At 32.4% G+C, this 72,089-nt stretch overlaps 1 protein-coding gene across 1 annotated transcript; it reads left to right on the top strand.

Moving 5' to 3' along the window:
- The first annotated feature begins 30,285 nt into the window (after positions 1-30,285).
- Positions 30,286-57,236, top strand: LOC114344883 (ADP-ribosylation factor 6). Its single transcript, XM_028295706.2, has 2 exons — positions 30,286-30,543; positions 39,209-57,236. The coding sequence occupies exon 2, from the start codon at positions 39,241-39,243 to the stop codon at positions 39,766-39,768; it is 528 nt and encodes a 175-aa protein (XP_028151507.1). The 5' UTR covers positions 30,286-30,543; positions 39,209-39,240; the 3' UTR covers positions 39,769-57,236.
- Positions 57,237-72,089: the final 14,853 nt, after the last annotated feature.

Below are 72,089 nucleotides of genomic sequence, written 5' to 3'. Positions count from 1 at the left end.
TTATCAGACCACAAAATATTCTACTCAGGAAATCTTAAAAACGAACATGTAAATGGAGTGGGCCTAATTCACTACAAGGATCTACAGACCGAGCGAGTCTCGTAAATTCCACGGCTTCGAGCCACGCTTCACGCAACCGTATTTGCGTACTTGTGTTTGGAGTTGTGTGTGTGATCGCGCGCTGTTCGAGTGGAGTTATTATATTATTACCAAATTTAAATATAATCGTTTCTACTGATTCATAATATATACAGAGCCTATTTTACTTCAAATCAGGCCCGAGGCACTACACAATTTTTGGGCCCCTAAATAAGATTTAATAATAATAATAACTTTTTTAAACGAATTAATTATTTAATAGAAATATAGTTGCATCAGAAATTTAAATTTGTATTAATAATAAATAAAATTTATATTCAAACAATTAAAAATTGTTTAAATACAGCAGTTTGTCGTATTTAAGATGAAGACAGCTCTATATTTCGGCTATCAAAATAAATACAGATTTGAAGTTTTACACAGGCATACTTGCAAAAGGTTCACATTTTTTAAGATACTCAACTGAAATTTAAATTTTAATCGCGGCCTACTGCGAATCCAAAACAGTGTACTTTTTCTATATTTTGCTTCACGTTACAATATCGGAAAAAGTTATTTGAAAAAACTTCCAAATCTTATTCTAACCGAACATACCAATTTGCATGACAAAATTCGCACTTTTAGTTTTTTCAGTACCTAATTGCAGTCAGGACCCTAATCTCCGGACCAGCCAATTTTAAGTTTTAGGGTCCTGACTAAAAATAATGAAAAAACTAAAAGTGCGAATTTTGTCATACAAGTTGGTATGTGGGGTTAGAATAAGATTTTGAAGTTTTTTCAAATAACTTTTTCCGATATCTCTAACGTGAAGCAAAATATAGAAAATTTACCCTGATTTTGGATTCGCAGTAGACCGCGATTAAAATTTTAATTTCAGTTGAGTATCTCAAAAAATGTGAACCGTCAACTAGACAAGGCGAAAACGGCGGGTTCGTTGGGAAAAATATTCCCATGAGATTTTTTTGCATAATCACATTCATGAGACACCTAAGAATAAGGTTCAAGAAGTCGCCCACGCGAAAAGTGGTCCAAATTTTTTTTAGCATTTTTTTTTAATCAAATTGCAAAAATCAATATTTTTGACCCACACAATTTTTTTTAGATTTTTTGGACCATTCTAGACAAAAAAGGTTTGTTGATGAAATTTTTTCTTTAAAGTTGATAGTTTTCGAGTTATAAGCAATTTAAAATTTGAAATACGCGAAAATGGCCATTTTCAACGCTTAACAACTCGGTTAAAAGTTATTATTATGAAAGTCGGAAAGTGACTAAATCAAAGTTTAAAGCCCCTTACAAGATCCTGAAGAAAATTGTGTCAATATTTTATTACTAAGCTGTTATTTTTAAGTAATAATATTGAGCGCCATGCACGTGTTAGGCGGTCGAAAATGCTGAGTGCGAGAGAGATGCCATTCCGGCCGTCCAATTGTGCATCTTACTCGCACTCACATTTACAGCCGCGTCAATACTGTCTAACCGCTCATTGTTATTAATTAAAAATAACAGCTAAGTAATAAATTAATGACACAGATTACTTCAGGATCATGTAGCGGGGGCTTTAAACTTTGATTTAGTCACTTTCTGACTTTCATAGTAATAATTTTTAACCGAGTTATTAAGCCTTGAAAATGGCAATTTTCGCGTTTTTCAAATTTTAAATTGCTTATTACTCGAAAAAGATCAACTTTACAGAAAAATTATAAGAAACCTTTTTTGCCCAGAGTGGTTCAAAAAACCTAAAAAAATGCCTGGGCCAAAAATATTAATTTTTGCACTTTGATTAAAAAAATTGTTAAAAACAATTTAGACCAATTTTTGCGTGGGCGACTTCTTGAACCTTATTCTAGGTTGTCTCACGAATGTGATTATGCAAAAAAATCTCATGGGAATATTTTTCCCAACGAACCCGCCGTTTTCGCCTTGTATAAACCTGTATGACTGCAAAACTTCAAATCTGTATTTATTTTGATAGCCAAAATATTGGGCTGTCTTCATCTTAAATGCGACACACTGTATATACGTATGTCATTTCCTATGTCATTTCCTTAAGAGCATTTCTCCAATGTTCCTTTTCTTCTAAATAATTTTTTTCCATTAATGTTACAATTTGTCCTGCTGTACTACTTCTCTTGACTAACGTATTATTGATGATATATATGTTCAGGAAATCGCTCATGTTGAATAACTGTCCTATTGCTATTTTTCCAGTCAATATACCCATCGAAAGTTAGAAGAACAATAATTTTCGTGGAAATCAGTTTACAAACGTAACAATAAAAACGGCTACATTTAGGACTGTAAGCACACTATCCACTAGCGAAGAATCTTTCCCATTAGTTTTCATTTTATAAAAAACCGCATTTTACAAGTTTTATTATTATCCAATTCACTAATTTTAATTCACATTTTTCATAATTCACATTCACATAATTTAATTCACATTCACTAATTTTATCAATATATTGAATCGGTCGATTATTTATAAAATATTGTTGAAATTCCAGATTTAAATGTATTGGCCTATATCTCTAGGAAAAGAGTTATTGACATTGTCGTTTTCTATAGGAGATGACGGAAATGTACTTGTGACAGTTGAAGTCGCTTGAAAATCAACAGTGGAGTTATCATTTATCATTTCCTGTTCGTAAAATGAAAGAACTTTGAAAATTTAAATTGTTTAACGCAATAAATAAATTTTTTTGGTGGACTTTCCGGGCCCCATTAAAATGCGGGCCCGAGGCAGGTGCCTCACGGGCCTAGTGGCAAAATAGGCCCTGAATATATAATATATTAAAGTTTTTAATATTGCTAATATTATTAATGTTTTTAACATTGTATTTTAATATAATTTTCTTTGTTAATAATAATATTACCTAAGTATTGCACTTAGTTCAAAAAAAAGTACAAGATAAATACCGCGGTTTTTTCATATGAAAATGCAAAGCAAAATATACCATTTGCAGAGTAAATGCTGTTATCGAGATAAACGCATTTTAAATCTGCGAGACAACATATTTTTTTGCATAAGTAATATCATTGTAGTTACACCCGAAAAATAACTTAAAATCATTAAAAATTTACAAAAATGTATCGCAAATTTCTTCAAATGCGATTTGCAATGCAATGACAAATATGAGAACTGGCACAATTATTATGGTTTCATGTTTATTTTTCGGGTCTAGCTTACATTATGCAAAAAATTATGTTGTATCGCAGATTTAAAATGCGTTTATCTCGAAAACAGTAGTTGAGTTTATTAGTGAGATGAATGTAGTATACCTTTTTTAAGTAAAAATATTGAGAGAACAAAAATTTTTATTCAAAAAGTATATAGAGTAGGGGATAAAAAAATTGAACGTATTAAATGAGTGCTGAAAGACGTATGTGGCGCCCTCTGGGTAATACATCAGTTTTGGTGGCGAATTTAGATTTCTCATCCCAAAAAACCCCGCTTACCAAATTTAGTGTTGTTATCCCATGTATTTCGGGAAATATTCAAGAATAAATCAAATAAAAGTTTAATTTTGACACCCTGTATTTCGGTTATTATCAACTTTTGTACTAAGGTAAGTTAGCTTAAATCGACCTACTTTAAGCTCAGAAATCTACGGTTAAGCTATGGCCCATTCTTTACCAAACACCCTGTATAAAATATGATATTACCTGGATGTTTTCTTTTTACATGTGCCGTCAAGTTAGTAGATTTCGAAAAGTTTATATGTTACACTTAGTACAACGACAACGATTCATTTTCTACTTACAACAAAAAGAAAACTTTAAAAATTAAACAAGAGTTTAAATTATAAACACAAAACTAAATGAATAATTTCTCACAACCAACGGTCAAAAACCACACTTAAAAGTTTTAAAAATTCACACCATCAGTTACTCAAATTTTTAAACACCTGACGTGTCTCAAGTACGATTGCGCGAAGCCGTGGAATTTACGAGACGTGCTCGGTTTGTAGATCCAAGTTAATTCACTTTGTGATCCAAGTCACTTTGTACCTGTGTCAGAAAGAGTGCTCTTAATTCAGCTAAACACAACTCCCATAAAAACAAATATTATTCAAGTGTACGCTCCTACAGCGGACGCCCCAAAAGAAATTAGAAGAATTTTACAGTGACCTTACTAATATTGTCAAAAGGATTCGGAAAAACAAAATAATACTAATAATGGGCGACTTTAATACCAAAGTTGGCAAAGGACAAAGTGGAAATTTAGTAGGATCCTTTGGGCTAGGGGAACCTAACGAACGTGGAGACCGTTTGATTGAATTTGCAACTGAAGAACAGCTCGTAGTCACAAACACCTTTTATGATCTTCCTCCAAGACGATTGTATACGTGGAAATATCCTCAGGATACTCCAGATGACACAGTAAGAAATAAAATAGACTATATCCTTGTCAACAAACGATTTAGAAACTCTATAACGTCTGTAAAAACGTACCCGGGATCCGACATAAAATCGGATCACAATCCACTTATCGCCAAAATGAAACTTAGTTTAAAGAAAATTCAAAGACCAAAAATTCGGAAATAAGATATTAATCAACTGAAAAATAAAACAGTAAAAAAATGTACAAAAACGCCTAAAAGAAGAAACGTGGGTTCATACAGAAATAGATAGCCCAGAGGTAGAACTAGAAAATATACACAAAGTAAGTCAAGAAATGTCAGAGAAATATTAAAACATGAAAGAACAAAGAAAAAAGAATGGATGACAGAGGAGATTCTATGTATTATGGAAGACAGAAGAAAGGCTAAAGATAATAAGAATAACTACAACAAAATAAATAACGAAATAAAAAGGGCTATTAAAATAGCAAAAGAAAATCGATTAAGCTCGAAATGTACAGAGATAGAGTCATTACAACAAAAACATGATTCGTTTAACCTCCATAAAAAGATCAAAGAAGCTGCAGCCTTATATAAACACAAGAACACTGGATCTCTGACAGATAATCAGGGGAACATAGTATTGGAAATAGAGCAAAAAAGGGATATTTGGATTAAATACGTGGGAAAACTTTTCAAGATATACGAAGTAACACTGGTATCACAAAAAACACCAATTGCGAATTTGGGCCTCCACTTACAGTCGAAGAAGTAAAGTATAAAAGTATGCCATCAAAAGTACCAAAGATGGTAAAGCAGTAGGCCCTGATAATTTTCATTCAGAATTCTTAAAACTTATGGACTACGACGGCATAAAATGGTTGACAAATATATTTAACAATATATATGACACAGGCATAATTCCCCAAAAATTGCTAGAATCAACTTTTATAAATCTTCCAAAAAAACCCAATGCGACAAAGTGCGAAGACTATAGACCAGGGGTGGGCAAAAGCCGGCCCACGAGCCGGATTCGACCCTTTTGCTTACTATATCCGGCACGTTGAAAAATCCCGAAAGAATTTTTTTTCTCTCTTTTCTCCACCAAAAAACATTAGCGTGTGCATAGCGTACGCACGCGGTATAGTCCTCCGGCCCGGGAGACATTTTGAAAGTTTCATTTTGGCCCGGTCTTATAAGTATTTGCCCACCCCTGCTATAGACTATAGAATTATACGCCTTATGAGTAGGGTTACCATAATTTATTAAGGCCAAATCCGGACAGGAGTAGTCCAAGGGGTTATAGACAATGTAAAATGTGAATTTGACTGCGTTGCTACCTCTACACTCTACATTGTACATATATGCGAAATGCATATGTATATGGCAGCATTAAAAGTACAGCTGTTTCGCTACAATATGCAACTAACATTGAAAATCTCTGCCAGTTTAAAATACATATACCTATGTTTTAACATACTTTAGACCTAAGGTGCTGCGCAGAATGAAATTTCCCACCGTTGGGCCTAGTATTTACCATTTTTTTTAGTGAAGCAAAAAAATCTGGACATTTCTCATATCCGGACCCAATCCGAACATGTCTTTCAAATCCGGACTGTCCGGACGAAATCCGGACGTATGGTAACCCTACTTATGAGCCATTTACTTAAAACATTTCTAAAGGTCATTCACAAAAGAATATATACAAAGTGCGAGGAACAACTAACAAGAACACAATTCGGATTTCGTGATGCTCTGGGAACACGGGAAGCCCTTTTTGCTGTAGAAGTGCTATTTCAGAGATGCAGGGATGTAAATTGTGATATATAGATTACCAGAAAGCATTTGACCGAGTAAAACATGACAAATTAATAAGTCTAATGCAAGAAATTGGAATTGACAACAAATATCTGAGAATTATCCGATACATTTATTACAATCAAACGGCCAAAATCAAAATAGAAGACCAGTTGACTGATAAAATTGCAATAGAACGAGGAGTACGGAGTACGACAGGACAGGGTTGTATTTTATCTCCACTACTATTCAATATTTACTCTGAATGGGTATTTAAGGAAGCTTTAGACGGTTGTGCGAAGGGAGTATTAATAAATGGTGAATGGTTGAATAACATTGAATAACATATAATGGTTGAATAACATGATGACACCATAGTTTTTGCCGATAATCTGAATGATTTACAGATATTAACAAATCGTATAACAGAAGTCAGCAACAGATACGGACTAGCTCTAAACATAAAGAAGACCAAATTTATGACAATTAGTAAAAAACCAATACTAAACGCTCAACTTATAATCAACAAGCAAAATTTCAAAAAGACAACGGTAAGAACACTAGAGTAGGTTATCAAAAACTAAGTATTGACGGGACTATATGGAAATGGAACAAAGAAAAGAATGAACAGGAAAGGGCAAACCAAGACACGCCAAAAAACTGATAAAACAACAAATATCGGATACAACACAAAAAACGGACACGAAAATGGCAAAGGAAAAGGATCTGAACAGATTAGATAAAATAAAACACACGAACAGAAAAAAATATAATAAAAAAACGAAAAAATGTGATCAAATAAAAATAAGTACGTGGAACATCAGAACAATGCTTGAACCAGGAAAAATGCAGGAGATCGTCTCAGAACTAGAAAGATACCAAATTGATATTGCAGTGATTCAAGAAATTAGATGGGCAGGTCAAGGAGAAATAAATAAAAAAAACTACACACTACAGTACTCGTGACATGAAAAACAAGGTCAATATGGAGTTGCTTTCATAATTATGGGAAAAATAAAAAATAACATTATGCAATTTAAACCAATAAATGAACGCATGGCTTACCTGAGAATTAAAGCCAAACCATTTAATATATCAATCATAAACGTATATGCCCCAACTGAAAGTACTGCTGCGGAGGAAAAAGACAAATTGTATGAGGAACTCGAACGAGAAATAGAGAATTTACCTAGAGAAGACACAATACTGGTAATGGGAGATTTTAATGCCCAAATAGGTAAGGAAGACTACATTAACCAAGTAGCAGGTAAGCACACAATACACGAAAAAACTAATGACAATGGTCAACGATTATGTAACCTAGCAGCTAGTACCAATATGATTATTGTTAGTACAAAATTCGAACATCCTAAATATCATAAAGTAACGTGGATTTCCCCAGACCAAAAAACATTGTCACAAATAGACCATATACTGATTACAAGAAGGAAACATCGGTAACAGACGTGAGAACCTACAGAGGTGCACATGCAGACACAGACCATTTTATGGTAACTGCAAAGGTAAGACAAAAAGTCAAAAGAACTCTAAAATACACGACAACAAAAAATAAATGGCACGTAGAAAAACTGAATGCTCCAGACATAAGGATTAAGTATGCTGACGACATGAACAAAAAACTGAAGGAACAATCTAAACCTACAAAGGATATAGAAACAGATTGGAGAAATATAAAAAAATGTATAAATGAAACAGCGGATGTACACATCGGGATAAAAAGAAACAAAAAAAGACAAGAATGGTATAACGAAGAATGCCATAACATGCTAAAAAAGAAGGTAGAAATGAGACAAATGTGGATAAGAACAAATAGACAGGATTATAGGGAAGAATACAATAAAATAAGACATGAATGCAAGAAAAAAATAAGGAAAATTAGACGTGACTGGTTGGATGATAAGATAAAAGAAATAGAAAAAGAAAGTAAGAACAGAAACACAAAAGAATTCTATAAGAAAATTAGTGAGCAGAACAAAACTTTTAAAGGAAAGATAAAAGGCATAAAAGATAAAAATGGAAAAGTATCAGAAAACGATGAAGAGTATAAAGAAATTTGGACTAACTATTTTAAAGAATTATTAACAGAACAAGAAGATCAAGACCTAAATGAAAACATAGAAGAAGAGACAATGATGTTAGGAAACCAGCTAGAAATACCAACAAAAGAGGAAGTTGAGGAAATTATTAATAGCAGCCGTAATGGTAAAGCCTCAGGATCGGACTGTATCAATATGGAGCTTATAAAATATGGTGGTGAAGAATTAAAAGATAAATTATACAATTTAATAAAAGACATATGGAACGAAGAAAAAATGCCGGAAGAATGGTACAAAGGACAAATTATCACGATTCATAAAAAAGGAGATCAACAGATGTGCAATAACTACAGAGGACTGACGCTATTAAACACAGCATATAAAATCATGCCCGCCTTAATACAACGAAGACTGACCGAAGCTACCACGAATATCATAGGACACTATCAATGCGGATTTGTTAAGGGAAAGTCTACAACTGATGCCATACATACGGTTAAACAAATTATGGAAAAAGCACATGGATATAAAATAGAAATTGAACTGCTTTTTATAGATTTTCAACAAGCATTTGATACAATAAAAAGATCAAAATTAATGGTAGCTCTGAAAGAAATGGGAATACAAAATAAATTAAGAAGATTAATACAAATGACAATGAGTAGAACTGTAGTTAGCATAAAAACTCAAGTAGGCGACACAGAAGAATTTGTCATCAATAAAGGCGTGAGACAAGGAGATTCATTATCAGCAACTCTGTTTAATCTTGTCCTAGAATACATCGTCAGGAAGATCAACAAAGGCACCCTCCGAACGAGAGAAGGACAAATAATAGCATACGCTGATGATATTTTTCTAATAACAAAAAATAGAAAAACAATGGAACGAATGTTAAACGAATTGGTAACAGAAGGAAAAGTAATGGGATTAAAAATAAACCAAGAAAAAACCAAAATAATGAGATTTGACAAAAACTTTGAAAAGAGAAAGGTTGGAGTAGGAGAATACACTTTTGAAGAAGTCGAAAAATTTAAATACTTAGGAATATTAATAACAAACAATGGAGAAAGAGAAACCGAAATCAAAGAAAGGATTATTACAGCAAATAAGAGCTTCCATGCAAATAAAAAATTACTTAAAAATAAGTTATTGAGTAAGAAATCAAAAATGAAAGTATACAAAACAATAATTCGACCGACGATGATGTATGCAGCAGAAACTCTTAGCATGACAAAAAAACAAGAGGAAAACCTTAGAATACAAGAAAGAAAAATACTAAGAGCAATACTAGGACCAATAAGCATGACAAAAAAACAAGAGGAAAACCTTAGAATACAAGAAAGAAAAATACTAAGAGCAATACTAGGACCAATAAAAATAAGTGACAATGAATTTAGACAAAGAACGAACCTTGAGCTACTGGATGAAATTAAGGAAGATATAGTGTGTAAAATAAAACAGCAAAGAGCAAATGGCTAGGACACATATGGAGATCCGGATCAACTACGACGATATTCTCAATTTTGGAATGGACACCAGCTGGCAAGAGAAGACGTGGAAGACCAAGATCTACATGGTTACAAGAAGTAGTAAGTGATCTCAACAAGGCGGGCATACGACATTGGAAAGAAAAAACCAGAGACAGGAAAGAGTGGAGAAAAATAACCGAGAAAATTAAATAACGAACATGAGAACTGATCTACCTCAAACCATAGATCTAGAGAGCGTAAGCGGCGTAACCCCTAAAGGGATGTTTAGCCACTTAGGATTCGAACCTCACCGGAGCCCGACTAATTTCGAGTCATGTCAACTCGTCATCAGGGGACACTAGGTGAGTGTTCGAATTCAAGTAAAATGCAATTATTACTTGGTGGATTTATAGAAGAAACCCACCAGAGTATGCTTAGCGCGACCTCTATGTGTGAAATGAGAAAATAAAATATTCTCTTGGCAGCCCGGCGAATAGCAAAATCAAGCTTTATAACAATAAAGCTATGAAAGGCGATGTAACGGAATCCTTTTTCCGACAATACATCATGCAAACACCGTTTGGGCTAACCAATTCGTCTCTTACTGGAGAATACAGTAAAATGAAATGGATAATTGCATTTTAGTTGGATTCGAACCTCACCGGAGCCCGACTGGTTTCAAGTCATGTCAACTCGTCATCAGGGGACACTAGGTGAGTGTTCGAATTCAAGTAAAATGCAATTATTACTTGGTGGATTTATAGAAGAAACCCACCATAGTATGCTTAGCGCGACCTCTATGTGTGAAATGAGAAAATAAAATATTCTCTTGGCAGCCCGGCGAATAGCAAAATCAAGCTTTATAACAATAAAGCTATGAAAGGCGATGTAACGGAATCCTTTTTCCGACAATACATCATGCAAACACCGTTTGGGCTGACCAATTCGTCTCTTACTGGAGAATACAGTAAAATGAAATGGATAATTGCATTTTAGTTGGATTCATAGCTTTATTGTTATAAAGCTTGATTTTGCTATTCGCCGGGCTGCCAAGAGAATATTTTATTTTCTCATTTCACACATAGAGGTCGCGCTAAGCATACTCTGGGGGGTTTCTTCTATAAATCCACCAAGTAATAATTGCATTTTACTTGAATTCGAACACTCACCTAGTGTCCCCTGATGACGAGTTGACATGACTCGAAACTAGTCGGGCTCCGGTGAGGTTCGAATCCAACTAAAATGCAATTATCCATTTCATTTTACTGTATTCTCCAGTAAGAGACGAATTGGTTAGCCCAAACGGTGTTTGCATGATGTATTGTCGGAAAAAGGATTCCGTTACATCGCCTTTCATAGCTTTATTGTTATAAAGCTTGATTTTGCTATTCGCCGGGCTGCCAAGAGAATATTTTATTTTCTCATTTCACACACACATATATATATATATATATATATATATATATATATATATATATATATATATATATATATATATATATATAATCAACAAACAGAATATCGAAAGAGTTGAGCAATAAATACATATCTGGGCACGAATTTAAATAGCCAATGGGGCCACTCGACAGAAATTAAACAGCGAATAATAAAAGCGAAAGCAGCATACGTTAGAATGAGACCCATTTTCAACAGTCGAGACATATCATTAAAAACAAAATACCTTCTGTTGAAATGCTACATATTCACAGTTCTGCTCTACGGAATGGAAGCGTGGACACTAACTGTTGCATCTATGAATCGGCTCGAAGCTTTCGAAATGTGGTGTTATAGTCGCATCTTACGTATATCCTGGATTGACCGAATTATTAATGTGGAAGTCCTGCGTAGAATGGGGAAAGAGTGTGAAATTCTCATAACCATCAAAACAAAAAAATTAGAATATCTAGGACATGTAATGAGAAATCAAGAACGTTACGGCCTTCTCCAACTGATTCTCCAAGGGAAGGTAAATGGTAAAAGAGGAACGGGAAGAAGACGCATTTCCTGGCTTCAAAATTTACGAAAGTGGTATAACACGACTACCACTGAACTGTTCCGCGCTGCGGTAAAGAAAGTCAAGATAGCCATGATGATCGCCAACATCCGGAACGGATATGCACTTTAAGAAGAAGAAGAGCTTTCGAAAGAGCTTTAAGAAGAAGACAGCTTTAAGAAGAATAAGATAATATAAAACAGTATATTTTTAAATAAATTTCAAATGCTTAGATGTTATGGTATTTCAAATAGTGTTTCTAATTACTCTAACTGACCCTACTTTCTTTCATTATTTTCCACTATAACCAAAAACTACTTCACTTAACTTGATGTAATAAAAAAGATATTTTTAATATTTTTCATCGTTTGTAACAAATTATTTATCTTTCTTTCTTCCTCCTCTTCCTTATACCCTTTCGACACCTTTCAGGTGTCGAATTTGGGTTGAGTTTAGTTTAGCTATATATTCACGTCCCCCGACATGGCACGATTGCGCAAATAGTACCTGCTATAATTCGGTCTCGATAAAGGGTAGACGCGATTGCGCCGGTTTATCCTCTGGTATGAGATGAAGATTATACATGTACACTAATACAAAATCAAACCAATGTTTATGTTAAACTGATAGTATTCATCTCCCAAAAATAATTTCGAAAAAAAGTAAAAGAACGCTTAAATTTATTATGACTATTATGAGCATTAATTGAAAAACACAAACATAGGCGTAACCAGGGGGTTTTGGGGTTATAAACCGCCCCCACTCCCATTTGGATGCAGGCCTACTTTGAGCTTTATACGCTTAACATCATTACTATTCCATACCCCCAGAGACCATCAAGTAGTTGTAATCATCCTGGTTACACCTCTATCCTCTACGTATTTCTACTGCTTGTGATGTCTCATTTTCTATTTTGATGTTAGCTTTCTGATTCCAATATACTTAGATTGAGAATTATTCGCAGATCTTTATTATCTATATCCTTTCTTTCAAGAATGTCTCTTAGTATCATGTCATACTCTGTCTAACGCTTCTGGTATGATTGATCACAAACAAAAGGGTCACAACAGGAAGAAATAAAACGTAGATGTGATCTAGCAAAAGTCGCCGTAGGAAAGTTGGCCAAAATATAGGGAATATATTATTCCCTATACCAGGGACGCCGCTAAAGTGTTGGCCGCCTGTGTGCAACTTAATATTTGCCGCCCCCTTTCCAACACTTTCGACGTTTCAACATAGGTATTTTACTAGTATTTAAAGAAATGTGCAGGAGACCGTAACGCGTATATGAATAATAATTGCTCTGATCTCGACGTTACTTTTAGACCTGGATCCCGGGTACCAAAAAAAAGTTGATTAATAGCTTAACGGTGTCTAGTTGGACAAACTTTGATAAATGGGGACACTGGAACAGGGGAAGTTTTACTTGTGGAACAGGTTAAAAATTTGGAACGTCAGACTACGAAAACATTCCAATCTGATATAACTTCCAATTGAGTTTTTACCATTTCATTAAACTCTCATGCAAAAATCAGACTGATGTTTATCACCAACTGGGCATTTTAATAAGTGGAACACGAAGAACATGTCAAATGACAGGAATCATGTTGGCTAGTAATAGCAGTCTGATTTTTGTATGAGAGTTTAATGAAATGGTAACAAATCAATTGGATGTTCTGTCCGACAAAATACATGGTACGTTTTCGTAATCTGACATTCCAAATTTTTAAACTGTTTCACAATAAAAACTTCCGCTGTTCCAGTGTTCCCGTACATCAAGGTTTGCCCGACTAGACACCGTTAAGTTATTAACAAATTTTCAGCTTGCTATTAATCAACTTTTTTTTCGTACGCGGGATCCAGGCCTATTTGAAATATAGTAGTGTGCAAAAGGAACGGGCACACTACTATATGTATATTACAAACCAAGTTTATCAAAAGCGTGTCTAAAATCATCAACTTCTCAACTTAGACTGAACTATAAGCCATCTATAACCATACATAAGCATAAAGGAACAATATTATAACAGAGCAACCATCGAGTAATAAAAAAGATTTTTTTAAACCACCGAGTAATAAAAAACATTTTTTATTACTCAATGAGAGCAACCACTTACTTAACAAGCACTTATCTAAATTCTCGGAAAGTATCCTATTGTCGTATCGTACTCTCTTAATAAATCATAAATGTTCAGAATTTGAAAAAATCGCATATGAACCACGTAGATAAAAATATCAACGTCCGAAAGTCGCCAGCCACTTTGAATTAAAAAGCATTCCCGGCAGGGGTGTCGTCGCAAATTAAGCAGTAGGTACCGGAACGGTATGACTTTGTGATATTACTTGTCAGTACAACAGTGGTCAGTTTTCCACGGGGTTTGAGGAACCAAAAAAGCAGTACTGAAACGGCGTTCCGGCTCCACTTTTACCCCTGATTCCCGAAACAACTTTATGACTACAGCTGCAAAAGGGCTGTTCATATATTAAAAAACATTTTCTGGCATTTTTGTTTAGATTGTTTGGAATATTAGAGTTTATAGAAATATCTGAATCATTACTATTTAATTTTTTGAATTTATTTTCGTTTTAAAAAAAGTATTATCATCAGTGGCCTGCTTTTGGCCGCCCCCATAATCGGCCGCCCGTGTGCGATGCACACTTCGCACACATGGTAGCGGCGGCCCTACCCTATACTGACATATGGATGTGAGTCTTGGACCCTAAGATAAGTGGAAAGAAGAAAAGTAGACACCACTTAAATGTTTTCTTGCAGGAGAATGTTATGAATTGCATCGATAAATATTTCAATTTTAAATGAGCTAAAGGCCAGCAAACCGCTCTCCAGCAAACCGCTCTCCAGCAAAGTCCATCTTCAACAATTAAATTACTTTGGAATGTTATGCGAGCAGACACAGAAAAGATTGGAAGACTTATTATATAAGTAAAGGTAGAAGGTAGAAGATCCCCAACAAGATGAATCGACCAAATTAGGAATATTCAAAAGACCTCTATGCACAATTAAAAAAATGACTAGAGATAGAGATCTTTGGAGACGGATAATACACGACATCACGATGATCACTACACTCCCTCCGGGGGGTCAGGATTGAAGAGAGAGAAAGAAAGTGCTTGTATCATTGCCATCAATCCTTCTAATTGACTCTCCATTTGGAATATCAGGATTCTCAGGTCAAGATTCTGTCTGTGTCTCGAGCTGGCTGTAATTGTTTTTCCTAATATTATTTTTATTTATTCTGTTAGTTTCTTTCTAGCTAATAAATTGTCTCTTGTACCGGTCCTGTTTTCTGTCTATATTTTTGCTGTTAATATTAATATCTATGTAGGCGATACCCTTATCGCTTTGCTTTTTATTGTTTTTATCGTTAAAATGAAAAACTAAGTCGGATAATAGATATCCAAATACAAATTTATTATCATATTGAACTGAATTTGATGTAGAAACAGTTTTATTCTATTTTTTCTTGACTTGAATCACACGTTGTTACGACATGTGCAAGTCTTAAATTGATTAAGTATTTTTCTATTATTTTTATGTTTCTTCTGTCATTGTGAATATTTTTATCTGAATATCGGAAATTATAAATGTTTTAAGCTTCCGGAAATGTTTTATACCTACTTATCACATACTATTATTAAAATCTCAATTTTCTCCGGTAGACTTGATGTTGCTGACATTTTTACCGTTTCATAACGAAATAGGTACTGTTTAAAACATGAAACTATTAAAAAAGTCTCCTTATATGCCACCAACTTACGCAGAGACACCCTACACCCTTGTGTGTTATATCATCATTTTTCTTTTGCCTTTCTTTCATTCGTTGTCCCTCTTTCTTTTTAACTGCCCAATATTTAGTTCCGTGCATTATAGCTGATTTTATGGCTGTTTTCATTTCAGTTTCATTGGAGTTTTCCTGTCACACAACACACTACTTACTTGCTTCCTTCCACTTCATCAATCCAACCCCAATTCTACTGCATGCGTCTCCATCTACTTCCCCATACTCTGTAATAATCCTAGGTACTTAAAATTATTACTTTTCACAATCATTTCACCATTCAAAGATATCATTTTATTTGTAGTAACTCCATGTTTAAATGAACATTCCAAATACTCTGTTTTTATCCTACTAAGTTTTAAACCTTTTTCCTCAAGAAATTTCATACTAACACTAAGATCATCAGCATACATTAAGCACCAGGGAATGTCACGTTGTAGTCTCGCTCTTATCTGATCCAAAACTAATGAGAAAAAAATAAAGTCTAAGCACCAAGCCTTGATGCAATCCTACTTTCACATAGAATTTATCAGCTACTCCCAGGGCCCTCGTAAGAGGTACTGGCGCCTGTGTGCAAAAAAGGATTTTGGCGCCCCTTAAGGCATTTTGATCATGTTTTTTATTTATTTTTTGAAGGTAGGTAGGTGCTTGAAATAAACCAGAAAACTGAACTTTGGAATGTGAGTTTCACCCCTTCTCGGCTGTGAAAAAACATACGTTCAAAAAATACTTTTCAATACTCTGTCAATAGTTTTCAATAGTTTTCAAGTTATTTACGAGTAAAATGTTCATTTTTCAACAAAAAGAAAACAAGTTTTTAGACGGATTTTCGCAAATAACTCAAAAAGTAAGTATTATATCAAAAAAATATATCTTATAAAAAAGTGAAAAAAAATGGTGTAAGTACCTATGTATGAAGTCTACAAACCCAGTAGAAGCAGAGTTGTAGCTGATGAAAAGGAGGTTCTTATTTGTCAAATTACAAATCAAATATTTCAACGTAAAATAACCAAAAAATCAAGCACTTATCAGGGAAAACTCGTTACAACTTTTTCAAAGTGTTTAAAAGAACCTATATTTTTTTAACATCAAAAGTAAGTAGGTAAGTTAAAAATAATGTTGGTCACTTTTTTTGGTAAAAAAATCATGAAAACGATCCCCGAATTAGCATCCCAAATGAAATTAATCGTTACCGCTTCACCACAAGTTTCATCGGTTCAAGACGCTTATTTTTAAAAATGCTGTAGTTAAAAGGGCGAAAGGGCTGAATGAGTCACTACTCATGAGTGTATGCAAAATTTGAACAGCGATATCTTCCAATTTTTGTCTTACAGGAAAACAAAACATCCAAAATATTCAGAAAAGCAAAATCTACATTTTTTTACTGCTTGAGATTTTTGGTATCACTAATTAATTTTAAAGTTATTTGGAAACAGAAATTTTTTTAAGATTGAAAAAAAAATTATGTACTTTAAAACCAAATTTTTTCAAAAATAAGCACTTTAAACCGATGAAACTTACAGATCATATTATAAATAAAGCTTTTCTTAAACATTTTAAAGAAGTTGTAATTTTCCCCGTAAAGAAGTTGTAAGAGTTTTCCCCGAAAAGTGCTTAATTTTTTGGTTATTTCTCGTTGAAATATTCGATTTGGAATTTGACGAATAAGAACCTACTTTCCATTAGCTACAACTCTGTTTTCTACTGGGTTTTGCACACTTCATATTATTATATAAATTATTTTTTTCGCTTTCTTCTACGCTATATTTTTGCTGAGAATATTTTTGAATAAAATAATTAGTTTTTAATTGCGAAAAACCGTCTAAAAACGGGGTTTTTTAGTTGAAAAATGAACATACTTACTTGCAAATAACTCAAAAAGAATTAACTTTTTGAAAATCTCTATACAACAAAAGTTGCTTAGAATTAGTCAGTTTGTCCAATTCCGGACTTATTTTGAACGAATGTTTTCTCACCCCCGAGAATACCCCCAGGTATTCTCGGGCGTATTCCCCTGAGAATATCGCTTTTACCCCCAGAGTAAAAGCACACATCGGTACAGTAGGTATCACTTCTTGTATTGTTAGCTATGTGTATGCCAAGTTTTATGTCAATATAAGCGGTTCTTTAAAATTTACAACAAAAACCGTGAGTAAAGGGACTATTATTAGTAGGCTAAAATATCAAAATGAAACAAACAGAATAAAAGCATAACAAAATAAATTAAAATGCCTGACTACCTAAATATACTAATAAAATTTCGTGTGTGTTTAAACTGAATCCTATTTAATTTCTCAACTTTTATTTTAAAATTAATTTTTGTTTTTTGTTTCTTTGCTTTTTTTGCAATTTTTGACCCAGGGTTTTGGCGCCCCTAAAGGATGGCGCCCGTGTGCATTGCACACTTTGCACATATGGTAGCGGGGGCCCTGGCTACTCCCACATTTGTTCTAACACTAGTTTTTCAGGGACTCCTTTTTAATTGAGTGCTCACAGAATCTCTCGAAGAACTCTATCATATGCTTTCTCAAGATCAATGAATACCATATGAGCGTTTAATTCTTTATGCCTTTATTTTTCCAGCAACTGCCTTATAACGAAAATTGCATATTTTGTCGATCAGCCTTGCATCAAGCCAAACGGATTATCGAATATTTCGGTTTCTTCACATATCCATCTATCAATTACTCTCTCCCGTATTTTCATTGTGTGACCAAGTGTTTTATGGCCCTGTGTTTTTGTAAACAGGTAAGTACTAATATATTGCTTCTCCATTGGTCTGGCATATGTCAAACTTCCATAATTCTATTAAATAAACCTGTTAGTCAACTTATTTCTGTCTTTCCTAATGCCTTCCACACTTCCCCAGGAATATCATCTGGTCCAACTGCTTTTCCTTTCTTTATTTTTTGAATCGATTGGATCACTTTCTTGTTTGTTATTTTGGTCATCATTGCCAATCATTGGTGATACTCCATCCCTTAACTCAACTGTATTTCTGTTAAATTCTTCATTTAGAGAATTAAGGGTGTAAAATTTAAAAAATTCCCAGACTCAGGAACAATACACCCAGAGTTAATGAAATGTGGTTAACAGAAAAATAGAGAAACTTATATAACATTAATAGACTTGGAAAAGCATATGATAGCGTACCGATTTCACAGTTGTGGAGGGAAATGACGAGTTAGAAAGTAAATCTGGTTCTTATTAAGGCTACTCAAAAATATTATAAGGAGAATATTACATTGCATAAAATGTAATTATAAGTACATAAACCTGTCAAAATTAGTATATTAAGGGCCATATTTTGTTACTACCAAGTATATATTAAGAGATTTTGGGGGTCACTGAACATGAATACACCATCAGTACCAATCCCCGGAGCACCTGGTGCCAAGGGGTACTGTTCAGGCACGTCATCCAGAGTTTCGAGTGCTTTCGACACTAAATTTATGCAAACAGATTACGCGGGGTTTTTGGTGTCGCTGAACACGAATACGTCATCAGAACCGATCCCGAAGCAGCTGGTGCCTAGGGTCACAGCTGAAGCAAGTCATCTTTGGGAATTTCGAGGCTATTTGACACTAAAATGATGTAGAGAATTCGGGGGTTTTGGGGTTGCTGATTACGAATATTACGATTATGACGTAGGTGAAGGCTTCGGGAGTATATGTTTTTAGTGCAGATAACCCTCAAAACTCCAGAAGAAGACGTACCTTAGCAATGACTCTGGACACTAGGTGCTCCGGTTGTCAGTTCTGATGGCGTATTCGTGTTGAGTGACCCTAAGAATCCCCCGAGTAATCTGTTTGTATCAATTTTTTGCAACTTGAAACTTCAGATGATGACGTGCTTTAACAGTGACTTTGAGTATCAGGTGCTCTAGGGGTCCGTTCTGATAGCGTATCCATGTTCAGCGACCCCAATTACCCCTAAATAATCTGTTTGCATCAATTTAGTACCGAAAAAATTCGAAACTTCGGATGATGTGCCTTAACAGTAACCCTGGGCACCACGTGCTCCGAGGATTGGATAAAGATATATCTATAGAAGTATTGTACAACTTGTTACACTATTAGTCCAGAGTAATAAGGATTTTCTCGGGACACTCAAAGATCCAGGTAGCTGACTATTTTTTTAGTTATTGTAGACCTATAGGAAGAAAATCTACTTATTTCCTGCCTAGAGCTCGCGTCCATTTTTTAATTATTAACAATTTAGTGCAAAAATCGCGATTTTTTCGATTTTTTGCACTCCATTCAAAAGTTAAATAGTTGACATATAATTACAAAATTCAGTTTTCTAGAACATTGAAAAATCTTCAAAATTCCTATTTTTGAAAGTTAAAAAGTTAATTTGTTACTACGCAAACTGCAAAATAAGTGAAAATCGTTATTTGTTAATAACTTTTACTAAAACTACCTTAGAACTTTAGTGTTTCACCCAAAGTTGGGTATTGGCATACTTAACAAACCTTCAAAATTTGAGACCGATCCATTAATTAGTTTAAGAGTTATTCTATTTGTTTTTCCCAGAGACCTTTATTTTGCAATAAGATAAGACAAAAAATAATGAAGATAGGGCAATTTTGAGTATGCCAATTGCAAGCAGAAGAGTAATAGTATCAAAATGTATTAAAAAAAGATAAAAAAATAATTAATATAGTCAAAAATCCTAATGCTAAATTTTTGAAATTTAGTAGTTTATAAACATTTAGAATAACTTTAAAAATGTTATCCGTAGAAACAAACTTTTTATATATTCGAAAAGATAGTATTTTAACACGAATTTTCAAATAAAAAATTTAGCCTGGGTTCATTTGGGACAAAGTTAGCCATATGTTTTTTTAATTCACAGCTAATTTGTTTATAATAATTAAGGAATCTCATTAATGCTATTTTAAAGAATGGTATTTATATTTTTTCTTAAAGAATTTGCACAAACATTGTACCTTCGCAGTATCCTCTACGATTTTTCAAAAATGTAGTTCAAACGATTACTAGGGGGAACCTACAAATCCACCGAGTTAAAATACCGAAAAAGCAATTTCAAACGAATATCTGTATCTCCGGATCAACTCAATGGATTTTGATCTTTCGTTTTTAATTTGTATGTACATTTCTACGTACATTACAAATATGCAATTTGTTTATAAATTTATTAATTAATAAACAGTCTGATTTGTTTAAACAATTCTTGAAAAAATATTTTTTTTACAAAAATCTATTTTTTAATCATAGTATTATTAACGATCATAGAAAAAGTTAAAGTACACTTTAATAAATAAATGATTTTTATTAGATAATTATTTATTGAAGATAATTTATTTATTATCTAATGTATACCTTAACTTTTTCTAAGATTAATAACGATAGTATGATTAAAATCATTGATTTTTGGGAAAAAATATTTTTACAAAAATTGTTTAAACAAATTAGACTGTTCATTAATTAATAAAAATCTAGACAAATTGCATATTTGTAATGTATCTACAGAAAAATTACATACAATTTAAACAGAACGATCAAAATATATTCAGTAGATCCCGAGATATAGAAAATGATAGTAGTTTTAAAGTTGCCTTTTTTAGTTTTTGAACTCGTGCATTTGTCGGCTCACAGCTTCCCCTTCACTTACCACTAGTCACCAATTGAACTACATTTTTAAAAATTCGTGTAAAATACCAGCTTTTCTAATATGTAAAATGATTTTTTCTACGGACAATATTTTTAAAGTTATTCTAAATGTTTATAAACTACAAAATTTCACAAATTTGGCATTAGGATTTTTGACTATATTAGATAACTTTTTTATCTTTTTTTAGTACATTTTGATAGCATCAGTTTTCTACTTTCATTTTTCATATGCAGAATTGCCCTATCTTCATTATTTTCTGTCTTATGTTATTGCAAAATAAAGGTCTCTGGGATAAACAATTAGAATACCTCTTAAACTAATTAATGGATCGGTCTCAAATTTTGAGGGTTTGTTAAGTACCCTAATACCCAACTTTGGGTGAAACACTAAAGTTCTAAGGTAGTTTTAGTAAAAGTTATTAACAAATAACGATTTTCATTTATCTTGCAGTTTGCGTAGCAACAAATTAACTTTTTAACTTTCAAAAATCGGCATTTTGAAGCAGTGGCGTGCTGGAACTTTTCAAGCGGCCCGGTGATTTTATAGAAAAGCGGCCCCCCATCCTGATTTTACCTTCTAATATCAGGATGTTTTATTCGTTATTTATAAAATCAAAAAAACAAAAATATATATTATTTTTTAATCAAACATAAAACTTTGAATTCAATAATTTTAATTTGCTATATTTTTTTATTTAAGAATTAAGCAGTCTCACAAAATAATGTATGACAATATTGTATGTAGTAAGGCAGAAACCATAACTTCCTGAATAAATATAATATGAATTTGATGTAATTAAGATAAAAGTAAAAAAAAATTTTGAGAATTTTTCAATTATGTATTAAGTTGAATTTTAGTAAATCAATTATACAAGAGAGTAGAAATACCAGTACAGTGCAAATACTTTAATTTAACAATATTTAAAATGTTAATACAACGCAATAATCTAAACATTCTTTTGCAATTATTTTATAAAATAATTATTTAACTCTCGATCAATAAATTCCGCATTAAACTAACTTTTTGAGCAAATTCGTCAATTATTTCATCATTTTTAAGCTCATACAAAACTTGTATGAGCGGTGTTAAAGTACTTAACCGATTTTTTATGTATTTCAACGTTGAAAAGCTTCTATCGCAAGAAACTTGTGTCACTGAAAGAGTTAATAAATGCTTATATACTATTTGGATAAGCACACAGATATAACTTGTACTTATGCAAAAAAGCATCACAGCAAGCTATACAATCTTTACATTTTTTAGTACCACATGGAAGTGAAGTTTTCACGATATCAACAACATTGTCATTTGTTACATCATGTTCATTCACTTAGATTAATAAATATCATCCTTCATACTTTCTGTAGACTAAACATACTCATCATTAACTCGATCTTCTATAATTGCAGTATTTTGCAAAATCCTACTTTTTAACACACATTTATCAGCAAAATACACTAGTTCTTCTCTAACTGCAGTTAAGGCGCGTTTATACGTATCCAGTAACTGGCGCCAGTCGCACTGACACGACAGCGCTGGCATGGAAATGGCATCATGTAAACACTTTTTTGTGCCAGTCCAGCGCTGTCTGCCAGCGCTGTCTCGAATAGAAAGGTGGTCTATTTTTCATGCCACTGGCATTCCAGTGAGACTGGCGCCAGTTACTGGATACGTGTAAACGTTACTTTAGGGTATCGATAATGGTATCGGTTATGGCAATCGCAGATATGGTCGGATAAAAATTTCTTAATTTTTCAGTAAATGATTTAAATGCCGTTAAAGGTATACCAGCCTTACACCTAAAGGTAGAAAGGCTTAGGACTAAGTAAGTAAGTAAGTAAAGGTATACCATTTTTTATTGTATCAAAATTTCTAGGATGTAGAGTGCTTAAATCATCATAAAACGATTTCTATTGATCAAATCGTTTTTCGATACTTCCAATAATTCGGTCAAAATTGTGCAAGACGTTTTTCCATTTTTTATTCTGCAGAGTACATACATGTTTGAAGGAAATTGGAAAACCATAAATATACTTGTATGTATTAAAATAAATATTATATGTCGCAATATATTATTTATGTATTATATAGTCTTATTCATTTACTTAACTATATTTTACAATTAAAAAATTAACATTAACAAAATTAACATTCGATTAAAAATTAAAAATATATTTTTTGGTTACATCTAAATTTTTTTGTGAAAAAAACCTATTTGACCGGCCTCAAGAGGCCGCGGCCTCTCGGTGATTGCACCCGAATTTATATAGCCAGCACGCCACTGTTTTGAAGGTTTTTTAATGTTCTAAAAAATTAAATTTTGTAATTTTCTGTCAACTATTTAGCTTTTGAATGGGGTGCAAAAAATCGAAAACATCGCGATTTTTGCACTAAATGGTTAATAATTAAAAAACGGACGCGAACTCTAGGGAGGAAATAGGTAGGTTTTCTTCCTATAGGTCTACAATAACTAAAAAAGTAGTCAGCTACCTGGATCTTTCGAGTGTCCCCGAACATGGTCTATTTCTAGCTTATTACCCTGGAGTACATCGGTTTGGGGGTTTGGGATGTTACCAAAGCTATTGAAAACAAACTTATGGCGGCAGAGATAAGACGAACTTGTGATAAGTTCTTCCAGAAGAGCATGGAAAATGGGGACGGAGTGACGGTGGTAGCTGGTAGCCTTTATATATAGTATAGGTAGGTATTAATTGTTAAATTACTTAATTTTTTTATTTCTACTTTTAATTGTTGAGTAGCGCTGTTTAAGCTGTGTGTACCCTTTAATTAATATTGTGGGACCCTGGTTTCCTGCCAACTTTTTCTGTTTTCTTCTTTGTGTACATAGCCAAATCCTATTTTACGGATTTTTTGAGCAATATATCATACATCGTTTTCCTTTATATTAAAATTGTCTCATTCGGCATAACTTCTGATATATATGTTTTGTTGAAACACTGAAATCATTGAAAACAGTATCATACGGCCGTTATCTTAACTGCCGGATATTACTTACTCGCTTACTATGACGTCCATCTATTACTTCCATGTAACAAACATTTTTTATAATATGTTTAAGTTTTATCGCCAAGAGTCACATAAATACTGCAAAAAGGTAAACTGATTATTTAAAGTAAATGTTAGAAAATTGGTTACCCTGAAGAATCGTATTAAGTATACACAGTGGGTGGAATGCATAAAACGTAGTACCTGCTAATGCTTTAAGTAGGTACTACATTTTTGAAGATTTTACTACACTTACAAAGCATTTGTAAGTGTTGTAATGCTTTGTAAGTGTAGTAAAATCTTCAAAAATATAGTACAAACTTGAAGCATTAGCAGGTACTACGTTTTATGCATTCCACCCAGTGTAATTAGATAGACATTTATGTCAATCATATTACACGCTCTACTAACTAAACCTTAATAGATTAAACATTGAAGAGATGATAAGACTTTAACATAGCTTATGTTTGGCTTAATCGAGATAAAATTATTCGTATTATGTATTATTTTCACCTAATTTTTTTGTTGAGAGTGTAAAATCTACTGAAGATGTGTTAGATTCATAGTAAACGGATACACCAGAGTGTATTTCCCTTCTTGGAAGTCGTGCCCTCTGGTGCTATCAACACATCTTACTAAATACATATACCCGACTCCAGCACATATGGGGGTACCATTTGAACCTTTTAACAAACTATTGCAGTAGGGGAGAGTTGGATAAAACGGGATAGTCGGATAAAACGGGATAGTCGGATAAAACGGGATACCTAGCCTAGAGACCCAACTACCCAACTAGTGCTGCCATCAATCAGACAACGATAAAAACTTGTTCTCAGACGTCATTTTAACATTCTCAGTTCGTTTTACCTCGATGCCATTATTTGATGAAAAGTTGTTGTGTTTAGAATTGTTTGACTCTATTTTTTTGGTACTTTGTACTTTTAAGTGCGTTGTTTTCTACACTATATTGCCTACATATCTAAACATATAATTCCGGTGACTATTACATTTAATTAAGCACTCATTAAAGAAATATTCTCATGTGAAGTCTATCTAATTTTACTTTCACGTTTGGACAGGAGCCATTTTTGTATTGAAAAATGTCTGAGTTGGACAAAACGGGACACTTAAAAGTTGGATAAAATGGGATACAGTTTTTTATGTCCCGTTTTATCCACCTATTTATTTGTTGGCCTATTAATTTTTTAAATAGCGATAAAGCGTGTTCTCATACTGCAGAAAAGAACAACATATTTTTATGTGACATTTGTTCTGATATACGTACCTAGTCCTAAATAAAAGGTCTTATTTCCCATTTTGCAATAAAACATAAAAAAGGCCTATTTTTAAGTTTCTGACTACTTAAGATATTGGTTTTTCAAAGGTAAATTTTGCTTTGCAGTCTTATATTTACTTAAATATACTTTTTAGATAATTTGATGCAAAAAATTAAATATTGTGAACCTATCCCGTTTTATCCAACCGTGGTATGCTAAAACGGGATATGCAGGACTTTAATAAATATATTTTTTTACTATTTTCCAGTCATTAAAAATAGCTAAAAATATGTTTTTTGTGTGCTTCAATAAATGTTATAACTACAAAAAATAATAATATGATAATTTCTTTAACATTTTTTCCGTAATAAAAATAAACAAGAATGGTATCCCGTTTTGTCCAACTCTCCCCTAATCTTGAGTGTTGTCCTCAGTTTTGGTGGTCATCGTTTCATCTATAAATAAATACGTATGAAAAATGTCCAAATTATATTTTTATGAAAATATTTAAATCTGCACGATGCGCGATGATAAGAAATAATCCCTTAAAATAAACAAAAGGTTTCTTTTGAATAAGATATTTAAAATTAAAGTTACACTTAATTTTCTCTTTTTTACCCATGTAACTTATTAAAATATTAAAACAAACATTAAGAAGTTTTCAGGGACTTTCGGCCCTCGGTAATAATAGACGGAGAGGCAGCGCCGAAAAATCTCTCTGAATTTACTAAAGCTAGTTTTTTCACAGTTGATAACTGTGATTGTGTAGAGAAACATACTGCAGTCGGTCAAGCGAAACATAGAACAGGTGTTACTGATACCTTACCAAAGTTGCTTACCTACGGAGGTAGAAAGTCATTACACACATTCTAAATTGAATATAAATAAAAGTTATTATAGTCGGTCAGCTGTATGACGGGACAGAGCCGGTCGGTCGGCCCCAATGAATGTAGGGTAGGGTAGGGTAGGGTAGGGTAGGGTAGGTAGGACAACGCCCGTCGGTCAGCAAAAAAAGAAAGAAATATTTCGCGCGCGTCATCGGCGTTGCAGGCGGTGGCTTTTCAGGTGCCAAGGCAACCTTCTCCAAGTAGGGATGGTAACGCCAAGGCGTTATTACCATCCATTGGACTTGGCGATATTGATGACATGTACATAAATTGTTTGTAATTTGGTTTTCGAAGATAAGCAAACATATCTAAAAAATCTGAATGCATCATGTTATTCCTTAGGAAACATAGTACAAATCACTGAAATCAAATATTATTACTCATCAATAACGCCGCTCCAATCTAATAAACACAAAAGATGTAAAATTATAAACCGTACTCCTTCTACACCGAAAACTGATACTCAATTAAGTGTCCTAATCCTAACTAAACACCGCTGGCGAATCTAAGGTCATCGCAAATATGATCACGTGATTTAGAATACTATGAGGAATATATCCATGTTGCCATTTATTCTTTAGCAAACGTACTTTCTGAGAAATCACGAGTTGGCGATATTACCAAGCTGGCGTTATTACCTGCACATACCTTCTATCTATCTATCTATTAGCCTTGCGACATCCAATATTGGACATAGGCCTCCTCTTCGCTCCTCCATCTTTCTCTATCCTGAGCCATGTGCATCCATTTTAAGCCTGCTTGGTGTTTTAGGTCATCTACCCATCTCATCTGTGGTCTTCCTCTCTTTCGTTTATATATCCATGGTCTCCAGTCTGTAATAATTTTATTCCATCTTTCGTCTTTTTGTCTAATCGTATGACCGGCGAATTTCCATTTTAGTTTAGCTATTTGACGAGTAGCATCTTTAACTTTTGTGATATTTCTTACCCAGGAATTCCTTTTTCTATCTGACAGTCTTACGTTGATCATTTTTCTTTCCATTGCTCTTTGTGTTTTCGCAATTCTGTCCATATTCGCTTTTGTGAACGTCCATGTTTGACATCCATATGTAAGGACCGGAAGAATACATTGGTCGTAGATTTTCGTTTTTAGATATTGAGGGTATTTTTTATTCTTCAATATGAAGCTGAGCTTACCAAACGATGCCCACGCTAACTTCGTTCGTCTCTTTATTTCTGCTGTTTGGTTGTCTCTATTCAATTTTATTATTTGTCCCAAGTATATGTATTCATGCACTTCCTCTATTTGGTTTTGTTTAACTACGATTTTTAACTCATCCTCTTGATTTGTTATCACTTTTGTTTTGCTGTAGTTCATATTTAATCCAACTTTACTGGCTTCGTGGTCTAGTTGCTGTATCATTATTTGTAGTTGTTCCTTGTCTGTAGCGATAATGACGATATCGTCAGCGTATCTTAGGTGATTTAAGTATTGGCCGTTAATGATAATTCCATATTTTTCCCATTGTAATCTCTTGAAAATGTCTTCTAGAGCTTGGTTGAAGAGCTTCGGCGAAATCGTATCTCCCTGTCTAACGCCCCTTTTGATAGGTATGGGGTGTGTATTCTGTTCAAGTTGGATCGTAGTTGTGGCCTTACTGTATATATTAGAGATTAGTTCTGTATACTTGTAATCTACTCTGCTATTGTGTAGTGATTTTTTCACTGCCCAGTGTTCTATGGAGTCGAATACCTTTTCAAAATCTATAAATGCCATATATATGGGTATTTGGTATTCATTTATTTTCTCAATAAGTAACTTCATTGTCAGTAGGTGATCACATGTACTGTAGCCTTTTCTGAATCTTGCCTGTTCTTTGGTCTGATAATTGTCGAATTTAGGGGTTAGGCTGTTGGTTAATATTTTAGTTAACAATTTATACATAACATTAAGCAAGGTAATCGGTCTATAATTTTTCAGATCTTTTTTGTCTCCTTTTTTAAACAATAATAGGGTGATTGCTTCATTCCAATTACTGGGTATGTTTCGTGTACTTAGTATTTTGTTCAATAATATATATAAGACTTCCCTTGTAATTTTTCCGCCATTTTTAATCATCTCCACTGTAATGCCGTCTCTTCCTGGTGATTTATTATTTTTCATTTCTCTCAGGGCTTTCTTTATTTCTGATTTGCTAATCTCTGGTTGTAGGTCAGAGTTAGCATTTTTTATTTTAGTTTTCAATTTTTGAAGAGTTTCTTGTGTCGGTGACCAATATCATTATTTATACACGGTGACCAAAAAAATTAATTTTTGAATTAAATTAATTGACACAAAAAAAAGAATGTTTGTAATTTATTTAATTCAAAATACATTATACGGCTGTCAGTAAATAGAACAAAATGTTTATTCCACAAATAAACATTTCTTTTCGCTTAATTTAAATCACAACTTTTGTGATATAAATTAAGCGAAAAGAAATGTTTATTTGTGAAATAAACATTTTTTTCTATTTACTGACAGCCGTATAATGTATTTTGAATTAAATAAATTACATACATTCTTTTTTTTGTCAATTAATTTAATTCAAAAATTAATTTTTTTGGTCACCGTGTATAAATAATGATATTATTAACGTTATCACGATTACGTTATCACGCTCAGATGGATGACGTCACTAGTATGAAATATATGCCAAACAATTGAAATTTAAAAATAAAAATCGACCTGTTTCAGGATTTTTCTCCAAAGTCGTCCATTTTAGAGAAAATTAATTTATTCCATAATTTAGATCCTCTCTGTATATGTTGCCTTTAATTATAATTATATGCCTACCTATATCGCACTTCCTCCTCTCACTGAGTTATCAAGGAAGATAATACATGGTATATTTGTTACGTATTCCCTAAATTTAATGTATGATTCATTAGTAAATAGTATTTTATTGTATAAAAAAACTTTTTAACTATAGATCATGCCCATCTCAAAAACATTTTTATTTTTTATGACTAGCAAATGTTAAGCTAATTTTCTAGCAGTCAAATACCATTGACCACATAATTTATAGGTGCGCCTATGAATAAAATGAATTCGGCATTGTATAATGCCGTATTGTATTGTATAATGTTTAAGCCAAGGTAATATTTAAAGGGATTATGTTCAAAGATCATAGCCTACACGCGGAATTTTAAAAATGGGGCGTGTTTTGACATAAACAGCGCATGACTGCTACTGTAGGAAATTGAAATCGAATTTTTTATGTTGTATTAAATGTCTGGAATCTGGAATGTAAAGAGATATAGATTTGAATTAAATGTAGCTTAATTTATATTAGGTTATCGAATAATTTTTTTTGAATACATAGAAACATTTCTAATTTGCAAAATACATAATTGCATAATCACTATTTTGTGAACGAATTGCTGGCAAGTAGAGGCGGGCTAGTTTGCAATTGAACAGTGACAAAATAAAATTGATTCTATTGGAACTTTGTAACATGTAACAAAGTAGCAGCTGGCCTTATTAGATATTTAACTGTTGCTTTATGGATTAGATTAAGGAATTATTAGAGCCATATACCAAACATTGGTTAATATGAAACTGATATAAAGCGTCATTGATCAGTGCTATCAGATTATTGTAATATATTTGAAATATTTCACAGTCAAGCGATTTTGCAAGTAATGCATAAATATAAAAGTCTATCATAAAGTAAAAAAAATTGCATGACGTTAAAAAGATATAATAATTTCATTGTTGAAGTTATCAACTACGTAAATTGTATCAAGTCTCACATTATGTATCAATTTCATTAAAATTTCACCAACGCGTGAATGTTACAAAAGCGTGCCATCCACCTTTAACATTCAATGACTGATTTCTCGTCTAAACCTAGCCTTAAATTTAAGCACACGTGTGATGCTGTGGTGTTTGATACAAAGTTGGGTGTTCTATGACAGGCGATTGTGACATCTCTGCGCAGTCAGAGAATATCGGCTGTCCTGTCCGGCAGAAAACCAATATGGAGTGTATTATTTCGTTAAAAAAGTGGTGTAATGAATTGTTTTTGTAAATATAATAGTTTATTAGTGGATTAAATGATTAAGTAGTGTATATTGCAATATATTACATAAGGAAATTCCAAGGGTCAATCTAGTTCCGTTATACGATCGCCATAGGAACATGATACATGTCTAAATATCTGTGGATGTCAAGATAGTCAAGTGAGAATTTCCTGATTTATTTGTATATCTAATTATTAATCACTAATTACCTCTACACACATTTAATTACAATAAAGATAATAGTGTAGCTATTCGAGCGTATTAGGCCCATAGCTTGATTAAATATTTTCTCTTTAATCTAATTTTTTAAGTTGTTAACTTTAATAAATCTACATAAAAAGATTGCAGACACAAGACAACACACAAGGACAATATCCAGAAGAATTAAAACCCACAGACAATAACTAGAGAAGTCATAAAATAGCCAAATAATAAAATAATTACAGGAGAGACTGAATAATAATTTCTGTATAATATATTTCAAATAAGGGAAATATAATCTGTTAGTGAAGATATATAGTCATTATGGGGTGACAAAAACCTCTTAATAGTGGTGCAGTACATTAATGTGGTCTATGTATCTTTAAAACATGATTACACTTGCAAAACTTCTATAAGTTGATCTGAAACATGTAATTTAGATAGGGAAATCAATTGATAAGGAGAATATAAAGAAAATATAGTTTTAGACAAGGAAGTGCCACTAGAAGTCAAATATTCTAATTAAAATAAATGTAGACTTACTTGAAAGAAAACTGTTATGTTATTTATTGACTTTTAACATCCCTATGACTCCATCTACCAAAATAAATTATATTATGCAATAAATGCAAGAATTTTAACACAAATAAGTATACTTTGCTTGTGTAGACCATGTAGTGTTCTTATTCAATAAACACAATGAGGGAAAACCCACATATTGTTTAGAACATGTAGATGTATAAACCACCCACAAAAAAAAATATGGACCCAACTTTGGAATGATATGTAATGAAAAGCTAATGTCAAGGAAATTATACAAACATAATTATTTCCACTAAACAATATCGGCCTAAATGACAAAAACGCTATACCTATAAAGTTAGCAATATCATGTGTCTGCCAAAAACTATCTAGAAGAAAACTAAATAGGAAGGGGAGAATGTAGTATTAATATTTTGTTTCAAGGCAATTTTTGGATATTTAAATTTTACATTAAGTAGTGTAATTTAGTCCTATCAATATTCACATAATACAGGGTGATTGATTAGTAGGGTAAAGCTCCGTAGATCAGTTATAGTAATAGATAGCAATAAAAGTTAATAACAAAAATTGTAGCCAACTTTGAGCTTCACATTTCAAAATAAATTAGAATGTTACAGGGTGTTCGATAACATAGTGGCAGACTAAACTAATGTTTTTTTAGATGAAACACCCTGTATTTTATTTTATATTCGAAATCTTTTTAACTTCTCCATTACAAAAATATAAAGGTTTGTTATGTTATACATGGTATTTACAAAGTTATAACCAATTTTATATGAAAATCTTAAGTTCAACTCACTGTATAAATAAAAATAAGCACAAAAGCAATGGATTATTGATGCCATATTTTTTATTTATTGTCAAAATTTTCATAAATTCAAATTTCAATTGATATTGCTAATTCTCTTTATATTGCATACAGGGTGAGTCAAAATGCAAGTACCTTATTTTCTCAGTAATTTTAAATGAAATACCCTGTATTTTATATCACTATCGAAAAGTACCATTACTGTACTTTAATTTTTATATACCATTCCCAGACAACTTACAGTTTAGGGCAACCAAACATAACCAAATTTGTAGTTGACATTTGATGTAAAGTAAAAATATTGACCGTGTTGCCATATTATAAAATATTTCTTACTGTAACATCTAAAATTCAAAATCAGTATATAATTTAAAAATCAAAAACAAATTAATGTTAGATAGAAATCAAAAAATAAATAGAATCATCGATAATATCATTTAGACACTATATTAAAAACATTAAAATTATATAAAAATCAATAGTTAATAGAAACAAGAAACAATATATAATTTAACACATTCGCGGTCATGACTGCATATGAAGTCATTTACTCCATAAGAATATGTGTATAAAATGACAGCGTGTCCGCGAATGTGTTAAAAATCAAAAACAGATGTTAGATAGAAATCAGAAAATAAACAGAAATATCTATGTCATTTAGACACTATAGTAAAAGTATTAAAATTATATAAAAATCAACAGTTAATAGAAACACTAAAAAATGTAAAGATTTCTAAAATGTAAATAATAAATTATCTAAAATAGTAAATAGTAGGAATAAAAGGAAACTAACTTAGTTAAATGAATAAACTAACCTATGAAGTAAGACTAAGAGTGCACTAAATTAAACTGAAATTTAACTAAACTAAATTATAAAAAATAATATTTTAAACAAGGCATAGGCGTAACCGGGGGGTTTTGGGGGTTATAACCCCCCCCCATTGGGATGGACTTTGAGCTCTATACGCTTAACACCATACCCCTCAGAGACCTTCCAGTAGTTGTAACCCGCCCTTTCCAGTAGTTGTAACCCACCCTTAGGATCATCCTGGTTACGCCTATGAAACAAGGTCTAAATTATAAAAAAAATATGACAACACTGTACACTTGTTGCCCTAAACTGTAAGTTGCCCACATTCCCTATGTCTAAGTTTATTAGTTTTCGACATATTTTCACTTTTCAGAGCAAATTATTATTAATTATGGTTCTAAATCTTTCCAAATTTTAAGTAAGCCATGACTGAATTGTCTAAAACTGACAATTTATGATTACTGATTATTATCAATCTGGTAATAAATGTAACAATGTAGCAAATAAAAAAAGAAATATAATTATTAGTAATAAATTTTACAAAAAAAACATAACCACAACATACAACATTTTTGAAACAATTAAAAACTACTTTTGTATATAAGTGTAACAAATAAAGAAAGAAAAATAATTTATTAGTTAGGTATAAATTAAAAAAAAAACAAACACAAAATACAACATTTTGTGAAAACAATTAAAAACTACTTTTGTATGTAAATGTAACAATGTACCTAACAAATAAAGAACAAAAAATAATTTATCAGTAAAAAATTTTACAAAAAAAAAACATGAACACAAAATACAACATTTTTGAAAAAATTAAAAGCTACTTTTAATAAAATATTTTAAATATTTAATTACATAAGTTGTTCAAAATGACCTCCCTAACACATTTATGCATGCCTAAAAATGGTCATTGAATGGGTTACTTACACTACTAAGCATTTGTAAATTAACACTTCAAAATACACTTTGTAGGTATTCTATTTTTCATCTCATCTCTTGTTGTTGGAGGCATTTTATAACCTTCATTATTAAAGTAACCCCAAAAAAAATCGGTCCAGTTTATTAAATTCTGGTAATCTGGGTGACCATGCTACTGGTCCATGGAAAAATAAAAATATCTCGAAAACTAATAAATTTAGACATAGGAAATGTTGTATGCAGATTAGAGTATGGTAATGGTACTTTTCGATAGTGATATAAAATACAGGGTGTTCCATTTAAAATTACTGAGAAAATAATGTACTTGCGTTTCGACTCATCCTATATTCAATATAAAGAAAATTAGCAATATCAATCATGTATGAAAATTTTGACAATAAATAAAAAAATAGGCATCAATAAACCATTGCCGTTGTGCTTATTTTTATTTATACAGGGAGTTGAACTTGTTACGATTTTCATATAAAATTGGTTATAACTTTGTAAACACCCTGTATAACATACCAAACCTTTATATTTTTGTAATGGAGAAGTTAAGAAGATTTCGAATATAAAATAAAATACAGGGTGTATCATTTAAAAAACATAAGTTTGGTCTGCTACTATGTTATCGAACACCCTGTAACATTCTAACTAAGTTTGTAATGTGAAGCTCAAAGTTGGCTAAAATTTTTGTTATTAACTTTTATCGCTATCTATTACTATAACGGATCTACGGAGCTTTACTCCACTAATAAATCACCCTGTATAATGTTACTAAATATTTGTCCTGCTTTTAGCATGTTATACTCCTTATATGCCTCAAAGTGAATTTGTCATTTTAAAAACAACATATTATCCACATTTTGTCTCAAAAATATGTTTATAATATTTCCATCGAGTTTCTACCAGCCTTAACTATTTTGTGAAAAAATTGCACTAATCCAACTCCCAAAGGAGTTACATATTTTATATAAATAAGTACCAAGCCACAATAATTGCCCCCTTAAACAGTATATTGCATTTATTTAAAATGGTTTTCTCAAAGTACTTCAGTGGATATATTATGTTGTATTTAAAATGACTGATTCAAGTATTTATTTAACTCTGCCTTTATCATATAACTATTTTTATCCCAGTTTTTGCATTGCACTTAATTTCAACTGTTAATAAATTTAATGCAAGATAAGATAATACTAAACAGCATAAATGACAAAATATTTCCTTTCTAAAACATATTCTAATTTAAGAGCCCAGATGCATATGTATTGGACCAAAACTTAATATGTAACATAATTTTATTTTTCTGAATTAGAATTTATATTTAACTATTACAAATTAAACAGATACAATTAGCTTATTTGGTACTATGTGGTTTTGCGAATTAATCAACAATATTTAATTCTTTTATCAACTGTAATAATTATAAAATAAACAAAAAGAAAACGCATTGTCTAGTGCAAATTAATTGGACCATCACACAATGGGTGATAAATATTTATCTGTTCAATAAAATCTCATATAATTTTTTTTGAAAATTAACTTGTATATCGTCAAGTGTGCATTAAAGAATTAATGCAGAAAGCAATCAGAAAAAATATGTAATGGCTCCATTCATTTGCACCAGATATTACTTTTTCTTTTTGTTTATTTTATAATTATTATAGGTGATAAAAGTATTAAATGTTGTTAATTAATTGGAAAAACCACATAGTATCAAATAACTAGCCTAATGATATTTGTGTAATATGTAATAGTTAACAGGTTGACTGCCATGAGAAGCATGCCGTGATACACAGGCAATTTGATTCTACAGCCATGAGAATCAAAAATTGATTCTCTCTTGTATGTGTATACAGGGGGTTTCATTAATAATTGGAAATATTTTAACTGTAGATTATTGGGCTCAAAATATTACGATTTAACCCAAATCATTTAAATAAAATGTGCTCTTTACTGAGTTACAGAGTGTTTTATTTAAAAATTGAAAAATTATTTGTAGCCAGTACTTTAAAACCGTTTGACATATCCTTGTCATACTTGGCAGCAAGTGTAGTTACTGTACACCCTACTAAATTATGTTCAACAAATATTTCTGGCTACTACCAAAGGCATACGATGTGTGAAAGTAAATGGTTGACCCTTCCCAAATTCTCCGCCACTGGTGGAATTGCAATTTTACTGCAATGTTTCGATTCTCCAATAATTTGGATGCAATTAATATACCCTTCATTTGTACTGATTAAGTCATTAGTTTTCGAGATTTCTGAAGTTAAAAATGAAACGGCACACTTATTTTGATTAATGTACAATAGACTTCCTCTATAACGAGAATTGAAATGACAGACTAATTACCTCGTTATAGGCCGATCTCGTTATATCAGACAACAATAATATTGTGCATACATATGAATATGTAGTTTTCTAAAAGATTAACCTCCCCTAGTGAAGCCATTCTGAGCAATATAAGATGCTAAATATTGTTTGAATGGTGCTCTTGAAAAAGAATCAGTGAATAAACAGAAAGAAGTTGACAGGCGGTGGAGTTTATTATATCACTGGTCTCGATAACCACACAGATTTTAGTCATTTCTGTATACAGGTAGCTGGGGTATTTATTTATGGCCATAACTGCTAAAAAACATGTTCTTCGATCTGATTTTCTCTCGTTATAACCAAATATACCTCGTTATAGGTGTTATAGTTCAATAGGAATTTCATGGGACACCTAATGTACGCCGTTATAAGCGAAACTTTGCAATACTCGTGTTTGTTATAGAGAGAGTATACTGTATTATGCCCCTTTGTTTTTAACTTCAAACTTCTCTAAAACTAATGATTTTATCGTTATGAATGAAAAGTATATTATTTACATAGAGAGTATTGGAGAATCTAAAAATTATACTAAAATGTTGTAGTTTGAGTTGTTGGAGTCTAGTAACTGCTGCCAAATGTCGAGGTGGACTGTTTTCTTTGGCCCACCCTGTATTATATAATTGTAGTCCTTTTGGGCAGCATCCCGTTGAAAATAAATAAATAAAATAGCAGTTGTCAGTGGCATATAATATGGGAAGGGTCAACCATTCACTATCCCATGTCGTATGCCTCTGGTAGTAGCCAGAAACGATTATTTAACATAATTTAGTAGGATGTACAGTACCTACACATTTTGCCTGTGATAGGACATGTCAAACGGAACTGCTATTTTGGCATAATTTTTAGATTCTCCAATATTTTCTACGTAAAAAATATACCCACTCTTCATTCGTAACGAGAAAATAATTAGTTTTAGATATATTTCAACTTACAAATGAAGGGGCGTAATACATTAATCAGAATAACTGTGCCGTTTCATTTTTAACATCAAATATCTCGAAAACTAATGACTTTATCGTTACGAATGAAGAGTATATTATTAACATAGAAAGTACCTATTGCAAAATCCAACAATTGCACTAAAATAGCAATTCTGCCAGAGGAGTAGAATTTGGGTCAACCATTCACTTTCCCCCATTGTATGCCTCTGGTAATTGCCAGAAATGTTTGTTTAACATAATTTAGTAGGGTGTACAGTACCTACACTTGCTGCCAAATATGACAAGGATATGTCAAACTGTTTTAAAGTACTGGGTACAAATATTTTTTAAATTGTTAAATAAAACACCCTGTAACTCAGTAAGGAGCCACATTTTATTTAAGTGATTTGGGTTAAATCTTAATATTTTGAGCCCAAGAATCTACAGTTAAAATATTTCCAATTAATTATGAAACACCCTGTATATAGGATAAAAATATTTGAAGCTGGAAGGAACTTCTTATTTTCACTATTGTGGTAGTCTAAGGGTTAAATAAATTCTAATTCAGAAAAATAAAATTGGGTTATACACTCTGGGGCAAAACTAACCGGCCACCTTAAAAATGGGTAATTTTTGATGTCCTAAATATCTCCTAAACCTGTTGTCAGATTTAAGTGATTTTTTAAATGTTATAGCCTTATTCCTTGACAATATAGTTATAATAATATTGTTACTAAACAGGTAAATTTTCATTGTATACCGGGTGTACGAATCAAACTGTGTTTTTTTCTTAAAGTTTGTATCACCCTGTGGAATATTCTAGCATTTGTAGAATACTGAAATTAAAACCTAACTATAGCCTCATGCTTTCTCAAAATTTTGTTGTTTGATTGATTCGGTTATGTTGGATAATAAAAAAGTTAGGTGCTTTAACAATTAGACATGTTTTTTATCAATACAGGGTGTTTTTAAAAAAATTTCGCAAAGTTTAAGGGGTGATTCTGCATGAAAAAATAATGACAGTTTGCTTTATAAACTTATGTCCGCAAATGATTCATTTCCAAGATAGGGGGCGATGAAATTTTTCTGACAAACTGATGATTTATTTATTACTTTAAAATCGGTTGAGACCTGCACATGAAATTTGGTGGGTTTTAATACGTAGTTATTGCACAGTTTTTGGCATACAATTAAGCATTTAATATTCACCATTGACGCGCATACGGGTAATATGATGGCTCATATTACCCGTATGCGCGCCAATGGTGAATATTAAATTCTTAATTGTATGTCAAAAAATATGCAATAACTACGTCATAAAACCCACCAAATTGCATTTGCATATTTTAACCGGTTTTAAAGCAATAAATAAATCGTGAGTTTGTCAGAAAAAGTTCAACACCCCCTATCTCGGAAACGAAGCATTTGCGGACATAAGTTTATAAAGCAAACTGTCATTATTTTTTCATGCAGAATTACCCCTTAAACTTTGCCAAAATTTTTTAAAAACACCCTGTATTGATAAAAAACATGTCTAGTTGTTAAAGTACCTAACTTTTTTATTATCCAACATAAGCGAATAAATCAAACAACAAAATGTTGAGAAAGCATGAGGCTATAGTTAGCTTTTCAATTTCAATATTCTACAAATGCTAGAATATTCCACAGGGTGATGCAAACTTTAAGAAAAAAAACACAGTTTGATTCGTAAACCCGGTATACAATGAAAATTTACCTGTTTAGCAACAATAATATTATAGCAATATTGTCAAGGAATAAGGCTATAACATAAAAAAAAATCACTTAAATCAGACAACAGGTTTAGGAGATATAAGACATCAAAAATGACCCATTTTTAAGGTGGCCCGTTAATTTTGGCCCAGAGTGTATATTGGTTTTGGTCCAATACACGTTTTATGGGTCTGTGCTCGTAATTGAATATGTTGTTTGAGAAACCTGATGTGTCCAAAAAAAAATCGATTTTCGTTTTTTTTGCATTTTTACTAACCTTAGATATAGAGTCACACGTTTCAAGCTAAACTCGACCCTATTCAACATTCTAAATGAACCTAGACCTAGAGAGTTGAGAAATTTTTCTGAAATGACGGAAACCCGGCAACCCTGAGATGTTTTTTGTACTTTTCCACAACCTTGCTTTTGTGGACATATCTGGTTTTTCAAACACAGATTCAATTATAATATTGTAAAAGAAACTGTTGACCTTATAAAACTTATTTTTAGGTAAGGAAAAGTGCACAGTTTTGTTGTTAAAAATGGGAAAGTTACTGTCAAAAATTTTTGGTAATAAGGAAATGAGAATATTAATGCTTGGTTTAGATGCTGCTGGAAAAACAACAATATTATATAAACTTAAATTAGGACAGTCAGTAACAACAATACCAACAGTGGGATTTAATGTGGAAACAGTGACCTACAAAAATGTTAAATTCAATGTGTGGGATGTTGGGGGACAAGATAAAATCAGACCTCTCTGGCGACATTATTATACAGGAACTCAGGGTCTGATATTTGTTGTGGACTGTGCTGATAGAGATAGAATTGATGAAGCCAGACAAGAACTTCATCGTATAATAAATGACAGAGAGATGAGAGATGCAATAATACTCATTTTTGCCAACAAACAAGACCTGCCAGAGGCAATGAAGCCTCACGAAATCCAAGAGAAACTCGGCCTCACAAGGATTAGAGATAGGAACTGGTACGTCCAACCAGCATGTGCTACAACTGGGGATGGTCTTTATGAAGGACTTACATGGCTAACGAGCAACCACAAATTATAGCATCCAGGTACACATTCATTTTAGTATATGACTACAACCAGCACTATTGTAATATTTTCTTCAAGGGGTGATTCTATAGGATGCAGGCTACTTTGTAATCATAGTCTTAACATTCCAAATATTGTCAAGTTCTCTATGGATAACTAAAAACACATTTTTTTTTGAAAATTTTCATATCTATTATTTGACTCCTATCAAAAAACTTGATAGTATAATTAATTACTTTCATTTTGTATAATAGGAAGATAACTTGCTATGTGTAAATTTATTCAAAATTATATACAGGTTCCTTGTATTTTATAACAAAATACTGAAATTTATAGAGGAAACCAAATTTTGCATTCATGTTGTTTTTGTGAAAGAAAACATTTCATGCTCATCAGTACTTATAATTAAAAATCTAAAATTTACCATATTTGTATAATATTTTTAATGTCACTACTTGTGGTTTATTAAAAATTTACGTTTTGATTCAAATTTTAGTATTAAATGTAATTTTTGTATTTGTTATTTTACAATACTGTAAAATACAAATTAGTCACATATGAATATTTGGGCACACCTAATATATGACAAATTTGATGGCTGATAATTTTGTTTCAGATCTTGAGCTGTACGGAATTTTGGTTCAAGGTATTTTTTTTTCTTTAAAATGATAAAAAAATATCAATACAATTCCAAACTATGTAAACTCACAGCAATAACCTTGCTAATATTCTAAAATCAAAATTAATAGTATAAGTAACACTAACACTATAATTTAATGTAAGTTAAAAAGTAAATTTACACATTGTAAATGTCTGTTTAATTTTTTTGATTACAGATTTACAGATAAGTAAATACATTTGAAATCTGAATGGTCTTACTGTGGTGCAAGGTAACAACATGACAGTTCAAACTCTAATATAAGTATAGTTGGTACGCTAAACTCAGACACAACTGGCTAGTGATTTTAGTAGGTAATTTTTTTGTTTTTGGCCAATTTTGCCAAAATTGGCTAAATTACTAACTATTTAGTAATTATTAACTAATTAGTAATTATTTTTTTTGTCAATTTTACCAAATTGGCAAAATTACTTACTAACATAACTAGCCAATTGAGTTTAGCGAACGTTAAAATTTCTGCATTAATGTTTCAAGCTAGGCCTTCCAGTTCTGAGTACCTGAATAAAATCTTGAAAAAAAATATATAGTTAAAATATACAACATTCTTTATATGTTCTGGTGTACTTTACAACATTTAAATTTTTATGTTTTTAGCTGTTGGTAAAAGCATAAGTAGTCTGTAGTAAGTAATTAATATTTCCTAGAAAAATTTCTTTTTCTGTCTTTATTTTTAACTACTTTTTTAGCCCACATTAAAAAAGCTTTTTTGTTAGCCACTATATGTGAGTCTATACAATATCAGTACATTATCAAGATTTAAAGGTTATCGCCTATTCTAGAATCACAATAAAGATGCACTAGAAATAAACAAACCAAGACTTGTTGAATGTTACGAGGAGCACTAGCGAATCATGATTTACAATGTATCAACTTTGTAAATCATAATTTGGGAATGCTTCTCGTAACATTCAACGTGTCTTGGTTTGTTTATTTCTAGTGCATCTTTATTGTGATTTTAGTTTAGTATCAGACATGTACAGGTATCTACAAATTCACACTCAAAAACCTACAAGCACAAATAATACAGTGACTGACAAAGCATTGTGTTTAATAGCCCTACTTACAGTTTTGAAGAATAAGAACAACAAATTTATTGGATGCCTCCAAAAGATACCAATCTTCCAACTCATACAGTTTTGAAATTATTAATTTTCTGAGTGGTACTTTTTTTATTTTACAATATTACTTTGCAAATAGAGTAAAATTTCTTTAATCTGCCACATTCAAAAATTGAAACTGGATTGATGGATATAAAATATTCTGGATTATAGGATGATATTGATAACTGTTGTGTAAAATTTCTTTACTAAATAATTACTTTTTGTAGAGTCTTGGAAATCCATACAAGCACATTATATGTATGTCATCAATATACCAGCTTCTAATTTCTTGGCTCTACAACTCTTAGTGAGTCTTGGCAGCATTTATACTATTTTCCTCCAAACTTGCCAGTCTTGCGCAATAATCTCCCACTGTTGCACCCCCATCTTACGCAGATCACTCACTACTCCATCCTTCTATCCTTTTCTTGGGCAACCAACTGATCTGCCATCGGGCATTTCCCAGAAGGTTATATTTAGTAGTCTTTTATCATTCTTGATGTATCATACTATGGTTTCATCTCCATAGAGTGGTTGGAGTTCCTGGTTGTGTCTTTATCACCACTCTCATGTCATCTCATCTCTACAAGGCCCAAATATCGTCCAGAGGATCTTTCATTCTAAGTCTAATAATTTTGTTGTTTCACTCTGGTTCAGCGTCCAAGTCCATACTGCTACAACTTTTCCTGGATCTTTGGTAACTATTATGTCTTATCTTCATTGACTTTAAAGCCAATTTCCCTGGCCCCACTTTCAAAAAGGTTGTGCCAGATTTTGAATCTACTAGCAGGTTAAAAACCGCTGTGTCTAGGTACACGCTAACGTGTACGCAAATTAAAAAGTTAGGTACACGCGAAACGTCATCAAGTCAGTGACGTCACTATGTAGCGTGCACTGTTATTGGTTTTTTGCATACACGCTAACTTTCAGAATATCGCGAGTGTCAGAGTGAGTTTAGATTTGTCTAATCGCGTTGTGCTTACATTTTAATATTGATTAGTAAACAGATTTCTTATTTTTTATTTATTTAGTGTTTGTTTTTAAATTAATTATGGAGTGTGGAAAATTATTTAGTTCTTTTAACGAGTTTAACAACATTTTTAAACAGTACGAAAAAGATAAGAGACAAAAATTCGTAGGGTAGTAAAATAATTAAGATAAAATATACACGGCGATTGATTAGTGTGATACAGATCAGTAGATCCGCTATAGTAATAGATAGCAATAAAAGTTAGTAACAAAAATTGTAGCAAACTTTGATCTTCATATTACAAAATTAATTAGAATGTTACAGGGCGTCTGATAACATAGTGGCAGACCAAACATGCTTTTTTTAAATGGAACACCCTATATTTTATTTTATGTTCGAAATGTTCCTAATGTCCCCATCACAAAAATATAAAGGTTTATTATGTTATACAGGATATTTACAAAGTTATAACCAATTTTCTATGAAAATCGTAACAAGTTCAACTTCCCTGTATAAATAGAAATAAACACAACAGCATTAGTTTATAAACTGGTGTAATTAACTTACGTATAAAAATTATTTTAACAGTATTTTGTACATGTCATGTCAACTAAATATTTATTTTGCTAACCTGAATATATACTTTTATACTATACACATTGATTTATTACAATTAAGTTTGAAACATCTGAATAGTTCTGCTTCCCTTCCCTTCCCTTAATAACAAATATTTTTCTATCAAACAAACACTAAACATATCAAAATAGCGTGTACCAAAATATACAGCCACTGCGCACGCTAAATAATGACGTCACTGGCTTGATGAAGTTTAAATTCGCGTGTACCTAACTTTTTTATTTGCGTACACGTTAGCGTGTACCTAGACACAGCGGTTAAAAACATGAGAGAAAGTTGGATGCCATATTAAGGGAAGTTTACTGTACCACTTCATAATTTGAAAATATTATTCAATAGAATTTGCTTTGTATTTACTATTCCAGTCAATTAAATATGAAAATAAAACTATGTATCAAGGAATATGTACAAAAAGCATTTATCCGTTTGATACAATAGCTTTTCTTCATGTTGAATAGTTAAACAGTATGATAAACTGTAAACGAACCATTGAAAACTCAAAGAAAGAAAAACGTTAAATTTAGACTGTATCAGACTATTAATTTGTACAATAATACTAATACAAAAGTCCAAAGGGGCATGCTTAGAGCCTATAAGCATTATTTATTTTGTAAATGTAAGAAATTAGTAACTGTAAAAGTTAAGATAGCCATGATGATAACAAACATCCGGAACAAGAAGAAAAACGAGGAAGCTAAAGATAGGTGATATATTGCAATATGACTTAACTCAGTCTCAGTGATTTATTATATGTATATTTAAAATTCCCTAAATTTATTCATGCATTCAGAAGTACACCTTGATTTGCTGTTATATATTTTTAAGGAAAATATGAGGTGTATTTGATGTGAGACTATAAATAATTGTATCACACTACCAAAGTCGTAAGTAATATAGAAACTGATTTATGTTCTAAAGTATAAGTAAAACACTTGCATCATACATCATACCACCGAAGATATATGTATTCCATTATTAAGATTATTAAGATTTCAATATCAGACTTATCCTGTAAATTATGTGGAGTATAAAATGTTCCAATAATTTGTTAATGTTTATATTGTTACATATGTTTAACATACAGGGCGTTTAGTTTTTAATTAGATACACCACATTGAAGGAATCACTAAAATCGGCAACATTGCTTATTATTCCACTATAGTATCGAGTCCATCAGCAGATTCAAAGGAATACTTTAAGTTCCGAAATTACTAATTTACAAGGAGTAGGTAACGCAATACGATAGTTAAATTACAAGCAAGTGGTTATCTAAAAAGCGGCTTCTGAAATTCTTAAAATTGTATTTTAACTGTTAAAGATGTTCAAAATTTATCTACTCCGATAGTAACAGTATGTTATTAAAATCACTTTATTAATTTTTCTCTTTTCTGGATTATTAGTTTTTATTGCATAGTACATAAATTATAGTCACTGAATGCATAGTTAGTTAAAAATAATCCCGTTAATTTAATTAATGAGTAATTCAAGCAATTAACAAGTAAGGATTTTTAAAAGAATATTCAAAAACTAAAAAAATAGTCACCTGTATTTTGAATATGAAATTGATACTCTATGCCGCTTACACTCTTACTCTTTATAAATACATGTCTATAAATTGTAATCATATAGCATAGCTTATTGAATATGCCGACACTCTTCACGTTTACATGTCTATAAATTATAATAATATCGCATAACTTATTGAATGTAGGAAGCCGGCAGTGTTGCCCTTTTAAGTCTGCATATCTAATTGAAAACTAAACACAGTGTATATAGAAATAATGCTCCTACATGGGGTAAATTTCAAAATGGTGTTTTTGAGAAATCCAATGTGAATTTAGCCATTCAACTGCCAGTCCAGAGTCCAAATTGAACTCATTGTGTATAAAGTGTGGCAGTATTTTTTAAGCTCGTTAATCATGAATGGTTGTGACCTTGGCATTAGACCCGTATTCTTGAAATTACCTCAGATGTATTTTGTAAATAGTTTATTAGTATTATTGTATTGTTTTATACTGTGAAATGTTGTTGCTGCAGTTGAAAAATCTTAAGTATAATTTTTTTTTGGGAATAACCCTGTTGACTTCAAGAAATTCCATTATTGGGCCAGATTTTAAAAGGCAGTCGAAAACAATATATACAAGAGTTTTTAAACTTTCAAGTGTCTTACATAGGGGTTCTGAACCACTCGTTTCCACTTCTTTGAGCTTCCAATTTTTTATATCTCCCATTTTCTGCAGTATCTATTTCTATTTTCTCCTTTCATTAGTGATTTAATAAAAACCTCCCAAATTACTATCTTCCTAACACGATACTAAATTTACAATCAAGATGCAGTAGAAATATACAAACCAAGACACGTTAAATGCTACTAGGAGCATTCCCGAATCATAATTTACAATGTATAAACTTTGAAAATCATTATTTGGGATTTACAACGTATATACATTGTAAATTATGATTCGGGAGTGCTTCTAGTAGCATTTAACGTGTTTTGGTTTGTTTATTTCTACTGCATCTTGATTGTAAATTTAGTATAGACCTATTTAATGATAGACTAGATATCTTTATAATTTGCACTTTTAGATGATATTATGTATTCTGGATTTTGAGATGCATACATATTTCTCTTCATTACATAATACTGTGAATTAAAAATTACTGTCTCTTTTGTATAACTATTTACCTATTTGTTTATTCGTTTTTTTTGTTAATTCTTGAGACTAAATTGATTTGTCTTTATTTTCGTTTTTGTATAGTTGATTCATTCATTTTTTTGTATAACTTCATCGATTACCTATATTTACAGGATAGTTAATTAATAATAATGATTTGATAAGAGGTATGAGACATAATGTAATTCTTTCATTCTTTCTTACATTCTTTTGTAATTTGTTTAAATATTATTAATTTTTTCCTATATCGTTAGGATTTAATTTATCACCTTTGTTTTTTTATGGTTCTCATATTATTCTTATTTCTTAGATAAAGTCACCTTTTTCAGTAATTCTTTTTTTATTTTTGGATATATTATTTTGCCTCGTGTATATAATCTAATAACCTTCTACCCATGGGGTGTAGAGATTTCTTTTTGCATTAAATTTCCTTTATTTTTGCCCTTGTGTCTCATATCTTATTTTTTTGGTCTCTATTATTTATACTGCTTTGATTCGATTTGATTATGATTTATTAACTGTGTATTTGGCCACATATTTTTTGAAATTACATTCGATATTTAAAAAAAATGGTAAAAATGATAAAACCCTAAAATAAGTGTACTGCTACTTAATATGTCAAATAAAGGTATTAATTAGCATATCCAAAAATGGGAAGTCTTTGTATTTTGTTATTCTCAGATTTCACTTTATTTATTATTATATGCACTTCCTTAGATTAACCGAAACTATCTGAAAATAATAAAAATATTCAACAGGGTAATTCTTGTTACTTGATATTTTTGGTACAAAAGTAAGAGATATATTTTTCCTTTTCTATATATATTGCTATGCAAAATCACTAAGAATATATTATACCTTCAATATTTTTCACTAATATAGTTTACGTATGTATCAAGGTGGCTATTTTAAAACGTTTTTATATACTTCACTTGTTCTTTGTCACTTTGTCCGGGAAAAATCTCTTAATCGATTTTAATCATACTTCCCGACTAGCTAGAGACCTGAAATTTTCAGAATAGCTCATAACTCGATGACAATGCAATATCCAACAGATTTTACACGGATGTATTGAGTTTTATTATTCCAAAACATCATAGTTATTTTAATACCGTTGCACTAGAACTTATATGCCAAGTATTTATCTCCATACCTAACATACAATATGGTCTAGTGGCTAGGATACCTGGCTTTCACCCAGGAGCTTCGGGTTCGTTTCCCAGTATCGTAAACTCTTTTTTTTTTGAAAATTGACATTTTGGCTTAAAAAATAATTGTTTTTATAATACTTTTTTTTACTGTCCTATAAATAATAAAATTGTGGTATTATAAAAATTTCTTTTTTATAAGAGTGTAATTATTAAGAATTATTTGACGGTCATTGATTTTTACTGAAATATTTATTTCTAAAATGTCCAAATCTCCTTCCACTCAATAAAGAAATTTCTTTTCAGAAAATATTTTTGTCAAAAATACATTCACTTTTGTATTATGCGAATATTTGCGAGAACTCTTAGTAATTATAACAAGAAAAAAATCTCTGATTAGTTGTGTTCTGAAAATTGTTCTAAATTTTTTTAATATTCTTATTTTGATTTGATTTTTTCTGGGAAATTTTTTTCTGTTTTTGACATTTTTTAAAATCTTGATACCAATAAATATGTTTGTACTACATATTTAATTTTCTCTAATCAAACAGAAACCATGAGATGTTTTGAAGCATAACTAACGATACCATATGGTAATCAGACCATCAAATATAGCTAGACTTGAATTTTCTGTTGATGTATAAACATAAACATTTAACTTTCGCACTTCTCCATATAAAATTAAATAAATGAATGTCAAGTTCCAATTAGGACAGTAGATGTTAGCAGTTTCAAGAAATCACAACAATATGAATTTGCCATCATGCATAGGTATATATTATATACTAATACAAAAATAATTATACACTGGCAGAGCTATAGTTCCTGAAACATTTTACAATTTTCCTATACTTTTTACCAGTATACATCTTTTATAAGACTATTAGAACTTAACATTAACAAAATATTATATACAATTTGTTATCTGACATTTTTCTACCTCTACGATAAACAAGAAACATTTTTTACTTATTTCTGAAAATGTCAATTCTATTATTAAGTGCTTAAATTATAATATAATATTTAACCCTTTGTTGTTGCGCATATTACCAGACATTGACTATTCAGTGAAATACAAATGCAAAGAATAACTTACATTTAAGCTATTGTGCTAGCGATACCTAGATAAATTATTAAATATAGATCATCTTTTTCATAAATTTTGAATGTACAGCTAAGTTTATCTGCGAACAAAGGGTTAAACAACATGCTTTAAGTAGTACTTAGTCTATATTATGGAAAATAAAATGATCTTAGGTACATAATATACAAAAAGAATGAATGAACAATTATCAAAGATTAAGTTTAACAATTATTGGACGTATGCTTAGACATTGTTTTATATTAGGAGAAGTCTGGAAATTTTACGATTTTATTAGTTTAACCTGAGATACATACGTAAAGTTGCAAATATTTTAATGTTTGCTAAATTTATAGATTTTATTTTTCTTTTTATTTCAGTGACATTGCCAAATAATAATACCTTTATGTAAGTAAAGACTGAATAGATATAAGATTTTTCTCGCCCGTTAATTCAAGTGCTATTTGCGAGACAAGACCACTCGCAATTGTTTTCTGTTTTCAGTAACAAAAAATATCCACATAAAATGTTGACTTTGTTTTATGTTTTTATTTAATAGAAAATTTGCTATTTTGTACTAGTGATACATATTACCACACCAGGGGCAGTAGTATACTTTTAGGAAGAACGTTAATTAATTCTTTTAACACTTTTGCTGCGGATGCCATATGCCGTCTTTCTAATTTCTCAGTCTGCCCTTGTCTGTACTCAAGGTGTCCTTGTTGGTAAGTCAAATATTCTTTAAAATGTACATCAGTAAGTACTGCATGGCATTTCTTGTGATATTTATTCAAAATTATCGCTATATCCCACTATTCTCAATAATAGCATCCCAAAATCTATTACTTAATCACAATATAAAGGACACCTTAATCACTATATACATCACTATATTAATACTGCCACTCATTTATTAGTTATTCAGTATTGGTGTTACTATATATAGTCAATTACTTTAGTATGGAGCCAATACCAAAAGAACCTCTTTAACTCTAAAGCGACAGTGGCACCTGACTCAAGTAGGGCAAAACGCCTTTTGACGACTGTGGCATCTGACTCAAGCAAGCAAAGGGTTGCCTGACGTAAAGGGACTCAGAATGTATTTCAACTTTCTGAGCCAATTTAATCTAGTATGTTAATAAATGTTACAATATGGTCAGTTGTCTTATATGGTGTCGAAGCATGGACCTCGAAAATATCTACTATTAACCTCTTAGGGTAAAAAGGGGGCTGAAATGTCCAGGTAAAATCCAGGAAAATAGACTAGTTGTGATAAGTAGGAGAATAGATCTTCCAAATATCGATGGTGTGGTGTGGTTTTTCCAAAAAAATAGGATACCCAAACAGATTAGGGATTGTAGCAAGCTCAAGAGCTAGGTCGAGAAGAAGGTCGGCATGTGCAGATCGGAGTATGGCTTAGATGACAATCTTAAAATCAGCCGAAAGTTTTATACCCAGTCATAGTGGGTCTTGGCCTGTTCCTATTTTTCGCTTTGGTTTTCCAATTTCGTACTCATAATACTCGTCAGTCTTCCTCCACCTAGTAGTGATGTTGATTATAGTTACTTTCGAGTATTCGTTACAAATCGTTACTTTTGTATAAAGTAATCATTTACAGTATTAGTTACTTTGATTACTATGATTACTTTTGTATGTGAGTACCGGTAATCATATCGAGAGTAGTATTTCTCAGTAGGTAGGTATTTTGTATAGGTATTCCGATATAACAACGACCTTCACCCATCTGTTTAAGGGATAAAAATGATTTGATTACTATTTGATTACAAATCGTTACTTTTGTATAAAGTAATCATTTAAGTATTCGTTACTTTGATTACTATTATTACTTTTGTAACTTTTGTATTTGAGTACCGGTAATCATATCGAGAATCGTATTTCTCAGTAGGTAGGTATTTTGTATAAGTATTCCCATATAACAACGACCTTCACCGATCTGTTTAAGGGATAAAAATGATTTGATTACTATGATTACCTTTGTTACTTTTGTATTTGAGTACCGGTAATCATATCTAGGATCGTATTTCTCAGTCCTCACCCTCACACCCTTAAAACGCTTCATACCGACAACGATATTCGATAACACTCGTAAAATACCGGTCCCGTCCGTTACTCGCTGGTATACGATTGGTAGAAAGTAATCAAGTGCCCATAAGTAGATACAATAGTCGTTATATATGCTATGCCCATAAGTAGATACAATAGTCGTTATATATGCTATGCCCATAAGTAGATACAATAGTCGTTATATATGCTATGCCCATAAGTAGATACAATAGTCGTTACTCGCTCTGATACGATTAGTACGAAGTAACGAAGTAATCAGAGTAATCAAAGCAACGATTTGCCCTTCTGTATAGTAATCGTTACTTTCGGTATTCGTAAGTAACGAGTACTTTGTAACGAATACATACTTTTTCAACATCTCTACCACCTAGTCCTTAAATCGTGCTTTGGACCTGCCTTTTCTTCTCACTCCATCCTCTGATTATTAATGTGTTACGGCGGCTCCATTTCGTTCATTTTCTCTATTTAGCCTAGCCACCGCAGCCTGTTTATTTGATGGACCTCGTAATATCGGATTCACTATAAAGGCGGTAAAGCTCAAAATTATAGCTCCTATTATAAATTTCTCCGATGATTTTACATTCAAAACTGCCCAAACGTTCTTCAAATAGGAAAGATATGTAATTGAAATTTTTAGTGATGTGTTCGTGACACATACTGTGAAATACTAGTTTTATATGATGAGGGTCTTCACCGGGAACTATCTGTTAAAAACAATAAACAGAAATATAAACCCTCTGTTTTTGTTTCTATTTTCCAAATATATTTTGAATAAGTATAATATTCGGCAATTGCAATAGTGCCTTTCATGATCCAAAATAAATGAATATATTGTTTTATTGTGGATACTTTTTGTTCTGACAGTATATTGTAAATGAAATACAAAACAGTTCCACTATTCATTTAACGCATGGTATATAAAAATTGATACCCATACTTTTGGTAATATGTCTAAGAGGGCTGGTACAAATCCACAAATTTTTACGCTAAAATTTGCCACTTAAATATATTTTTCTAATTTTGAAAATTATAATTATCTGTCATAAATTTTCAAATATTCAATTCAAGAAAAGGTAGTAACGTAAGTCACTTTTCACTTATATATTATTTAACTGTATCTAACTTATTCCGTTAGTATTTTGCATAATTAGGAATTGCAAAAAATTGGAAGTTCATTCTTAATTTTTGATTTGTAATACCCTGGACCAAATATCAAAATCATGGGCGCCAATTTTGAAACGCCTTATAGGTGTATATTATTAATAGATTCTCCAGAAACGTCTAATACTGTCTTTGATTTTGCCTAATGTATTGTTATTGGAAGCAAAGCTAGGATCTAACGCCTTAGTTACGGGATCCCTTAAAGCTCAAATGATGTCAATATTTTTTTCTAAGATACTTTTTAAAAGCTTATTGTGGAGTAAAGGTGATGAAAGAGACAAATGTTCTAGCTCTGATTCCGATTTTGTCAAGGACAGAGATAACCCATATTAATATAAGTTTAGTAAATGTTTTGAAAGCAGCACATAGTTGTAGTTTCTGATATATTAGCCCAAGATAATACTGCGGGAACCATTTTTATTTACGGAATTTCATTCAGCGGATTGTTTTTTGTTGCTACTATATAGTATACTATTCTGGGCTATAAATATAAAATTCTATAAGCTGGGACCTCTCAAAAAATCTATTAGCTTCACCATAATTATTAAATGAACCTTTTTTAATGTTTAACATTGCGTACTTCCTTTCTTACATCTTATTATCGGTTTAAAACTTAATTTTAAGTTTTAGCGGAAGATTCTAATATTCGACAACCTTAAGAAACATTTTATAATGAAAACGTTGTGAGACCATCAGTATCTCAACACTAATTAACCAAGATTAGTATTTTGAAATACATTTTCTTGTAAATGTTTAAAACTCAAGTTTATGTAGCATACCATAAATGTATTTGCAAAAAACTTTATTGAAACAGTGAAATGTACCATCACAATCAAGTGATTAATGCGTGGTCAAGGGTGTTTAAGCGTTCGGGGGGGGGTGTCTTAGCTACAAAAAGTCATTATTGCTCCAGTTTTTACAACCCAAGACAAGACTATCGAGTAGGGATGGCTGTTTTTGACAAAATACCGGTTTTCGGTTATACCGGTTTTTTTTCTTGCGGTTTAACCTGGCGGTTATAACCGGCTAAAAAACCGGTTTTTCCAAAAACCGGTTTTTGGTTTTTTTAATCCAATAGGTTACAATGTTACATTTACAATGCACATTATGTTTAATTTACCATTTAAAAATATAATCCCCTAAAACACCCACCAATTTTCCCCTCCTCCCAAACCCAAAAAATTCCCCAACTTTCAACTCATAAAAAATTTTCCAGACTCTTTCAAATGGGATTAAAAAAATAATTTGAACATAAATATTTCACTTAAAAATAAATAGGAGAATGCAATTTATCTTTTATTTTTACTACCATCAAAAAAATCCGTTATGTATTATTTAACACGTTTGTATATTTGTATAATAGGTACATTTTAACTCATTTAATACTTCCTGTATGGGTGTATCGTTTTGAAAACGTAGGGAAATCCTTGGAGATTCGTATTCGTAATCGTTAATTCGATATTCATAGTCAGAACATTATTTTTGGTACCTAATCAGAAAAAGTCATTCACCCACTTTCAATGTCAAGAGTCAAGTGTAAAAAATAGATGATGTTTGCGTCTACTTCAACCAGATCACTTCTTATTAAATATTATGATTACAAATACCTTTTCAACGAAATATTATAATAAAATTTAATTATTGTTTCTGGCTGATGTGAATTTGCACTTTTAGTTTGCTTCTGTATTTATAAAATTAAATTAGAATTATGGTTTTGTTTTGAATAATTACTTGAGAATAATAATTATGATTGGGATCCAAAATAATACCTAACCTAATCCTAATCACCGTAAAAACCTAATAACCGGTTTTTACTTTAAAAAGAAAAACCGGTTATAACCGGGACAAAAAACAACCGGCAAAACCGGTTATTGCGAAGTAAAAAAACCTGTTTTAGGTTCAAACCGGTAGGTTTTTCCCATCCCTACTATCGAGTGTTCATTTCTCGATTGATTGTAAAATGATTCCTTCTCACATCTAAATTTTTGATAATATAAAAATAGGTTCATTAGAGTTAACAAAATTCTTCATATAATATGTATATAAAATTCACTGTAAGATTGTACATATATTTTTTGATCTTTCCTGTATTGAAAAAAGGATGATTTACAGAATTCCATGAGTCTATAGTATTAAACACGGCTTTGCTACTTTTTTTGTTTTGTTTCTTAGTATATTTAGTATTAGTAAAATGCAGCTTCAGAAACACTGAATTATATTGAGAGGTCGCTGCCTATAACCTAATTAGAAAGATGATTCTTAAAAAAATGCAAGTCATTATCTATATTATTCTAAGTATATTCAATATTTTATGAAAACTTATATCGAATTTCTGCAGTCCTGTGTTGAACCAAGTTGGTTCAGACTGTGTCAAGCTTTCGTCCCCTTCTTTGGGGCTATCTTCGGGACTTGGTGTTGTTTCGTTGCTCAGTCTGCTGACTTTAGTTCACATCACAGGCACTAGCACTATTAGTGCTGTTATTAAGTGTCGTCATTATGTCGGAAATTGCTGGTGTTATGTACTTTCTTTAAAAGTATAGATCCCAAAATTTCGTGTATTATATTTTCATTTTTATTTATTTCCTGTAGCTGTTTGTGACTGTAGCTTCATCATAGACAGTAAAGTTTAGTCATGATTGTTGAATGTACACATATATATTATGTATATTTTTGTTTTTGTTTTTATCACAAATGTGTTATTGAGTATACAGTATTGGAAATCTTTTTTCGGAACATAGGGACTTTCAATGCAATAAGTTAGATTCTTGATTTGCAATTAATCATTGTAAATTTCAAGACAATGTCGCGATGTTTCATATTTAATTCATTTGTTCGACTGCATTGAACTGAGGTGACCCATCGGATTGCATGCATAGTTTGTGCGATAGCCAGCGGTAAAGGGATTACAATCTAACAAATGAATTAATTTTAAAACATCGCGACGTTATATTGAAATTTACACTGGTTAATTGTAAATCAAGAATCTAACGTATTGCATTGAAAGTCCCTATCTTCCGAAAAAAGATTTCCATTACTGTAAAAAATTGCTCTCTTTTATTTTACCATTTCGTTAGGCATAACTATATTGACAAATCTATCTATGAAGAAGTGTTCAGTTAAGATTTAGATCTGTGATATAATTTGGAGAATTTATCAGTTTTTAATAAAATTATTACTATTCCAAGATATTTTTTTAGGAAACATCTTATTTTTAGTGTTTTGTTAAATAGTAAATTGATATTTTTGATGACATTCATAATAGAACAAAGTGAGCGGATTAAGCACAGGCTTGGTAGAAATAATTAGAAAAATAAAAAGGAATTAATATCTATAATTTCTTATGCTACAATGCTTCATATATTTTAAGAATTTAGGTTCCTTATCATTTCTGTATATTTGCAAATTAAGGGGGCCAGTCCAGGTAGCATTACTTTAAAAATAATTTAGAACCAAATATAATTCTACTAAGTAGATTATTATTTTAGAATATAAATAATTAAGTCATTTGTGCCTTTCGTAGTTGATAATCAACATTTCCAGCGCATTATATATGTATATTTTTGGTGGGCATATATTGTTATCCTGAATTATATAAATTTTAGTCTTTTCAGCCCTTAGAAACTTGTGAATTATATGCTGATAGATCAAGTTCTACGGAGCTGAAGGGACAAAATAACAGCGATTAAAGTATAGGTGGTATGAGAGATGTATGGCATGTAGTGGCAAAACTAATTTCTTTAGTGAAAAGTTTTATCTTCTACTGGAAGATAGAGAAAGAGTACAGTTTGTCAAATATACGGTGATACTTGGCCGTATTGATATTAAGCTCCACCTACGATGCGCAGTCAACAGAAACACAATTCTCTGAATGCGTTCCCACTTACAGTTTATTCGCATGGCTTATGCACTAGATGTAAACAGTAGTTGACAGCGATGTCGTTACCAGCAACGAACGGGATGGCTATTTGGTTAAGTGTTCGAATATTTTTGGATAACAGTTACTTGTATAATGGCGTAAATTATTCATTAATTTAATTAATAATATTATTTTTCACTATCTATGTATTTAGTGATTACAATAATTTATATACTATATACTAAGAACTAATAATCGATGAGCTGATTTTAATATTACACTGTTACTATGGAATGAGTAGTTAGATTTTGAACAGCTTTAACAAGTAAAATCATTGTTTACATGTAGCGCATGTCTTATTGGAATTTAGTTTAGTTTTCTACGCAAGTGGACAAAATCGCCAAGTATCACCATATTTTTGACAAGCTGTACAACGTGTGTTAATATAGACTTTCCTGTTTTATTTTTAGTCTGATACATAATATAATAAACAACAGTTTGCATACTTGGGCCAAATTACAAAAATAAACGGGCAAAGAAATAAGCTCTCAAACACTAAAATTACAAAGTCGAAAATGCTCTGGTATCCTATGGAATGGAGACCATGACACAGAGTAATCAGCCAATAGATTGAGAACGACACGGAGGGCGATCGAACGAGCTATTTTAGGAGTATATCTGAGGGGGCATATCCGAAATAAGGACGTGCGGAGCAGGATATAGGTGGAAGATTGGAAGAATTGCGCAAATGAAATGGAACTGGGTAGAACACGTGCCACGACAAAATAACGAAAGGTGGACGAAAAACATTGTACATTAAGCACGTGAGCACAATCGTAGTAGAGGAAGACCACAAAAACGATGGCTAGATGACATCAAAGCAAAAATATGGAGAAACTGGCACCAGATAGCACAAAACAGAGAAGAATGGAGAACTCATGGAGAGGCCTTTGTCCTGAAGTGGATGCAAACAGGCTGAAGAAGAAGTAGATCCTACTGGTGTTTTTCAAGAGTCTATCCTATTATACCAACATTTAATGTCAAATAACCGAACATGAGAAATAAGATATGCCTCAACTAGAGTACCAAATGCCGATATATCATGAAAAACAAATTGCTCTACTGTTATTAAAGATCATGCAATCACAAGCAGAAAGGAGAAAGTTACATAATATATTATGTGGGATAACCTCGAATAACATCAAAATTGAGGTAATTTGGTTCAGTTGGAGGGATATTTAATGTTAAAAGGGAGGATTATGTCCAGAATACCTTTAGTGGCTGATTAGCGAAACATACATATAATCGAGAGAAACATTTAATATTAGAAGAAAAAAGGACCAGAAGCTTCCTTTGAGTAATTGAGTAACACCTTATTCAATTTTTTAAAAATTGAAGATTGTCTAAATGAGTGAGTCAGCAAATACTGGATGTATGTAGTTTGTGTGTATGTGTATTTTTATGTTTATATTGTGGGTCGATTTTTTAATATGAGTATACATAATTTTTAAAGAAAAAATATGTTATATTCTTGATGTTAAATAATAAGCAATTCTAGTGTTTTCTGACGTAAATACAAAAAATATTCAAGAATCTGATACTTGTGCATTGTTGGATATTTATAGCATCTTTGTTTCAATTCAGCTTGATTTTGTAATATTTGGTATTCTAGTCTCGGTTATTGCTTTTTCCATACCTATATATGTTTTTGGAGAAACCGGTGAATATTTTGCTGAATTATAATTCAGAGAGTAAAACATTTATTTGATTTCTTTTGTAAACTTTCAGTAAATTTAATTATGAAAAAGAAGTAAATGCAACTTTGACTGACCTTCGAAATATTTTATGTATATGTAACTAACTGATATACTTTTTAGTTAAACAATTATTAAATTATGTAAATTATTTAGCTTAGATATGAAAATTTAAAAAATCTAAATTAATTCTTATTGCCAAATTGTTATATTCATTTATCTTCTATTCAGGGAGAAGGTATGTTCGTTCCAGCATGTTATTTATAAAAATTTTTGTGATACACATTTTTTTAATTGAATTATGCGAGGCAATATTAATAAAAATCTACAAAGTAAGTGTTGTTTTAATATATCGCCGCCGCCTACGAAAAGGATAACTCCGAAAAAGGCCGTTATGATTGTGAAAATTATAATCCCTAATAAAGTGTTAGCGAAAAAATTCATTTTTTGAGGAGTATCAGCAAAAAACATCATTTCTTCTGTGGGTCCACGAAAATTATAATTACTAAAAAGTTCTCAGAAATAATTGTTTTCGTCGACAGAAACAGAAACAGAAAGGGAAATAATTGTTTTCGTCGGCATCTATTATGAACTAAATCTTTTCGGGTTAAATATTTTGGGAGTTATAATCTTCGCGGACACGCATATAAAAAAGAATTGTATCGCCAACACTAATCAAAGAGTTATTATTTTCAGTGGAAATGCATTAGGAATCGCATTAATCATAGGTACCAGCGATGTATCTCTATGATATTTGGCACACCTTGTAGAATATCCCTTTCATTGCTGATGAAATATGCATAACACGACCTGGGTGCTAACTCTATTTTTCGCTGCATTTACGTTGTAGTGTTTTGGTCGAGGTGGGTTTGGAATTGCTTCATACATAATAGGTTTGTTCTAGCATCAGTTTCAAACGGTTTGAAACCATCGGAGAATAGTGGACCAGCGCGAGTAGAGGGGATAGCACTGGTGACTGTATTCTGTTCTCTCACTGACCAACTGTTTGCTGACGGTTTCTGACTAGTTTGACTGTTTGCTAGAACAAACCTATTATGAATCGAAACGACGTTATAAAAATACTTTCATCTACGTAGGTACTCGATAGAAAGACAACTCGTTTCAGTCAACGTCAAACAAATACTAACCTCTAAACCAGCGGTTCTCAACCTTGAGTCGTGTACCAACTACAGTTATTTTTATTATTTTTGGTACCACCTATATTTTTAGATTGTATTATCAAGACTTACTAAGTACAGTAGAACCCCGAACATCCGAATTAAAAGTACGTATTTATTTTTAAGAAAATTCTAAATGTCAAAAGTCTTATATTAATCCTACATTGTTTAATTTTCTGGTTTTACTCTGTATAATAAACATGTTTTTAAGTTTTTGTCTTGAATTTTTTAATTTTTTTCACTTTCACGTTCGGATTTGCGGGGTTCTACTGTATTACTATTTTAATTTGTTTCGTGTACCACCGCAAATAATGATGTGTACCACCAGTGGTACATGTAGCACAGATTGAGAACCGCTGCTCTAAACGAATTTTGTGCATGTCTGCATATAGTGCCTGTTAGCCGTCATGCACACCTGCAGTCGTCATCAGCATTCAAAGGGTTAACCCTTTTGCTGCGGATGACTCGAAAGACGTCGTTCACTAGAGGCTGACTATATACTAAAGTAAGTGATTTGCCCGTGCCGATGGCGTTAAAAGACGTCATCCGTCTGCGAGTTAAAAATTGAATGGCTTCTTTTGATGTCTTCCGCAGCTCGTCCAATGACGCGAGTGAGGTGATGATTCTTCTTACTAGTCTGTCGCCTGATTCGGCTATCGCGCCACCACTGGCGAAGCGTCCATGTAACCACTGTTACCATTGATAACAGTTAAAAATCTTGCAAATAAATATTTTATGACGATAAATAATTCCATTTATCTATATTTTTACCAATAAAAATATATGTCTTGAATGGGTTGCATGTGAGAGTTCATTTTAAATGAAGTAAAAGTCAGACTTACTCTCAATCTTTATTATAACTTCCGACGCACGACCGGTTTCGCTCTTTAAAATTTGTAGAGCATCTTCAGGTCAAAGGTAACAAGTTACAAAATGATTCGGATACAAGGTGCTACCAACTCAGTATTCATTATCATGATGTTTCTGTTGAAGTTATGTTAACGGGATATGGTGGAATAGACGGAGGATGCAGCAAAGGTAAACAAATTTATGGGATTTAGGAATTCTTGAGGGTGATGAGATAGTTGGTGTAAGTTAACCAACAAATCTGTGCCTGTTATAATGTTTGTGTAGATCAAATTAGTGAATGACATAGGCTGCATTCAGCAGAAAACTGCGATGACTAATCGATTACTTAGCGATGTGTAATCGCTAACGATTCTTCTGAATGGTATACTTTCATGTACATACGAAAAAGGTTATGACAACTGTCACATTTTTCAAAATGATTTGCAAATACGTGAAAGACACCCCAAGAACAGAAATGAGAATTATTATGAAATGGTAATTTATAAATAACCCCATTTAATTCATACATAGTTTCAAATTCTTGAATTTCTTGCGACATAGGTAAACCTAATAGGTACATACGAATAATCCAACAAAGCAGTTCAGATATTTATCAGTGTGATTTATATGCCTTTCAGCCTTCCTTGCCTTCAATTCATGTTTTTTTAAGATACATAACTTAAAATATACGTGTTAGACACACGTCATACGTCAATCTTATTTTGATTTGCTAAGTAATCATATTTCAAAACCGATGTTTAAAATGGCGACCGATAAGTCATCGAATGATAACTAATCGACAATTTATGTGGCATTCAGCAGAAAATCACTAAGCGATTAGTCATCGATTGAGTCTGCTGAATGCACCCATATATACAATTTTAATGTGTGGTGATTTTAAAGTGTGTTGATTTTAAAGATTTTGTTTTAATTTTATTTATATTTATATATATATATATATATATATATATATTAAAGAATTCTATTTATTAGTAGATGTAAGTTGACAACGTTTGGATCACAAATGTAGCGAGTATTTATTGTGTATGTAAGAACTGGATGTGCAGTTGCAAACTGAATATGTAAGGTCCGTACTTGATCTTTGACGAGTACTGCTCGTGTAGGATTATTGTTCGCCTAAGATTAGGTAGATCGAAAGCTTCAAATTGTAGTTAAAATGCTATATTAGCCGTCATTTAATAAAAAGCAATAAAAGTAAAAATGTGAATGTGAATTAAAATATGAATTAAAACAACAATGTAGGTAAATAAAACATTATAAATTAAAGGGTGGAGAATTGGAATAGAAAGTAAATAGGAATATAAATGTAGTAAGAAGTAATTGGTTGTGAATGGCAACTATGTTTTAAGTGATATAAGCTATGGATAGATATTAATAATCTATTGAACCAGATAAAGGAAAATAGTAGTAAATTATATTTTCGTGGTATACCTACATTGTGTTATAAAATTTCCGTCAATAAATAAATAAATAGCTAGTTAAGTAAATTCACGGCACAATTGAACAAATAGAAACACACAGGACAAAGGACGATACAACAAACAATGAGGGAATTTGGTAGGTCTGGAGCACTACATTTGATTTAATTTATTTTAACTGTATTGATTTTAATTTTATGGTGTCAGTTTTTTAACTTTGTGTTTTTATGGATCGGATATCGGATAGTTATAATAAAGATTGAGAGTAAGTCTGACTTTTACTTCATTTAAAAATATATGTGTTAATAGTACCTAATTCAGTAAATAGCCAACTACTCGTAGACACACGAAAATATTGGCGAGTTTATTATGTGACTCGGTTGTACTCTGTTACTAGTCTCATTTGTTGTTACAATGAATGGTTATCTCGCTGTCGCTCGGGCGGCTCGGGACCGGCTAGTGTCTGAAAATTTTGAAGGAGCGACGGGCGTAAGCGCGCTGTGTATATTAGGGTGGAACGAAAGGATAGGAAAACAATTTTTTTTTTCAAAGAACTTTCTAATAGCACTCGAAAGTTGTCTTTTCATGTCTACAATAAAACTGCAAAATATTTTTGTTCTAGGTTTACATCTTGAGGTGCCGCAACAGCTTTGAAAAGATACGTTTTTAACAAAAAAAATACAGCAAATTTCAAATATTTTATATATTTACCCTGGTGCCATAGCTAACATTTCTTAGTCAAATATGGTTTCTGGTTTCTAATAACAGTTAACATTGCTATCATTGCTATATGTACACATTGGGTGCGTTCGGACGACCATAGCGGCTGGCGGTCAGCAGAAATCGGCTGAGTGGTTGTATCCAGCCGTGATAGGGAAAGCTTAGTAAATCTCTCAGCGGCTGGCTTCCAGCGGTGACGTTTGACAGCTACTGCTGGCTCAGCTGTCCAGCCGCTGTGGTCGTCCGAACGCACCCATTGCTACAAGATTTCTTTAGTTACAATGCTCCTCTTGATACTTAAATAAAATGTTTTTTGTCTCAAACTTGGGCATAATTTTTTAGGAAGCAGTCTTTGATCTAACAAAGCCATTTCTTGCGTCAAGAACACAGTCGCTAAAAGATGACTCAATCACGAGCTTTATGATTCTTTCTACTGCCTGCGTGTATGACAGGGAAAACACGGAAAATCCGCACACTGCACCTGACAACTAGGGTCTCCTGCATCACTTATATGTTATATACTTTTTTATTTAGTCCTCGTCAGTTATATGTTTTGTCATAGGAGGCTGAAGGCCGCGTCTCACCATCAAACAATTTGATCAAACAGTTTGAGCAAACTCCGGAAGTACGTCAAAGTGACGTCACAGTTGCAGTTTTTTTGAAATTCTAAAAATCTGCTCTCACTATCAGTCTAGTTTGATCAAATTTTTTGTATTGAGTTGCCTAACTTGTTTGTACTTTATTTAAAATTAAAATTTTTCATTATTATCCACAATGAACACTCAGGTTGTGACGTCACTAACTGCCACTTTCAGTTTGCTCAAACCAGTTTGATCAAATTATTTGATGGTGGGACGCGGCCTTCCTTCTTCCGTCCAGTTAATTATATTAATATAGTCATTGACATTAAAGTTTAGCTTCGGGACAACAAACTTCCTTACACCATTTATGAGTTTCGATCTTGCCTTCAAAAGTCGCCGCAGTCGCCTCTCTTATCTGTTTTCTCTTGTCGCATAATATGGAGAGAAGCACATTTTCTGAATGAGAGAAGTAACCATTCCTTTGAATTACTGGATCAATTATTTGGAGATGTTCCTCACAAAGATAACGTGAAAATTTTATGAGCCTCCATAGATGTTTTGATCCATTTACACAAGATGGTTTCAGTTTGATATGAAACCGACTGGGGCATACACCTTCATCACACACATAGTTAAAGTTTTCAGATTATCTGAAGGATTCTCTGTTGCAAAATATAACCTAAGAATGTGATAGGCCAACGTAAGCCATCGTGACTGAGCTAATTTCCCAGGGGGTTTTAAAGAAAGATCAGAAGGACATACACCACTGGAGATTGCTTTACACATTTCAAGTAAACATTTCTGATCTGTGCTTAGACCATCCTTAATCTCTAGAATCGGGAGGTTGTTTTACATTAGAGCGAAATTAACCACAGGAAGCTGGTTACAGACTTCAAGTTCTTTGCCTAAAACCTCTCCAAATTAATTAGGGTCTTTAGTTTTTCCATCCAATGTGAAAAACAATTAAATGACGCAAAGGCAATTCATTGGTATGGATCAAACAAATCAGCCACTGCAGCGGCTTATTTAGGTTTTTTTTCTATTAAAGCAATTATAGAATTGTTAACACCGGTGTTGGTGGCAGTTCCATCGTATCTGATCTGACAGCTGTTATATTGGAAATATTCAAAGGATTGTCGCCTTAAAAATGCTCCATTATACTATCTTTTATAGTTTCACCTGTTCCGGAAGCATGAGCTATATACCCTAGGAAGGTTGATTCAGGTTTCTCTACTATTGAAATGTGCTCTTTTACAATAGCTAGAATGTTAAATTATATTAAGGAATGAAATAAATATTTAATATTAAATATTTCTTTAAATGTGGAATTCTCGTTCAAACGTTGCCAGATTTAGTAAAAATAAATATTGGATTGTTGTAAGTTAAAACTAAAATTATCTTTAAGAGTAGCTTTAGAGTGTGTATTTATCATTTAAAATAGGAATTAAGGCATTACAATAGCTATTTTTATCAAACCAAAATCATCAAAATTCGCAAAATTTAACTAAAAATTCTGATATTCCACCCTTTTGCGGCACCTCTAAAAATATTTTGTTTGGAAAAATATTTTACTTGTGGCTTAACAATGGCTGTAGGCAAATTTCTATCACTATTACACATTGAAATTATAACAACATTTTTTTTAGTTCCACCCTAGTGTATATCAGTAGGGCTGTTACCAGATTTAAATTTGGTTACAGTACCTATAAAAAGTGTGCGTACAGTTCACCATGGATGAGTGTCGCTGCGTAATCGATCAACTACTTGGAAAAGTAATTCTGATTGAAGAAAAAAAAAATGAGATTATTAAAAATTAAAGACCTATTTTAAACAATTTAACCTTGTTTATGTGGTTGCAAGAAAAATAGACTGTATTGTTGGCCATGTCTTCTGATTTCTACAGAACAATGGGTGGACCAGATTCACGATTTAAATAGTTTTACAGTTTTAAAAAAGAGACATGGAATTTTTCCGTTACCTACATGTAAGATGTATACCCAATTTGATTCAGTTTGGCAAAACAAAAATCGAAAGTTCCCTTAACCAAGCTTTTAAAGCAAATATTGCTAAACATAATGAGTTTGTTAAAAAAATAGATAGGTATATATCCTTAGCACACTTATAATAGATACCGTATGTTTTTTGGCCAAACAAGAATTAGCGGTCATTTTGAGGGCGACGGCTCTGACATTCGAGGCAATTACAGGGAATTGTTAACATTAATTGCCAAAAAAAGATCAAAAGTTTTGCCAACATCTAGAAACATCGTTGTTTTTTCGGGAGTTTCAAGTGATATACAAAATGATATTATTAAAGCTATATATATATATACATTTAGCCATATCTTCATTTTTTTAAATAAGATTTTTTGCATCTGGTTTTGGTAACACTTAGAAAAAGTCATGCGTCACCACTGCGCGCCACCTTGAATTTTCAATGATTTTAGTTAAACTGTTTCCATCTTTCTCTGAAGCAAAGGTTAAGTGGAGCTCCGACCTCTTTTGTAATGTCGTCAACATACCTTACTGGTCATCTTTCCTGGGCTCACGCTCCTTACACAATCCAGACCATCTCTACACAACACATAACCAAAGTAAGCGGTAATTTCTTCGGTCACAATGTTTCAAAGCCTACTTATTGTAACATGCAGCTGTCTATGAATATACTCGGTCCGTCTTGCGGTCCAGGGTATTCGCAACATTCTTCGCCAGCAAAACATTTTAAACTTATCTGTAGTGCGTTTATCGACTTCCTTTAAAGACCATCATTCAGATCCATATAGAAAAATTGATAAGACCATTGTTTTACAAGCCGTATCCATAGTGATGTGGGTTTTCCATACTGGTGCTTTGTCCTTGCTCCCTTAGCCGTGGCTGACCTTTTTATTTGGTCCATCCTTCGGAATTGGTTATGAGAGACAATGTCTGCCTGGTTGTTATTTCTTCTATCTATGACTGTACTCTTTGTTTTTGATTTATTTATGGACCGCCCAGTTTCCAAACTAACTCGTTCTATTCGTGTTACAGCTCCGTCAACTCTAAGGATGGGGCGAAAAGCGTTGTATCGTCTGCGTACCTTGAGTTGTTAAATTCTTCTGCTGCCAATGGATACGCCCCTTCCCATTCTGAGATTTCTTCGCGCATAAGGGCTTCTCTACATAATATGTTAAATGTAATGGAGCTTACCACGCAGCCCTGCCTACACTCTCCATGTGGCTTCACTTTTGCTGAGCTTTCTACGTAGAGGTTTACTAGCAATGCCACTCACTTAGGTGTTATTTTCTCCAGGTATTTCCATATAAACTTTGTTTAATCTCATATGAAATTGCCATCAGAGATTTGATTATAAATCTAGACTCATTGGCCAGTGTTTTGGATGTAGCAAGTGCATCTATGCAGCTGATATACAATAACGACCAGTAGGTACGTATACAGGGTGTTTCATTAATACTTGTTCATATAGTAACTGGAGAAACCTTAGTACAAAATACGAAGATTTAACCTAAAACACTTAAATAAAATGTGGTTGCTTACTGAGTTACAGGGTATTTTATCTAAAAATTTAAAAACTATTTTTGCTCAGCATTTTAAAACTATTCGACGTATCCTTTCATACTTGGCAGGGAGTATAGGTACTATACAAACTACTAAATTATGTTAAACAAACGTTTCTGTCTATTACCAGAGGCGTACGACGGGGGAATGTGAATGGTTGACCCTTTCCAAATTCTACGCCACTGGCGGAATTTCTATTTTATTTCAATGTTTGGATTTTCCAATACTTTCTATGAAAATAATATACTCTTCATTCGTAACGATAGTCATTCGTTTTCGAGATCTTTGAAGTTAAAAATGAAACGACAGGGTTATTTTGATTAATGTATTGTGTCGCTTCATTTTTAATTTCAAATATCTCGAAAACTAATCATTTTATCGTTACGAATGAAGAATATATTATTTACATAAAAAGTATTTAAAAATCAAAAAATTACACTAAAATAGCAATTTCGTCAGCGGCGTAGAATTTGGAAAGAGTCAACCAGCCACTGTCCCCTGTCGTACGCCTCTGGTAGTAGCTAGAAACGTTTATTTATCTTAATTTAGTAGGGTGTACAACAGTACCTACACTTTCTGCCAAGTATGATTAGGATACGCCAAATAGTTTTAAAGTACTGGGTACAAATAATTTTTAAATTTTAATCATATGAATCATAACATAAATAAATCAAAATGACTGTGCCGTTTCATATTTAACTTCAAATATCTCAAAAACTAACGACTTTATCGTTACCAATGAGGAGTACATTATTTACGTAGAACGTATTGGAGAATCTAAAAATGGCACTAAAATAGTAATTCCTCCAGTGGCGTAGAATTTGAGAAGGGTCAAACATTCACTATCCCCTGTCGTACGCCTCTGGTAGTAGCTAGAAACGTTTGTTCATAATAATTTAGTAGGACGTGTGTAGTAGTCGCACTTTCTGTCAAGTATGAAAAGTATTCGTCGCATAGTTTTAAAATGCTGAGCAAAAATAGTTTTTAAATTTTTAGATAAAACACCCTGTAACTCAGTAAGGAACCACATGTTATTTAAGTGTTTTAGGTTAAATCTTCGTATTTTGTGCTAAGGTTTCTCCAGTTACTATATGGACAATTATTAATGAAACACCCGTATCAGAAGATAATCAGAAAATCTTCTCAAAACATGTAATTAAACTACAGTAGAACCCCGAAAATCCAAACTAATTGGGGGGACAGCCTGTTCGGATTCCGAAAAGTTCGGATTATCCGAAAGTTAACCTAACTAGTAATTCAAAGCTTTCATTGTCGTTGATTTTGAGTCGCAAAACATTCTCGGAAGACTGTGGACAATATTTTTGGACTCAAGTTGACTATGTACTAGAGAATCGAAGTAAGTTTATGTTTAACCTTTATAAATAAGTAAGTCTGGCTAATTGGTTTATGCCAAAGCCAATTATAAATAAAAAAACCTTTATAAGAACTACATATTAAAGTACGTCTTCATTTTTAACAAATTTTAAATGCCAAAGTTCTATTAATCCTGCATTGTTCAATTTTCTGGTTTTACTCTGTATAATAAACATGTTTTTAAGTTTTTGTCTTGGTTCCGTTGGTTCGGATTTGCCGAACGTTCGGATTAGCAAGGTTCGGATTTGCGGGGTTCTACTGTAGTTCTGTTTTTAAATAAGCTTATAAATTAATGTGTTTGAACGTGTCTATTTCATCCACAAGTGTCTCGGTAGAACGGAGTTTTTCGTGCCTTAAAAGCACATAATATCCGCTATGCGCTCCTGCAACTGCTCTACATAGTGGATACGACCGTGCAACAGTACACGCTCCAATCAGTGGCGGTTTATATACAGAGGAGCGCATGCAGTATCGATTGCAGTAGATGCAGGGAGCGCTAACCTAGTGGATACGTGCCTTCAGAGATAAAACACCGTGCCCAAAGACAGACTTTTGAAGTTATTAAAACTTTTCATAGAATAGTCTAGTCGCAACATAGGGGGTCCCGTGGGCACTTTTAGGTCGCCGCAATTTGATGATGATATTATAGGATTTTTGGGACGCTGAATCCAATGGAAGTGGTCTGGAAGCCCAAATGTGGTGCGTTTAATTGTTATTAACAAATTATGGTAAAATTAGGTGTTTTTCAGGAATTATTAGAAGCCCTGTAAATAAACTGATAGTGTAAAGCGCGTGACACACACGCAAACTTTAAGTACGCGGGTTTAAAGACCGCGGACTTACTCGGCTCGCCGTCGGTGATACACGGCAGACTTAAAGTACGCGGTTTTAAAGATCGCGGTCGCCGTCGGTGGTTTGTGCTATTTAGGAATTTTATCGTATTATATACTTCGTATCGTATCCTATCGTGTTATATATTTTTAATACTAATAAAAAAAGACGAAATCGACAAACGTGGGTAACAAACAAAATATCGTAGATAAGAAGGTAATATTTTCATCAGGAGGATAAAACAGCCTATAAATAATTAGGTTTACTGAAAAACAAATAATCAAAAATAATTTAGTATAGCTTAAAATAGTGTTTTACGGTTTTCTCAAAACTTATAAAATGCAACTTGTCTTCTTTCAACAATATACGATTGAATTATTTCTAGGCAATTTGCTTAATTAGTGAAAATATAAGTGTAACTTTAAACGCAATAACATGATGGCTCGAGGCTCGCGGCTCGTGGCAGTGATACACGTACGGGTTACGAGTAAGATTTCAAACTTGTTGGATGGACGGCGTACTTACTCGGCGGACTTAAAGTACGCGTACTTGCAGTGATATACGCGCGAAAAAGGTCGTCGAGCCATAAGTTCGCGTACTTACTCGCGTGTGTATCACCCCTTTTAAGGTCTTCTCTGGTGTATTTTTAGTCGCTGAATCGAGTGCTACTAGTCGCGATTACTAAAAATATGTTCTTATTTTGTTAATAACAAAATAATTGTTTATTCGCCGAAATGCGCCATCTACAGCAAGTTTGTAGCCTTTTTCATAGTATTTTTATACGCTAAATCGATTGCCACTAGTCATGATAGCTTAAACCACGTTCCGACTTTTACTGGCGAAGCGTCCATGTAACCACTGTTACCATTGGTAACAGTTAAAAATCTTGTAAATAAATATTTTATGACGATGAATAATTCTATTTACCAATATTTTTACCAATAGAAATATATTATTATATTATGTGGTAATAGTACCTAACTCAGTAAATAGCCAACTATTCGTAGACACGAAAATATTGGCGAGTTTATGTGACTCAGTTGCACTTTATTATACTCTGTTACCAGACTAATTTCTGGTTACAATGGTTATATACCCGCGCTGGCGCTCGGGACCGACTAGTGACTGAAAATTTTGAAGAAGCGACGGCATAAGCGCGCTGTGTATCAGTAGCACTGTTACCACATTTAAAATTGGTGACAGTACCTATAAAAAGTGTGCGTGCAGTTAACCACGGATGAGTGTCGCTTCTTAATCGATCAACTGCTTGAAAAGTAATTCTCCTTGTATAAATTTGAAGAAAAAAATGAGAGTAAAAGTGAAAGACCTATTTTAAACAATTTAAAAAAGGAATCAACAAAAGTAGTTCGATATTTTAAATTTAGTTGGTACAGTGAAAATCCTTGGTTATATTATGGTTGCAAGAAAAATATACTGTATTGTTGGCCATGTCTTCTGGTTTCTACAGACGATTTAAATAGTGTTAGATTTTTAAAAAGGAGACATGAAATTTCTCCGTTACCTACATGTAAGATCTATACCCAATTTGATTCAGTTTGGCAAAACAAAAATCAAAAGTTCTCTTAACCAAGCTTTTAAAGCAAATACTGCTAAACATAATGAGTTTGTTAAAAAAATAGATAAGTATATCCTTAGCACACTTATAATAGATACTGTATGTTTTTGAGCCAAACAAGAACTAGCGTTTCGTGGTCATTTTGAGCGCGACTACTCTGACAATCGAGGTAATTACAGGGAATTGTTAACATTAATTGCCAAAAAAGATCAAACATTTTGTCAACATCTAGAAACATCTGTTTTTTCGAAAGTTTCAAGTGATATACAAAATTATATTATTGAAGCTACACTCACCGGCACAAAATTCCGCCACCCAAAATTTTTGATTAAGTTTGACAATTTATAATTTTAATATTTGTGCTCCGATTTTCAAGATTCTTGCACCAGTTTGTAGGCACATGTATTCGTATTGTTTGGTATTACTCCGGTAACAAAAATTTTGCTTGCATGTCATTGTACAGGGGTGAGAAAAAGCGTTGTATTTTCTCCTAATTTTAAAAAATTCTGTGGAAAAATGGAATAGCTGATTTTATTTCATAGTCCTGTCATATTTTCCCGGAGGCGTCACCAACATTTTGTTTTTTGAATTATCCGAATATCTTTTTTCTTGTAAGAGCTGTACCATTTTTTGTAAATAAAAACACTGATTGACTCATACAATTGAGCTTGGATTGATAAGCTTAGAATGCCGCCCAGATCTCAATCATATTGAGCATTTATTGGATTTTGCCGTCATCCTAGGCCTCCAGAAAATTTGGTACAGTTATGGCCCTGGTAGAGGAATATCGGGCTATTCCCCAGGCAAGGAAAACACATCTTTATTAGATGCTAAACAGATTGCGAGCAGTCATTGCTGCAAGAGGTGGACATAACCGCTATTGAATTGTTTTGTTTTGTTAATTTTAGTGCGTTTGATATTTTTAATTAAATAAACCTTCAAAGCAGTGTTTTTAATTACAGCTCTTACAAGAAAAGAAATATTCAGATAATTCCAAAAACAAGACCTTAGTGATACCTCCAGGATAATACAGAAGGAGTATGAAACAAAATCAGCCCTCCAATTTTTCCACAGAATTTTTTAAAATTAGGAGAAAAAACAACGCTTACATTCACCCCCGTATAATGCCATCGAAGCAAAAAATTTTTGTTACCGGAATAATAGCAATTGACATCAATACATGTACCTACAAACTCGTGCAAAAATCTTGAAAATCGAAGTACAAATAATAAAGTTGTAAATTGTTAAACTTAATCAAAAATTTTGGGTGGCGGAATTTTGTGCCGGTGAGTGTATATATACATTTAGCCATCCATATCTTCATTTTTTTAAATAAGATTTTTTGTATCTGCTTTTGGTAACACTTCAGAAAAAGTCACGCGTCGCCACTGCCGACTTTGTTATTAATAAATTATTGCAAAAATAACGGTTTATAGTACGTTCACTCACGATTCTTGCTCTAGATTTTAAAAAACCACTTGGATTGACATGAAATTTGGCACACACGTAGCTAACATGTCAAACAAAACAAGTGATATTGTGCCGATGTCTGTTTTTACCCTGGGGGTGAGTTTCACCCCTTTTCGGGGGTGAAAAAAGAAACCTTTAAAATAAGTTCGGAACTGGATAAACTGGTTGATTCTCAGCAACTTTTGTTCCGTACAGTTTTTTCACTAAGTCAATACTTTTCGAGTTAATTTTGTTTTTTTTTTTAAATATGACCCCTTTCACTCGCAAATAACTCGAAAAGTATTGACTTGGTGAAAAAACTGTATAGAGCAAAAGTTGCTTAGAATTAATCAGTTTATAAAATTCCGGACTTATTTTAAAGGATTCTTTTTCACCCCCGAAACGGGGTGAAACTCACCCCCAGGGTAAAAGCACACATCGGCACAATATCACTTGTTTTGTTTGACATGTTAGCTACGTGCATGCCAAATTTCATGCCATTGTAGGTGGTTTTTTTTATATTTAGAGCAAAAACCGTGAGTAAACGTACTATAAACCATTATTTTTGCAATAATTTATTAATACCAAAGCCGGAACGTGGTTTAAGCTATCACGATTAGTGACAATCGATTTTGCGTATAAAAATACTATGAAAAAGACTACAAACTTGATGTAGATAGCACATTTTTTCGAGCTTTTCGGCGAATAAACAATTATTTTGTTATTAATAAAATAAGAACTTATTTTGAGTAATCGCGACTAGTCGCATTCGATTTAACGACCAAAATTACACCAGAGAAACACTATCAATTTATTTACAGGGCTTCTAATAATTCCTGGAAAACACCTAATTTAACTATAACTTGTTAATAACAATTAAACGCACCATATTTGGGCTTCCAGACCACTTCCATTGGATTCAGCGACCCAAAAAACCTATAATATCACCATCAAATCGCGTCGACCTAAAAGTGTCCACGGGACCCCCTATGTTTGCGACTAGACTAGAAAAGGATCTACTGAACGAACTGATAAATTCACACCCGTTTTACGAAGACATCGAAAAATTTGTAAGTCTGCAGGAGAGGAGAATCAACCTCACATTTAAGAAGTACCTAACCGTTTGGCAAGTCAAGCTTGTTTTACTAAAGTACCTATATATTGTGGGTTTCGACCTGATTAGATCTTGCAATTATTGTTTAAAAAAAGAATCCTTCTCTACTAACTTTCTTTGAGTACCTTTGTATGGGAATTAGACCAGGAATTGTAGGTGGGTAAGTTAGATATAAAAATAAAAAATCGAAAAGTGGGGTACGAATTAGTTAGGTTAGAATAGCTGAGGGACGGTGCACGGTGCACGGATGGGACGTCCTCGACGATCAATTATTTACCTACCACCGTTACATACAATATGAGATAAAGGTTAAAGGGGGATTAAAACGGACGATAGGTCACACAGAATCATACTTCAATAAAAGCAAGTACCTATCGGAGGCCAGAAAAATAAACGAAGAAGAGATTTCTGACCTTGACCAACTGAGAAGAGCTTTACAAAATGCAGCAAAGTTGGCCACCGTTAAGAAGAAAAATAATAAAAAATCCCCCTACTGGTGGACGGATGAGATAGAAGGTTTACGG

This window comes from Diabrotica virgifera, chromosome 10 (assembly GCF_917563875.1).
Source record: "Diabrotica virgifera virgifera chromosome 10, PGI_DIABVI_V3a".
NCBI classification, from domain to species: Eukaryota; Metazoa; Arthropoda; class Insecta; order Coleoptera; family Chrysomelidae; genus Diabrotica; species Diabrotica virgifera.
This window is presented reverse-complemented; position numbering and strand designations above follow the sequence as displayed.

Coding starts and splice junctions, on each gene's coding strand:
- LOC114344883 (XM_028295706.2), top strand. CDS start 39,241: ATGGGAAAGTTACTGTCAAAAATTTTTGGTAATAAGGAAATGAGAATA.